This window comes from Hermetia illucens, chromosome 5, assembly GCF_905115235.1.
Source record: "Hermetia illucens chromosome 5, iHerIll2.2.curated.20191125, whole genome shotgun sequence".
Taxonomy (NCBI): domain Eukaryota; kingdom Metazoa; phylum Arthropoda; class Insecta; order Diptera; family Stratiomyidae; genus Hermetia; species Hermetia illucens.
Window position 1 is genome coordinate 24,032,065 of NC_051853.1, and position 60,948 is coordinate 24,093,012.

The 60,948-nt window shown below is 43.6% G+C and overlaps 1 protein-coding gene across 1 annotated transcript; it reads right to left on the reverse strand.

Moving 5' to 3' along the window:
* Positions 1-34,231: 34,231 nt before the first annotated feature.
* LOC119658042 (probable cytochrome P450 6a14) lies at positions 34,232-38,162 on the reverse strand. The gene is made up of 2 exons (XM_038065283.1): positions 36,685-38,162; positions 34,232-34,720 (listed from the first exon to the last, which is right to left on the reverse strand). The coding sequence occupies exons 1-2, from the start codon at positions 37,748-37,750 to the stop codon at positions 34,305-34,307; spliced, it is 1,482 nt and encodes a 493-aa protein (XP_037921211.1). The 5' UTR covers positions 37,751-38,162; the 3' UTR covers positions 34,232-34,304.
* Between the last annotated feature and the right edge of the window lie 22,786 nt (positions 38,163-60,948).

A 60,948-nucleotide genomic window follows, 5' to 3' on the forward strand; every position in this document is an offset into this window, starting at 1 on the left:
TTTGAACCTACCTGGCTAGTTTGGGAGGAGAAGGATAAGCTATGGGTTGTTGGGTTTTTCAAATCATTTTATTTTCATGAAATAGGAAACAATAATTTATAGATTAGAAAAGTGAACAAAAAAAACAATAATTTAAACAAAAAAAACAGCTTAAATCTAATGGCCACTATGGGCTCTCAAAATGGGTGCAAAAGCAGCACCCGTTCTATATGTATATATTTACAAAGTCCCACCAAGACACAAATGACAGAACCGAGCACGGCCGCTGCTAACCGGAATCCCGGAGCTACCAGTATCAGGATTTCTGCTTTTCATCCCACTTAATATTTCTTTGATCTCATCATCATCATCATAAACGGCGCAACTATCCGGTCTAGGCCTGCCTTAATAAGGAACACCAGACATCCCAGTTTTGCGCCGAGGTCCACCAATTCGACATCCCTAAAAGCTGTCTGGCGTCCTGACCTACGCTATCGCTCCATCTTAGACAGGGCCTACTTCGTCTTCTTTTTCTACCATAGATATCGCCCTTATAGACTTTCCGGGTGGGATCATCCTCATCCATACGGTTTAAGTGACCCGCCTACCGCCCACACTGGTGCCGCATACAAGAGCACAGAGCTGACGACTCGCGATAAAAGTAATCGTCGATTGTTCCGGGCCGCCTATATTTGGAAGCACTTTTGAGCTGATAGTTGCCGCTTTCTGCTTAGTAAATATTAAGTGGGGTTTGAAGTTTAGCTTAGAGTCGAAAGTTACTCCCAGATATTTCTGAGATGTCCCGAATCCTTTTCACTGTCTCCAAGACTTCGTCTGTGGTTACTGGAGATCTCTTTGGTGCTGATTGGTATCATTGGGAAGATTGTTTGCGGATGTTGGGGGAATAATGTCGAAACTATCTTCCACAATAATCTAGGGTACATAATAGGAGGGGGCCTTTTGCCTTTTATTGCCGACATAACCGACTTATACGCTCCTCCCCATGGATCGCAGCCTGCCTCATCCCAGAGTCTCTTGAAGCAATAATTTTTACATTTCGTGATGGCCCACTGTCACTTGTTGTGCACTTGCTTTTACCTGCTTGTTTCTTCGGTATTGACTCCGTCTTCTGCCCTTCAAGTATGCCGTACTACACTCCGCTATTTCAGCATTCCACCAGTAGGTAGGATTGCGATTCCGAGGGTGTGCATGTTTTGGCATGGAAACGTCAAATGCTCGGTATATCTATTGGGTCAACTGCTGATGCTGATGCTTTTTCTATGGCTGTTCCAGTAAACTCGATATTCCACTGTAATACCTCCAGGAATGTATCCTCATCAAGTGCTTTTGATGACCACCCTGTTTTTGGTTTCTTCAGGTGAGGATTTATTGTTCTGGGTCCCTTATCAATAGTAATATATATTGCCTGGTTTTCTCTATGGGTGTATTTTTCGCTAACATGCCAGTCTCGACGCTTGACCAGCGAATCTCCACGTCTAAAAGGATTTACGCCTCTGATTTTAGCCAGGGTGATGTTTAAGCAGGAGAAAACCTCGAGTAGAATTCTTTCCCTTTCTTTTCTTTTCCGGCTTCCTCACTCCATTGCCCAAGCGTTGAAGTCGCCTGCAATAATTTTGAATTGCGATCTTTGGCGTCTCTTCCCAATCTATCTAGCATGTTGCAATACCCTGGTATTGTCATACTTGTACTGTTATGTGGCTTCAATCGCGATCTTTGATTGCCCTGCATAGAAGGCAGCGAAGGCTTTTACTGCAGTCCTTCGTCAAATGATGTTTCTCTCCACATTTTCGACACAGTTTGGATCTATCAGTGGTGCTAGTGTAATACTTCGCCATATGTTCACATCCGAGGCATTTAAAATACTTTTTTAGTGGAATTTGCTCGCGGAGCCTGCACACAACCCAACCGACACGGATTTTACCCACAGACAGTACTTTGTAGCTGAAGTCACAGGCATTATAAGGGTCGCTGCCTGCGTTCCATCTTACGCCCTCCTTAGGCTCTTGATGTTGGTTTGCTGTACGTCCTCCAGTTTCAATTGCTGTTTGGACGCTGCACGAATTTCCTCCTTAGTAGTAACCTCGTCAAGATCTTTACATTCTATCGTAACCATTGACCGGCTCAGGCGGACGGCCGCCTGCCCGCCGAGTGAAGCGTCGATATTCCTTTGTTGGTCATCATGGTCCTTCTTTTCCTTCGATAGTTCGATTAGCAATCCTCCTTTTTGTGTTCACCTAATTCGCGTTAGATTGTCGCTAAGCTCCTTCAGCGTAGGATCTCCCTTAACCCTTTGTAAGATATCAGCATGGGACATACCCTCTTTTGCTATTATTACTTGCATTTCCTGACGGTTTCGTTTTGTAATCATTTTTCCCGCTTCACCCCGCTCCTTCCTTGATTTAACCAAAGTCCAACTTGGCCTTGGATTCCTTTGGCTTTTGGCTACTTTTACTCCAGCATTGCCCGACATTTTGGCATGGGATCCTTCCTTTCCGTTTTATAAAAAACGTACATGTGAAAGGAGGGTGCAAAATTTTTCTTTTACAGAATGTGGCCATGTGAGGTATCAAATGAAAGGGCTCAATCAGTAGTTTTCGAAACTGGTTTCATATTTGATATCGCGTGAAACGTAGGGGAGTAAGGTCTCAAAACATGACCTCCAAAAGTGTAGTGTTTGAGTAAGGTGGGGGCGGATCTTTAAACTTGCGAGAAATTTCGGCTAGGGTAGGCTGCAGTAAGTCTGCAGTAGAAACTTTTTTAAAAAGAATTGCTGAGACTGAGTCCATTGAGCGAAAAGTAAGATCAGGAGCCCACAGAAAGACTTCTGCAAGTGAAGATTGACTCTTAAAGAGGATTGGTCTTAGAGACCGCTTCAAAACTGCTGAGGACGTTAGAATGCATTTTGTTGGACTTGGCGGAACATTAGTTTCTACGAGGACTGTACGACGAATGCTCAGATGAAAGGAAGTTCAATATTTCTCACCATGATGGAATGCAGTATGTGCGCAGAAGGACCGGAGAGCGTTATAGCGACGAGTGTATTCTATGAATATCAAGGCATCCAGTGAGCAGAATGATTTGGGGATGCTTTTCGTATCACCAAATTGGACGATTGGCTATGTTTGAAGGGACAATCAAGGCTGTTGATTATAAAAACATCCTGGAAGAACATTTGGTACCTTTCCTTGAAGAGCATTTTTCGCGTGTGGATCAAAGGATTTTCCAAGCTGCGAAGCGGGGCCGGTGTAGCCCCCCCCCCCCCCCCAATCGGCTGCTCGCCTCTCATTCCCGTCAAGCAACACACAAGTTAAAAAGTGAACCTTTTAACAAAATTTTTCGTGAAAAAAGTTACTTAAATATCAAATCAAATGTAAGGTATCTTTTAAATAAGCTTTAAAATTTTTTATATTAATGCTATGAGTTGTTGACCAAGGAATATTTTGTACGTAAGTTGGTCAAGTAAACGGATAATAACCTCTAAATCAGAATATTTTAATTTGGCTGTAGTTATTAGAGTTATCCTACAGCCCAATTTTAAATAAGTTGCCTTGCATTCTAATTGCACATAGAAGTTAACAAACTTCCAGTTTCCTAACCTCCACATACACCATATAACGTCGCAAAAGTCCCAAACTTCCACGAAACCTAATTCATATAGTTACAACGCACGTAGACGAGAAACGGCTGTATACTTTGGATACGTAAACCTAGAGACTTGCTCAATAAATAACCTACAAATTCTCATAATCTAGAATGAATTCCCGCATCTGTTTCTTATGGGTCGAATATCCTTTCAATCATAAAGTAGACTATTTTACGAGTCTGGCACTAACTTTCAACCCAGGAAGGGAATACACGGGGATATTACTTTGGGATTTCTGCAAGTAATTCTACAAAATGTAGAGGACACAGGATAACTTCTACGGAAAGTGGAAATGCGTAGGCTAGAAAATAGGTTTTGTCACTTAGTCTATAATTTTGTTTGCCTTTATTGAAGGATATTGCATTAATTTTGTCTGGAATTCTCGATTTATATGGAAGAAATGAGGAAATTCGAAAATGAATTACTGTTTAGGAAACGCGCAAAAAAATTTCGAATTTTCCATTGTGGCAGAATGGTTGCTGGATCCAAGAACTATATTCCCGTGTCCGAATGTCAAGACTAATGCATGTCTGGGTCCATTGAGCCATAGAAAAGTCTGCAGCTTACCGCACTTTCAATTTTGTGTAAAATATAAACTTATTGAAAACGGTTTACTGTTTACTGTCGGTTACATATTTGACGCGAAATTTGGTCGAAATGAAAGACCTATGAACCCCCTAGCATACACTGAATGAGGTCATTTATTTTAATTTCATATCATGGAAGTATGAAATAGAAAATGGTTACGGTAGAGCAAAGATGGCTCTTTCCAATAAACCTACTGCATTCTAAGATATCACCAAATGTAAGGACCACAATAAAGTGGAAAGTCTAATATACATGGCCAAATCCTGCCTGTCAGAATATTCCCCGCCACCTTCGCCAGGAAGAGCGGAGTAAAGAAAACTCGCTATGTGGACGCCACTGGTCTAATGCTTGTATACGAAAATGGAGCTAAGAGAACCGGCCAACGTGAACCTCGGAAGCCACTCAGCCGGCGCCGCACTAAGGTATTGTGGAAAAAGGTGAGGTTCCATAAGAATGAGGACATAGAAGAGGCTACACCGGAGAAATCGCATAATGGACACAGCAGACTTTCCGGCTAGTGATAATGCGGGTAAGAGTAGAGAGCGTAAGACTGCTACATCTGTGGTAAACAGCACTTTTGGGGTCTGCACTAGAACCTACTTCCACGTTTTTTGCGGGGACTGAGATCGTTGTGTCGGGAGGTGATCAAATCGGTGAGATAGATCTGAACCCAACGGACACCCGCGACGGTACGTCGTCAGACTACCAACTAAACACCTCCACATCGAACCAGCCTAGAACCGGTTGCCACATTACTTCGGGCGAAGCTTTTAAATCAGAGAATTCCTTTCACCAACGGGAGGGGAGAGGAGGAAGTGAACTCTCAGTTCAAGAAACCCCCTGCCATCCGGCACCTCAACCGGTCGAGCTCTATCTTCTTTCCAACGAGAAAGACCCGAATGGGCAGCACCGCTGCACCTCAGCATCTCCTCGACAATGTTGTCTGGAGAGAGATCCTCTGTGTTTAAATAGACCTTCTACCGAATCCCATCCCACCTTCCACATGAAAAAAGGTATACTGGGCGTCATCCACAACTCTGTTGCAAAACATACAATCCGGAGATCGTGCCTTTCCAATCTTTTGCAAGTAAGACCGGAAAGCTCCATACCCACTTAAAAACTGGGTAAGGAAATAGTCAGTCTCACCATACTTCCAACTCAGCCACACACCTAAGTTGCCATTGCGTTGCGCAATCCATCTGCCTCTAGTTTCATTTTCCCAAGCGCTGCCACTCATCCAGGGTGCAACCATCTCCCGTGCCTGTTCTCCTCTGCGCTTGTATATGGCTTGACGTTCCTTGCCCAAAAGAGGAACGGGAATCACTCCAGCGATCACAATCACGGGCAGTTCAGAGACAGTGTGGTACGCAAATGCCACCCGCAAAGCTCCCCCTGTTTCTGTACTTGCGCGAGACGCTTACGATATACCTCCTTGCTAAGAGCGTAGAATGCATTAAACTTATCAAGAGACGTCACCTGCTATACGAAGGACCCCCCAATTTTTTCCATTAACCTACTTAACGCCGAAGCTCCAGTCTTATTCGCTGATGCTTTGATTTGCTCAAAAAAAGCTCATCTTTGAGTCAATAGTCAGCCCAAGGTACTTTACCGCTAGTTTTGTCTCAATTATCGACTCGCAAACAATATAGGATGCAGGGTTGGAAACTTCGATTTTTTCCGTGCAAGGTTGAAACCATAAGCAGTTATCTATCCGCTTACCCATCGCATCACCTTACCAAGTCTGGTTTGCGCCTGTTCGACAGTGCTTCCAGCAACAAGCACCGCGACATCATCTGCATAACCGACCAGGCGCCACTCATCTGGCATATCGAGTTTAAGTAGACGATCATTGAAAGCATTTCAGAGATCTGGCCCTAGGACGTGGAAGCTATTGTATTACAGAATAAAAGGCGTTTCTGACGTCAAGCGTTACGAGGAGCATCACCCGTCGAGTTTGGCGGCTATGTGCCTCCGCTCGTCGAATGGCATCTACGACTTGCAAGACAGCATCAACCGTAGACTCCCTGTGCTAAAATCAAACTGCTGGGGAGATAAGTCTCCGACAGTGCATATCGCTGGAGCGAGTCTACTTCTGATGAGCTTTTCAAGCACTTTTCCAGCAGTGTCAAGCATACAAAGTGGACGGTATGAAAACGGCAACTCAGGGTCGCTTTCCCTTAGTTGATCAGCGCAAGCCTCGCCACCAACTAGAGGGGTAAATGCCCTCTTTCAGGCAAGCGTTCAATGAGCCAAGCAGTAGGTCTGGCCGATGTTAGAATACCAGTATGTATACCTATGCTGGGATACCATCGGTTCCTTCTTGTTTTCCATCGAGAGGACTCCGTGCTCCAACTCTTCTATAAAGAAAAGTGAACAGTCCTCCGCGCCGACGTAATCATCACATTCGGGGTGCGCAAGGAATAGTGCCCATACAATGTGGTCCATCTGCTCGGCCTTAAGTAAACATGGTTTCCACAGAGCTCCGATTTTCGAGTCGCCACGGGTCCCCATTCACCTCGTCGACCAGATCCTGCCAACAGCGAGCTTTGCTTCTGTTTATTGCGCTGTGGAGTCTCCTTTTAGTTGATCTGTACTCTGTCATTATAGTACATGCCTCCGTTTAGACATTGTGTTAAGCGGCGGAGTCCGTGGCAATCCTTCCGGAGCTCTGCAATATCCACCGCCCACCAATACATTGGAGGTTTGCCACGTTCCGATGTCCTCCTCGGCATGGAGGCTCCGCAGTATCAGCTCCGCCACCGCCAGGAGTACCCCCGTCGCCGCCCCACCTGTTTCAGAAGTTTCGACAATCCGCCCGGTGTTCACTTTCGCGACGTTCCATGCACAGAAAGAACCCCTGGGTGGCACACACCGAGAGTTTGCGTCAACCACTTCGAAGGCAATGAATTGATGGTTGCTTCTCGAGAAGTTTTCCAGAACTCGCCATCCGTCCACCAGAGAAACCAGTGACTGCGACTCGAATGTTACGTCGGGAATGCTTGCTTCGCAGTCTAGGCGCCGGAACGTTGGGGTGAATCCGGTGTTTAAAACTACCAGTCCTGTTCTCGCCGACATTTCGAGATTTCGTTTCCCTCTGGAGTCTGAGTGAGGCATGCTCCATTCAAGTCCCCTGGCATCGTCTCATTCGGCGTAAAATAGACAAACGGTATGCCTAAACACCGAATCTAGACAAAGCCATCTCCTTGTCTTTGGCCAAGTAACCTAGGGAGGATGCCGTCCCGAACCCAAATGGCAGCGATACCTGATATGTCAGGGTACCATGAAACTGGCTCTTTGTTTCGGTACTGGTCAATGATGAGCACTAAATCAGTTTTGGTCTCCGCAGCGAACTGTGCCAGCAGATCGGGAGCGGTTGCACTCCGGTGCAGATTGATTTGTATTATGCCAATCACGTTGACCGCGTCCTATCTCTTTCCAGTTCTGCTCAGGATTAGACACCGCCCCGAGCCCAACGCTCTCATCAGGCGCGCCACGGTCCCTGCATAGGGCGCAGTTTTCCTTTTCGTTGCAGGTGTTCGCTTTATGGCCTGCCTGACCGCATTTGTGACGGATCCCCGACAGGTTGCGGATGTATGCCTATAATCCAAACATTTGTAACATTTGGTTGGGGCGACCCTATCCTACACCAACCATTTCTAATTTTCCCGCTGTTTAGAAGCTTCCTCGCGTATTGCTCCGCACACAGCGAGTTTCTGGCCTCGAGAGTTCGCAGAGGTGATACTACTCTGGACATTGGTTACCTACGGACATTCGTTCTTCTCTGTGAGGCAGTCAAGGTGTTATCGGCTTTGAAAACATAAGCGAATGGCTACGCACTCTGCGCTTGCGAAGCAAATTTAGAAATATAAGCCTCATTAGCGTTCACACCCCTACAGAGGAGGTTGCAGAGACGGAAAAGGATACCTTCTACGAGGCAGCAGAACGAACCCTCGAAGCCTGTCCCAGATATGATATCAAAATCATACTTGGAAATTTTAACAGCTAAGCAGGGACAAAGCCCGTATACAGGTGATACGTCGGCTTCCATAGCTTACATAGTAATACTAATGATAATGGACTGCGGATTATTCAATTGGCAGTGTCACACGAAATGATTGTTGGAGGTACCTGGTTTGCGCGGAAAGCCCACAAACGTGGGCCTCTCCGGGACCATTTTCAAGAAGAACGAAGACCAAGCTAGGGTGAGCTAACTCCACCACGTGACTTAATCCCTTATGCTGATTAAATGGGACAGGGAGAGTCGAGGGTGATTTTAGTGGCATGTCCAGGTCAGTGTCTTCAAGAAACTTTCACCTCCCCAAAAAAATAACAGACATACAGACGGACAGACGGACATTAAATTAATTTTAACCGAGTTTTGTTTTACACAAAACCTTAAAAAAGCAGAGGTTTGCCAGTGTCCTTTCATTTTCTCATCAAGAATAGACAAAAGTGGGTTGCAAAAGAGATCTCCAAAGGACATTCTCAATTGCCCTGCTAGTTGATGAAGTATCCGATCAGGTTCCAATTGACTCCCGCTCAATTCAGCTTTAGCAACCACATATTGCGTCGTGTGGTGAATCAACACAAAGCTTATTTTCATTGGTCATTCTTATTTAATATCATTCTGACACCGTCTGTAAAAGGTGGCTTTGTGAAAACAATGGGAGATCTGAATGGTAATACAAATTTCAACCACTCTTCCTTGTTTTTGATAAACCGAACAACTGGGATTCCTTTCTATTCCTTTTACTTCGGAGTTTTCCTCAATGTCGAGTCTTACTATTCTGTGATCCAATAAGAGGGTTTATACGACATACTCTAATTCTTGATCAGAGAACTGTGCAAGACTATGTGTAGTTCCTCTTGCCTGGTACTGGCCACGAATATTGGCGCGTTCCCTATATTATTGATGTATTTCTATTCTATTGCTGAGAATTAATTCAAGAAGCTACCCACCTCTTCGATTGGTGTCTTATACAGGGCATTGGTAAATGAATTATGCACGACTGCCTCCCAAGTTCTCCTCCTGGCTTCCAATAAAACCTGGACAACCCCGAGGTCTCCAGTCAGAAACTTCGAAAGACATGCATACTTTAATTGGTATTAAGAATGATGCAAGCTTTTAGTTTTTTCTCCGTGCTGACCTTGAATGCCCCCAGTACACCTAGGATTCTTGAGCCAGCACTATTCCTAAGCTGTCCTTGGAAACAACCCTTCCAATTTCCGCAGATGAAGCTTTTGCATGATAGAGGTTTATCTGGGGTACCTTACTGTAGGATTGGATACTTTAATGCTTGGAGTTCGTCCCCAATGTCGTAGAATCACCCACCTCCTCCGAAATGGCACTGCACAGGAATATTGCCAAATATGTAATTGATAACGTGGTTACGGTTCGCCGTACGATAGCCCTCCAGAGCATGATAAGGTCAAGCATACTTACTCAGACAACCAGGTATCAGTCAGACTCCGTTCAAACACAGTCAGTTATCCACTACTGCAAACTATCCAATGACCACTGTTCGCATACCACCCTTGATTGGATTAGGTGTTTTTCGTCTTCTCAGTCTAGATCCATTTTGTTAATAGGTGGCTCAAATGGCACACTAGCGTTCTTGGTAGGTTTGGCTCTTTGAAAGTCACATATCATCCACAAAGAGAGAGACAGTTTAGCTACCACAGAGCAATATTCGGCATCTATCTATCATGCATCCCATGGTTTGACCCCAAATATTAAAAGAAGATCTATTCTTTCATCGGAGGGTATGCATTCTGATATATTTGTTTAAAATGCAGAACTCAGAACAGTAATTCTGGTACCTTTCCTAAGGCAAGTAATACAGTTGTTTTCCGTTTTCTTACATTCGTTAGAAAACGACTTTAAGTTCGCTTCAAGGACACAAGATTTTTGCATAAGAAACAACGGAGTCGTCCTAGTTTCATTCCAGAAATTTAACAATGCAATTAATTACTTTCTGTGGATGTATTGATAAACATAACATAGAGCAAATAAGGCTTGTAACCACATCCCCTAAAGCCCTTTTTGTCTGGAATTTATCCCTTCAAATGAATCCCAATGAAACCAACTAAGATACCGCTCAAGAATTTATTGTAACTCCTCAAGAGCAAAACTAAATTTCACCAACCCACATATGTATAAACATCTAAGACTTCGATAGCCAGAGCTCACAAACATGGCCTACCTCGAGTAACCAAAAGTCCTTAAGGAAATTATTTATTCGGACTTTGATTTATTTAAGATTTAACGGAATTTGAAGCTGGTGCTGATGGGATCTTTTCGGGGGTTGTTTCCTGCTGTCATTAAACTAAGTCTTTCCATCGGACAATTTACATCTGCATTCACATATTAGGGGTATCCTGTTTTAATACGATAGGGATTTGTGTAGACAAAAGGGGATTACAAAGGGTTTACAAATTCCAATAAATTAAATCCAGTCGCATTTGCTAAAATTTATTTATGAGGGAATGAGTCGTGAATAGTGGAGTGAATTGCAAATTAATATTGAAATATTTTAAATCTATTTCAAGGAAGATGGTATTTTTAGATTCCGATTCTGAGACCGTTAGACAATGGGCCTTCAATGTAACGATCTGTATTGTATTTTGCTTGCTGGAAATGAAGTATCCTGACCATGAAATAAAGATGCTCGCTACGCAATCCCTACAATATGAAAACTACTTACTATGTCTCAAGGCCCTGTTTCGACCCGGCCCCTAACAAACATAGTGTCATGATGATTTTTTCAAGGCCGCAATAGCACTCAAAACCCTGCTTCGGCGTCTGAGTAATTGGTTACAGCAAGCAGACATCACTGGGACAAAGAGAAAACCGTAATTGAATCAATCCCTTGACTGATTCCAGCTAACAGTGCAAACCCTTCCAAGACTTATCTCAAAAATCGCCAAAGAGACATTCTTCCCTAGGAAGCCTATCCGGAATTCATGGCATTCACAAAAAGATACTATCATAAACGAAATACGTGCATCGTCACGAACCTCCTCCAATACAATACAGCATGAATGCCGCCAAGATGTATCCTTTCACTGCTTTCACTACTCTTGACTACGAGTAATGTGAATTGTGCTAAATAGCGCAGATAATACGCCATTTTCCTTAATAGGACATGTTGTACTCGTAATCTATTCATTCTTCCGGGAATAATCTAATCAAAGGCTTCTCAGTAAAGAAGTTATGTTTCTCGATGTACAGCTTATAAACGGATGACGCTACAGTTGAAAAACAGAGAGTCCTTTGTCATCCAAAGCGATTTATAGGGAGCCATACAAGTAGATGTGGTTTTCTATGAAACTGGCCTATATAATGGTGGAATGTGTATTAAGGCCACTGGGAGCTTTTTTATGGGTATCACACCAGTTGGAGGGAATTTTATGGAGGCGAAAGGACGTAAGAATAATTTTTATGTTATTGGATTTATTTTCAGGCAGCAATCAACTTTTACGACCGATAAATTAATAGCTGATGGGTAAAGACTTAAGATGTTTAGTGGTAAAGTCACTGTAATGAACTGATATTATTATGAGCAATACACATATGGATACTTAAGCCTATGCCATGAAAATCTGCTTGCAAAACCGTGACAGATACATTAAAATCAAGAAGAGATCATGTTCCGCCTCCGATGCTGAACTCCACTAATAGGAGGAGGCGAACTCAACAATATTCCTTTGTCGGGATTAGTTTGCTCAAATCATGCATGCCTAAGTGTGCAATTACCTAAAAATTCGTCGCATATTGCGCATAATTGAATGCATTCGGGCGGAGGAACAGAGGGTTATGATCGGCCGCATCCACCAACGATACCGCGCATGTTGCTGGCAACATAAGCTCGAGAAGTTCAACGCCATGTTTAGCGAGACCGGCTGATCGAGAGGCAGCTGATGAGCAGAGAAGAACCAAAGAGCAAGGAGAACGGAGTTTTTGACAACGCTGTCGCATCAAACGGAAGGAAAATTTATCGAAGGACATTGGAGCTTATCGGATTTTCCGTAGTTCATTGTTTTCGTGCGGTTTTCTTTGAATTCTATGGATGTATGCCGGAACACCTGCAAAATTAGCCACCGAGCTTGATGGAAGTACAAGATTTTATCAGGGTTCAGTGGAAAATTTGAAATTGCAAAAAGGCCACTTGCAGTGTTGAATTCCTTCCTGCGTCAGTTTCGCCTGAAAATGTTTTGTTAGGCAAGGAGTTGTGAGGTTGTAACAGTTTTTTTGTTGTAACAATTTCCTTTCGAAGATATAGAAAAATTTCGTTTTCAGCGAGGAAAAAGGGAATTTGCTGTCCGGTGGATTGTTAACAGTGCGCAAAAAGGAAGTTCGCCGATGATCGCGAGCAGGAAGATTTAGAGAACTTCTACAGCAGCATTAAGGAAGTAGTCGAATTGAGTTCCAATGTGATTGTTCAGGGTTTCACTCAGGCGGTCTGGAGGAGACCGCGACTCGGTGAGGGAAGACCAATTGAGAGCCCGATTTGGATTCCATTCAGCCAATATAACGCCGCATCAGTAACTCTTTAGTCAATTTGAGGACTTCCTACTTTTCTCCTTCTCCTTAGCACCGCAAAACTCTAACACACATGGACTGGACTAAACATCCTCCAGAATCATGGTTGGCCTCCCTTCCTTAAGGAGAAAGCCCCCCCCCCCCCCCCCCATCTGAGTGAGAAAGAACAAGGATCGAGACTGTAATCCGTCGTAGATCTCGGAGATTTACGGCTCCTTGTGCGCGGTCAAGCTATTGTTTTTTTAATTTTCAATTTTCAGGTTTTAGCTAGCATTTTGGTATAAATCGTTAGGCTTACGCGAATCTCAATGTTTGTGTGTTTATTTTCAAGATCCGGTGCAGACCCACACACTGGTACAGACACGTGAATTTTGAATAATGACACGTGAGGGACCGTCGCGCTCAAAGGACCCCCCCTATTGCCGAGCATGGCTAGCACAAAAGGCGTGCAAGCACATATCGACCGAGCGCTCCGATGTGGCTTCAGTATTTACGGGCGGACCTTTACGATCAATTTCGCCAACTTTCTAGGTTTTTGGGTTAGGTCTGTCCTCTAGGTCGTCCATTTCCAATGAATAGAATGGCTGAAATTTGTTTAACATTGCCAGTATTCGGTGATTTGGTGCACTATTTCTTTGCTAATATATCATTTTTAACTCATCCAGTCTTATTGATATAGTAGCTACGCTCCAAGAATTAACTACAAAGCCGGTCCCACAACAATGCTACTCAGCCCCTATTTTCCGCTTCCCACCACTTTAGGGATATAGGAAAGTTTCTTTCAGATCTTTGATACAGATTCAACATATGCATCAGCCTGAGGGAGAGGGGACGGATTTTTTTTCGAAAATGGGAAAAGTAAAAATTTTCAAGAGAATGCTAAATGATAGTAACATCACAGGGCGACACGGTTATGAAACGTCTCCTGTATTTTAACATTGACAGCTCTGCTATTGGATCCTATATCCAGCTCAACGTGGTGACCACTGACTGTTTTGCAATCTAAGCAGCGGACGGTGGAAGTTGAAGGTAAGATTTCCGCGCCTTAGAACGGAAAAAAATATCCAGACCCTCCTGGCAGGGGGTTGAGCGAAGCGCTGACAACGCTTTCTCGAAAAATACCAACATGTCCAGGAACCCACAGCTTCAAACGGATTAAACAGCATTGACTTCAGCAATGTAGAATGGACTACTCTTTTGGGTCCTGTGTGTTGTATCAACTGCCATGCACCAATGGCAGACAAAAATGATGATATAAAAGACGAATTTTACACCCGACAGAACAGCATTTTTGACATATTGCCCTCCAATGACATCAAAATATTATTGGGAGAGGCTTAAATTGGCAACGGACTGTTCCATAGACGCATAACATGAGGGCAAAACCTCCATAATAGAACAAACGATAATGGCCAAAGACTTCGCCAGCAGCAAAAATGTAGTCATAAACGCCACTTGCTTCCCCCATAAAAGCATACATAAAGTGACGTGGGTATTACCAAACAGGCAGATATTCAATTAAATCGGTCAAGCGCTCGTCGAAAAAGAACTGCCTCAAACATATTGGATGTGAGGAGGTTACAAAGTGCTAACTGTGACTCGGACTATTTCCTGTTTAGATGGAAATACCGCTGTCGAATAGTAAAAACCAGCCACAGCCGCAAGCGCCGAACACTCATCATCAATGTGCAAACGTTGAAAGACGACACCGTCAAAGTGACTTACATGTCCATAATCACCCACTACCTCATGCTGGTCCTGGGGAAAGTAGTGACGAAATGTGACGAAAAATTAGGGATGGTATCTAGAGTGCAGCTAAAAACACCCTTGTGCCTGTAGAACGGAGGAACCGCAACGAATGGAAGCGATTTACAAGAAAAGCGGAGCTTACTTACTCACTTACTAATGGAAAAACTAACCGAAGCCAGAGAAGACAAGTATCACGAACTAAGACGATACGCTATGAAGATCTGCAGACGAGAACAACGAAAGACAGGTTAAAGAAGAACAACGTATGAGTAGCATTTAGAAAAGTGAACCAGATGTGGATAGGTTTTAAACGACGAACCACTCTCTGTAAAGATCTGTATAACAATATCATCAGCGAAGCGAACCAAATAAAAGCAGGCTGGGTTCAGTATTTGCAAAACCTCTTGAACCCAGTGACGGTACATTTCTACCCCTTTGTCATTCCGGATGACCCAAATGGAGAACAAGTACCCACACCCCCGACATTGTTCGAAGAAGAGGCAACTTTACTTAACTTAGAATCACATGAAACTCCCGGAATCGATGACATCCCAGCCAAACTCTTAAAAGAAGGGGCAAAGGAGCTCACCAGTCGAATCTATAACCTAATCAGCAGAATGTAGACAACCGAACAAATACCTAACGACTGGATGAAAAGTGTAATTTGTCCAGTGTACAAAAAGTGTGATCATCTGCGTTGCGCAAACCACAAGTTGATCTCATTACCAGGTTCTGACAAATATAATCGAACAACGACTGAGGAAGTATACCGACAACATCATCGGGGAATACCAAGGTGGCTTTAAATCCGGATGATCGACAACGGGCCAGATATTCACAGCTAAGCAGGTGCTTGAAAAGTCCTGGGAATATGACATTGATGTGCACCAACTGTTGGTTTACTTCTGTCAGGCGTACGATAATGTAAATCGTAATTCTCTGCACAGAATAATGATCGTGCTAAAAATTAACAACGAGGGACAGGTAAAAATCCTGGACAGACGCAAAGCTTTCTAATAGTGTCAATACTTAAGCAAGGTGATAGTTTCGCGCCCCCCCGTCCTCTTTAACTTGGTGCTTGAATACGTCATCAGAAAGGTGGTCTCAATTGATATCACACTAGTAAAATCCGCACAACTGGTATGCAAAACATTGCAATGAGCTAGCATAATTTCGAATAGCTGGACCAATTCATCTATCTACGAGCCTTAATCTCGAAGGACGGAAAAGAAAAGCTCGAAATCCAAAGGCAGATTGCTAGTACTCACAAAACATTTTATGAGGTCCCACCATAATGAGATTAAGAAAAGTAGTAGTAAGGCTGTAGCAAAATTGAAGGAAGTTTAAAAAAAAAAATGGAAGGGATTTAAATTGGTTTGCCGGATGTCCTTGAAAACTAAGGCATGGGGAGGGAATGCCAGAGCAGCATGAAAAATTCAATAGCAAGCGCAAATTAGAAAAGGGCTTATCTCCATCCCACCGAAGTTAGGCATCGTTTTGTAATACAAATAAGGATGGACAGATTTTGTATCGAAGCCGCAAAAATGGGCCTATTCAAAAAAAAACTCAAAAACGGCAATAAATTCTTACCATTCAGACCCCGCCGTCATCTAATTGAAAATGCAGTATTGAAAAAATAGCGAATTCAAATTGAAAACCGTGTAAACCCTATATTACTCCACAAAGGAACGAACAGCAGTCATGATTGGCATTTTGTTAAATAATATACATTGGAGTGTCCTCGGTTTCACAGCACCCGCATAAATTCTTTCACTTTGCCCAGTGAATAGCTGATGAGAGATTCATTTCCTTTTATGCAAAATATTCCCTTCTTCTCCAAAGTTACTCCTTCAACACCTCGAGTATCCTCATTTTAAGATCATTAATTTAATTAATTAATTTAAGAAATGATCATTTTTTATTTTTCTTTAATAATTTTATTTACAAACCCCACCACTTTTTAACTTCTCCAGAGCACTAAAACTCATTTAAAATATTTTCAATTTCATTACAACCACCTTCTAATATTCTAAAAGCGATCATTAACCATTTCATTGCTATTCTCACATAGACCTGTTCATGCCGCATATTATTAAATGCATTTCTAGCGTTTATTTCTGACTAAGTCGAAATTTAATGCATGCGAATGCAATTGATGCTGGGGATACTGTGAGGATTTTGCTTCTGTAATAAGGGCAACAAAATACACATGACAGAAAAAAATTGAAGCATATGTTGTTGTTGTCCCGGCCGATAAGGAGCTTCGGGTTCAAGGTTCGGACCGAAAAATTATCGGAATATTGGGCAGTTTAGAAAGGGGTCAACTGACTTGGTGGAATCTGGTTCGGGGCTGTTACCGAAAAAATATGGCATTTTGTAATTTGGATATTTGAAAAGTTCAAAAAATATAGTTGAGGAAGTGATTTCGTGTTTAAATTGACTCTCAACTGTCGATAGGTGGGCTTGAATTGTTTAAGGGTCATTTCCCAAAAATTTTGAGGAGGTTGGTTGGGAGCCGCGCGACTGGAGTAACATAATTTCTTTTATAATTTCGGAATTTGGAAGATCGGAGCTAACGTGCGGGAATTGATTTCCGTCGTGAGTTTGCAGTCAACGAAAGTTGATATGGTCGTGAAAGGTGGAAGTAATAGAGTTTGTTAGTGTGAATGAATCATATATTCAACTCGTATTCCTGCATGGCTAAGAGGAGTGAGTGACGATATATTAGCCAGTTAAAGATTCTTTCAACTCATCCAGGAAGAGGAACTGAAATATACAGAGGAACTGAAAGGAGGGAAGAAGGGGAGGGGATGGTACTACTGCCGCAACAGTTATCAGGCGTTTTGGATTACATTCTATGTGTCCTTTACCAATTCCTCTTAAAATTCAATAATCTTCTTGGTTTTCTTGTATTTTGCCATTTTTGCCTAAATTTTGACTTATAGTAAAATGCAGATGGTTTTCTATTTGAGGACAAAGCTACAAAACTTTGCACTGATGAAGGGGGTAAGTTGCTCCCGAAATATATATACACTGTAAAATAAAAATTGCAATTTGGAGTAAGCTACTGGTCTATCAATTTTTCACTTCAATGTTTGCAATTATATATAAATGGAGTGATTACCACCTGTCGTCACTTTCGGTCGTGCTCCTCCCAGGGTAGAGGTGAGGCAGCGGCTGATGAATTGCCTCTGCCGTGGGCGAAACCGTCAGTCAACGAGGAGTCCGTGGACCACAAGAGAGGAGGTAAGTTGCTTCCCAAGTGGGCCGGTCCGTCATCAAGTGGGTGCGGACTCAGGACTTCCAGCATCCTCAACAAAAGAAATTCACTTCGGCCTGGTTTAGGTCTAAAATTACGACGGATTTCACTTCAATATAATTCGTACTTATGACATGTTTGCGATTATATATAAATGAAGCGATTCCCTCCTGTCGTCACTTTCGGTCACGCTGCTCCCAGAGCAGAGGTGAGGCAGCGTCTGAAGAGTTACCTCTGCCCTGGACGAAACCGTAAGTCAATTTTGAAATGCCCATTTTCCTCATTGGGAAATATAAAATCCACCACATCAGTTCAACAGCTTAATTTGCCCGGTCCAAAGGCACTTCAAAGATTTAATGTACGAAGCAAGCGTGACGTCATTGATGAAGTAATTGCATCTATAATAGTTCAGTCATTTGAAATGCTAATCACATCCATCAGCAAAGGGTGACACAAATGGAAGCCAGCTAATATATCAGACTCCAACTAGGAATGGCGCATCATCATCCTTTAAGTTTCCCAGTCAACTATTAGATTCCCTCAAATTGCTTCCTACTCATCTTCACTAATCTTCATGACTCATTTCATTTCTCTCCATCTCCTTACAGCTGAATGGCTGCATTCCAACCATACATAACATCGAAAATTTGCTAATTTAGTAGCTCCGTCTCGACAATTACACAAACAACATTCCAACAAATCTCATTCGCACATTACATTCTGATTTATGTTTGTAATTACCAAAATCCGCATCCTCCATCTGCACAAGTCCTTTGCCAACTGGAACATAAATTATGCTAAAATCCACCTTTGCGGTGTGGGGGTTTGGCAGTCATACCCTACGCTTCCACAGTCAAAAAGACTAAATAGAAAAATTGCTATTTCTTATTACGCTCTAATAAATTCAAAACAAAAATGCTATTTAAAACTCGCCCTATCCGAACACACTATGGAGAGAAAGGACACGAAAGGACGAATGAGATTGAAATGAATTCTGGATAATTTTCCTACACGGAATGCCCTTACATACATACCTATCTGCCAGGCCTGTATTAAAACTCGCTTCATCAATTCCATGGTTTCGATCCCTATCGAGCCTCCAGAAAAAAATATAAAAAAACTTCATTCCACCGATCAGAAATCCAAGAGATTTATGGCATTTGAATCCTTCAAAAAACATAGAAGGTTTCCTCGGAGCCTGCAGAGCTTTTATGTCCTTGTGTATGTGTAGGCGGCGCGACGGTAGGTGCTCAGCATTTTAGTCTGTGTAAGTGACTAAGAGGAAATTTTTATTATATGTTCGTTCCCACTTAAAACCGTGGAAAATTTATATATGATTCCACGCTAAGTTATTGTGTCGGTTTGTCTATTTATAGAATTTATGGATTTAGTCCTTAAGTTATTTTTATGGATACTCTATTTGATATTCACGTGCCACTTGGAAAATTGGGATTTTAGTGGATAGTGCAGATGAAATTGAGGAAAAAGGATATCTGATTAGTTTTTCATGCTTCAAAAGTAATTTATGAAGGTTAAGGAAAAAACCTGGTGGCACTACTTTTCTTGAAAGAAAGCATGCTCCTTGAGATACTATTCTCATGACCTTAAACCTCAACCCAATGGCTCATTCGAAGAAAGCATATGTTTGTTGCCTCCTTCTTGCATGCGTATTCGGCGCAAAGTCATTGAGGAACCAGATGCGTACTTGATATCCTTAGCATATATTACAAGCACTCTTTCCTAAAGCTTCCCGCGAAAACATCCGGCCAAGTAAAATCATATCAAATGAAGCGTTGCTTACTGTAAAAACAAGCTACAGAGACAAATTTGCTAGAATCACCACTAATTTTCTAAAGATTTTCCTAAACATATTCAGTACCACCCTATGGTGCCTCTTAAGTTTTGTCCAACAAATATTATAAGCAGAAACATTGTATACAAAGAATAGAAAGAAATATATCTACGACTCTTGGAGGGCCTTAAACAAACAAAATTAAAAGCAACTGCAAAGGTAGGAAATGATCGTTCAGATAAACTTTTTTTGACTCAACAACAGTCTAACTTTTGTAAGCTGTAGTACCCACATCTTTATTGATCCCACTTCCCCTTTCCCAGCAACCTCGCACTTATCTAATCCTATTTAGTAATTGCATAACTAGAAACTTTCGAAATTCAAAACGATAATACACCTTCTCTTTTTCTTCAATTGGTATTGCGATGTTATGTACCTTTCTATGTCAGCGAACAATTAAATGGGGGTTTCCATAGCAAATCACTGCAGGCAATCGGAAAACATATATATGTCCTGTTGTAAAGCTACCAAGTGCACGCTGCGTTATTTTCATGCCGGTAAGTGTAGCCTACAATCACACCGAAAACATTTAAAACGCTATAGTAGGTTAAAATTGGCATTTACACGGGAATTTACTGTACTCCAAGCCATCTTCATCAACATCAAGTCAAGTAAAAAATCTGACACACGCACGATGACCTCCTAGCTACGTGCAAAATCGAACCCTTATGCACCAAAATATTCTTACATATTAAGCACCTTTCGTACCTGAAGCACTGACCTCCTAGTTTCCGGTTTGCCTCCCAATATCGTTTGTGCAGAAACCTCCATCGTTCCACCCTTGGTGCAAAAGTCTATTTTTATAAAATCAAGCCAAAAAAATTCTCGTGCAGAAATCCGCACCCACATTCCCTGTCCGAAAATTCAACCGAATTCCGACCAAAAGGTTTGCAAGTTGAAATATTTTCCAGAGCTCAACAATTTATCGTGCGTCAGATTAAGTTTTCACATTACCTTCCCGTGATATCTACTGGAAACTGTCTTTTAACAGGCTAGAAAGGTTTTGTGTCGGGTTAGTAGTAGGTTCATAAAAACTCACTCAGCTAAAAAATGTTTTTGGCTAACGGTTTCCATGGTGCAGCATAGGTGATCTAGTCTATGCCCTCTGTAACTGAAAACGGCTACAAACATTGCATGCCCCTCAAAAAAAATTAGAACCGTCAGATTTGTAGCCTGGACTCTTTTGAGCTTGGACATCTACTATTTCGTTGTGACGAGGATCATCCTCCAGGGGTAAACGGGACTGGTGGATGGATGAACTGGAGTAACAGATCGGGAACTACCCTCCTAGCCCCTAAAAAAATGCGAATAAATGCTCAAACCAATGTCAAATAGTATACGCGGAAGGTTGTGTTGTCAAGGAGACGACATTTACTGTGCCCGGAAATCGCAAAAGAAACACAAGTGTACTAGGGAAGAATCACCTCTCAGCGCACACGAATAAAATTCAAGGAATCGATGGGACGTCATTAGTAGGTAGCGCTAATGGACAGCAATTTCACTAGTGGAAAACTACCAGGTGGTAGAAGTCCAGAACACTGGGAAAGCCAAAGCGTCACCGTTGCACCAGGAGAGGGATCCGGTCCTATTCCATACTCTGTCTATTCCCAGTTGGGCCGCTGATCCCACGTTATAGCATACGACAAATAGTTCTCCTAGAATTTCTGGTTGTTCGATGTTAAATTCTGCGTACTTATAACAATAATCGTTGGCGCAACAATCCGTATTGGATCAAGGACTTAAAGTGTGTTAGAGTACTTTATTCAAAACCGTAACGGTATTTTGCATCTAGACTCCGAAATACTTCTCGTTACGATATCTGTCAAATAAACTTTAAGTTGATCCTAATTTTACAGTAGTATAATTTTTAAGATGACGCAGGATACTGGACAGTTTATTGGAAATCCCGCTATTATTAACAAAATTATAAACCGTTTCTTTAAATTACAATAAACTTAATTTAGAAACAATGCACTACGAAATTTATTTCGAATGTTGCAGATGCGGACGGGTAGATGGCGCGGAACTCTCCACTCACTCATTTTCTGAACGCACCAGGGGAGTGGAGAATTAGCGGCGGAAAAATGCCGTTGGTTGGGACAGTAAGGACCGCATGGAAATAAGTCGGTCTCTTCTGTTCCCAACCGCGGCGGCGTTAACACCTAAATAACAAAGTGTAGTGCATTGTTTCTAAATTAAATTTATTGTAATTTAAAGAAACGGTTTATAATTTTGTTAATAATAGCGGGATTTCCAATAAACTGTCCAGTATCCTGCGTCATCTTAAAAATTATACTACTGTGAAATTAGGATCAACTTAAAGTTTATTTGACAGATCGTAACGAAAAGTATTTCGGAATCTAGATGCAAAAGTGGTGACCCCGACGTGATCTGAACACGCAACCTTCTGATCTGGAGTCAGTACAGTACAGTACTACAGTACACTGCAGGAGACATTGGCTTGGCGAGATTATTATCCTGATTTGACTCAGGTTACTCATTCACAGCTGATCGACTGGTATCCGAAATCCACTCACGATAACAACTCTTTCTGCCAACAGTGAGATTTGAACACTTGTGCCATCCGGATACCTGCGTACTTATGTCCCTTTTACATGTAGATATTTGGTAACCTTTGGCTAAGTCGAACTATAAAGTTTGAAGTTTACTCGTTTCTTAAGGAATACATTGACAAGTTTAAGCTCGTTCAATACCTACATCCGTATAACCCTGCAATACCTATGAACAATTGGGTGAACCATAAAAACAAAATGTCTACCTTTCCTGCTCCTCATAAATGGAGACTGCTTGAAAGATGGGAAAGACTACAAACGACAGTTAATTATTGGGTTAACGTCTACTGCTATTCGAAACCGAAAGAAGAGTCAGATCTCCTTAATATCGCCAACCAAATTTTGTGAGTGATAGACATTGGCTTTCCCATTCAAGCGATTGCAGCACCCAAAGTGCGTTTAAGCTAACCTACTTTTCTGATCGGAAATGATTTAACTATATGTTGGTCATGTTTTAGGTGCAGATAAGAACCGGTTGGGGAAAGAGGTGAACTGCCGCATCTCATACTGTCAAAGGAACTGAAATCAATCTCAAGCGTAGAACAGCACATCGAAGACCACTAGTATGCCAACATCGAATACTTGAGACCCTCTAGCGTCCCCAACGCCTAGGATAGAAAATGAATTCACATATATGACCTCTAACTATCGAAAGCAGCTTAAGATTGGGCCTAAGGGAAGCAAGATGGTGAGACCCTGAAAAATACTCCTCTTTGACAACATCATCATCATCAGCTGATCGGTGGACGGAAAGGATTGAATACTCTATTGTACAAAATCCCGGAAAATTCAGTGTAGTGTGCGCCGTGGCAACAAAGAATAATCTCGGACGAACGCAACGGTGATCATATTCCCTCTAACAGTGTACTGTAGTGTACCGTTACAATCAACTATGTACAACTGATTACGAGAAGAAGACCATAAATCAAACAAAATTTGGAAGAAGAATGAGCCCAAAACAATCACACCAAGTACCAAATGGCACGATAACGTCACCAGGCTTTTTAATGAAGTGACTAGAAACCGCCTTCCGGTAGCCACAGTACATGAGAAAGTGACCAACCAAAAGCAAACGCCGTTAACTTGTTAGATCGTGCCTCAGAAGAACTACTGGCACCTTTTATAGAGTTTTACTCCTCCCAAGTGATTCAGGGATATGCTGTCATTTCCCGTGAAGATCAATTCTGCTGGTTGTTGCTGGCATCGTGTGTAACTAATACAAACGACACCAAGCACAGTTTAAACAGAAGACCTATCCTCAGAATTTCACCCTCGAAAATCAAAACGGATAAAGCCAAGCTTTCAGTCATTATGCTCTCAAAATCTCCGTGGTAGCCTCAAGACATCTGACAGTTCTCAAGGAGAGCGAACTGCAGGGAAATAGGCTATCTTTCATACTAACGGGAAGTACCTGAGAGTACTAACAAAACCCGACTGATAACTAAGGTTCAGCATAAAGAAGATCAAAGGTCATTCGATCCGCGGAGAAATGTAACATCTTTATCGCTGGTAGAGACGACAGGCTACAATACAGATCAGAAGAGTAGAACGCTGAGTGTCACGACTGTAGATAACAATTCTTACAAAGGGACGTAGAAGGTGGACTATTAATACCATTAGCTAGCTATACAAACCTCTTAGCTTTATCGAAATACTTGTGATCAGGTTGCAATAGAAGTCCCATGGTAAAGGAGTTTTTGAAGGTTCTACCCTGTCTAACTATGTACTCTTATTAGGGGGTACGAATCACAGGCTTTACCTCTCCCCCACCTCAGAGGGTACGAAGGGTATTCAGATCTGTAAGACTCACCTTCTTTGTACAGAAAAGGATGGTTCCGCAGCATATGTATCTCAAAAATAAGTCGGGAAACTGGAAGTTGAACAATAGTGGGATTCCCACCAAATTTGGTAGGATTATGCTCTATATTATGATCTATAATACATTGGTGAACTTGAAGGAAGTTTTACAGTTACTTACTAAAAATTACTATTACTATTTTTAACTTTATTTGAACAGATATCGGTATGGAGGGTATTTCGAAACCTAAGCACCATATAGTGGCTGCCTCTTGTTTTTCTTTCAGATTTTTCGGTTGGATAGTTTCTGAAATAAGTTTATGAAAGAAGTGATCCCCTTGCCCCCACACTCCCCACCTTTCTAACAAATGTCAAAAATAAAATTGGCCTCGGATAGTACTAACCGAGGCCCTTCATTTAATACTCCACATGAAGATATTTTGGTGAAAAAAAAATGTGGACCCCCTTTTGCAGGCTTGGGAACTCCTAGTTAAATTCGATGTAGAATGATGTAACTTACTGTATGCGTGAGCGTTCATAGTCGCTACTTTTCCACCAAATTTCCGAGAAAAATACGTGCCACGGACAGACAGACAGTAAACCGATTTTAATAAGGTTTCGTTTTACACAATATTCACTGCTGTGCAATGTTCGCAAAATTTCGTCCATCAGAGCACCGGAGAGATGGCGCCACCCTCAGGTGTGCCTCTGTTCACAGCTCTGGTCAAGTGGTTGCCTCCTAGATCTGACTAGATTATCCTGGTGCTTAGCACGGATATTATCCAATGCTTAACATACCACTGCAATCCAATATGGGTCAAAACTTCCTAGATGGCGGTGGTACTAACATTGTTGAATACTTCCTCTGCATCCAACAAAGCAGTTAGGAGATACTGCTTGTACTGCCGTCACCACTCTCGGCCCAGTTACATCCTTTCGAGCGGCTTTTGCGGATTTGTCGTTGAGGTAGGCGTGCTGGGACTTAAAGAAAGGCATTCTCTCCATAAGCGTCCTTACGTGAATGTCCAAGAAGAAAGAGGTGAGGCTGGTGGGTCGAAAGTCCTCCGTTCAATCATGCCTGTACCTACCTGCTTTTGGTATAAAAACCAATCGTGCGCATCTACAAGACGGTGGTACGTATGGTACTTTGTGATTGTACTTCTTCAGGCAGATGTTGAAAATCTCCCTGGTCAGCTTTCTGAGGCTGGACAGATCTTCATTCCAACTAGGTGGCAGTGTTTCCTAGCTGTATTCAACAGGGCACGAGACTTTAAAGGCAATATCGAATGGCTTTTCACAACTCCGACCTTTGACTTCAGTTCGTCTGTGGTGCCAATTAGCACACCAAAAAGCTTGTTTTTGATAACTTAATCAAACCTCTAAAGTCGATCCTCCTGGGACCTCTGAAAGGTTCAAAGACCTCTGCGGCGAGATCTAGACTGAAAAGTATCCCACTATGAGCTGAGAAAAATCTCTGGTCAGATATTCTCCAGTTCTCTACCGTAACAATATTATTCTCGTTTAGTAACGTGATATCGAGAACCTCCTCCCTACCCTCACAGTTCTTCGAGCTGGGAAAATGGTTGGTGTGCTGCCCCTTTTACACACCGATCAATTTGTATTAATAATAAAATCAAAGAATAACTCAACCCTTCCATTGATTTTCTTTGTTGCTATGATGCTCCTCAAATGTTGCAGTTCTTCTGGCGGAGCTGTGAAAGCCTAAGAAATACACACGTTCTCTGCTCCTGCCTGCTCCAGACCATGACTAGGTCGCTGGAACTCAGGTCCGGATACAGAAAAGGGTGCAGACCCTTCCTCGCGAGGATACATGCTTTTGATCTGTCTTGATCAGCGTCTCTTTTGCTGTGGAATAATTTATAATATTTGTTTTGGGGCCCTTTAACGGTTGGGTCGCCTCAGATCCAGGACTTCTGTTCTAGTGCGATGTCTCTAGGGCAAAGTCATTCAAATTAACCGAGGCACGCTTCGACTGCTGCAAATTTATCTGCGCAACCCTCAGCATGATCTGCATGGGGGGTTCGTCAGTCGCTGTCAATCCTCATCTCCCTCAACAGCTCGCTGGCAGCGTCCGGTTCTGCAGAGCGGAACACTTTCATCTTTGCGTTCCTGATTCCGAACCACCTTTTCAAGTGCCTCCACGCGCTCTCCATTTATACGGAGTAGCAACAGCTGGCTGTTCATCTGGGGTTCCTCCTCGTTCATAACTACCCAGTCGTCCTTGAGAATTCGCACAGGTATTGGACGAACTTGTCCTTATCCGAGCGGATCTTGGATGAACAGCCAGTCTTCTGGAAATCTTATCGCAGGGGATAACGTTGAGCTTTATACCCTCCTGAACGTCGCCGATCTTAACGACGCACGAATCGAGAAAGTCCCTGGAGAATTGGTTTTCGTATGGACCACCTGAGAGGAATTAAAACAGAAGATGGATCCCGTATCCCCCGGAGATGCTCCATAACAATTTCCGACAGCCTAGCCTCAACGTCTTTCCATGCTTCCGGCGCAAGTTTACTGCTAGCAGAATTTCGTAATTCATGGCTCCTCGGTTGGCGGTTGGCTGTTGTCTGTCTGTCTGTCTCAAGAGGTTGCTTAGCGTCCGAGCTCTTGCACACTCTGCTCCGCTTGCGTTTTTATTCGACCTCGTCTTAAGATTGAATGCGTATGAGAGCGGTAGGCTTCGCCTTTTGCTAGTCTGCCTGGCGTTTGCTGTTATATTCCCCAATAACACTCGTTGACAGTACCGGCATCCTTATTCTTAGCAATCTTGCTAAGAACATGCTTGGCCTTCTGATACTGCCTCTTGAGCAGGAAGGACTCCAGTGGTTTTTCGCTTCTTAGTTGGCTTTCGGTGACCGATATTCTTGCCGGTCTGAACGTTAACGGTTTCGTATTACGAGTACTATGGGTGATACTGGCTTCACCCAGCTTGACGGCAGTGGGAACCACTAGTCGTTCCGGCAGAGTCCTGCGGTTTGTTTCAGCACAACGGGGCTACGGCTTGCACCGATTGTACTGCCCTCGAAGACTACTGTCTCCTGGGTAGATACCAGCAACTCGTCCTCCGGTGATGCACCTGGCATCACCACCTCTTCTTCTCTCCTCGGTTTTTTTTAGTTTTATTTTTATTGATTGAGTCCATGTCTTAATCCCACGAGTAGTCCATGAAGGATAGCCATCCTGACTTGGCCGGATAGAAAAGTATCGGTATTATTTGAAACGGAAGGTACATACTAAAGACCGAACGCCTCTTTGGCCACGCAGATTTCGGCGTATGTTATTCCACCTTGGCTTTGAGCCCTAATAGTACCTTGTCCAGTGCAGGAAGGTCGTTCTCGGGCTGTTACTTCGGCTCATCCCCCTAGCAGATCCACTTGCCCTTAACACCTGACCAGCAGGCAAACAGATCATCATCATTTGGATGAGCCTACTCCCTGCCTAGCCCTACACACTCTTGATCCATCCAAAGACGATTCCCAGCGGCCGCCGAGGGGAGGTGGTGTGGGAAATTTCCAAATTATGCACCTTTAAGCTGAAGCATAATCAAAACAGGCCGCCATAAAGCCAACCAAAGCCTGTTCAATCTTTTTCGCAAAGCTGCCATGTAAACCAACCAGCCGACCTATGTTGCATTTAGCGATGCTAACCTGTACAACAGATATCTCGTGCCACCATAATAACATTGCATTCTAACAGAAGATTATGATAGAACCATCTCTGCAGAATCTACGTCATCTTTCAAAATTAGCATATTGTCCATAGTAAATTAAATGTCATAAAAAAATTCTTCCAATATTCCTCCTTGACTATCGGCCAAGTTGCATCTTTCTGTTGGCAAAATATTCAATGAAAAAGTGAATGCAGGAGATGAGCAACTGTCTAGGAGCGTTAAAAAGTAATAAAGACATGCACCGTGTGGAATTTTAATATTGCTCAGAAAATGTGGGTACAGAAATAGACATCAATCCATTAGCGAAGCGGATCAATATATTGCTCCTCCGTCTTAACTGCGTTTACTTCCATCGTATAAACTTTCCGCTACTCGATTTCTTCCCAGAATAAAGTCTTGAAAGGTGCCTCTATAAATACACATCCTTATACATATCCGCCAAGTTAATTCCAAGGAGCATGTATCCCGGCGTCATCTTGTGGTTATAATATAATCCAACTTGTCGTAGCAATAAAATCCGTGGGTTGGTATCCTTAAATTCGCCATCCTACGCGCTAAGAAAACTTCCAAGAAACTTCTGCACCACTAAGCGCAACCACCATTACTGGACCAAAATTAATGAATTAATTAATGATAAATTGGAAGAATCAGGATTACAAGCCGTTTGTTATCATAAGGAAACGGGAAGGGAAACTTTTGATTTATGAAGGGATCTGGAGGGGTTTACTTTAATGAGGCCATTTCCAGCTTTCGCTTTTCGACCTATGGCTGAGAGGAATACGACTGCTGACGGTAACAATGAAAGAGTTGGCCTTTGTACCCGAAAAGTGGGAGTTATTAGGACGAATAAATAAACCGTTGTCTGTATTCAGTGAAGCAAATCATTTTATCTAAATATGGAAGCATATTATGTAGAGGAAGATGGGCCAGAATGATGGAAAATCGAAAGAGCCTCTTAACCGCTACCATAACAGTCGAATATAGATTAAAAAAATTCAAAACAATTCATCTGAAGTCAGTCATGTAGCTAATCCAAGAAAATCTCCATTCGTGAATAAAAAGGGATCGACCTTCCTCAAAAGATACAACAAACTTTTAGTATTAACTTCAGCCAGAAAGCTCCAATATTTCCCTTAGCCTCCGACACTCCTGTGGGAGAACTCCTTGAGAAAGAGTAAACTTCTTATCCGTCCAAGATCAGTCTGTTGAACAATGATAAATATCGGGGAAAAATGTATTGTGCGAAGGCGAGTTCATTTATTTGAGCGCTTGAACATTTTAGTAATCTCGTTCCAGCAATTTTCTGTTATCTTTTCATGCAATGAAATAATGTCATTAATAACTCTCTCTCTCAAAGTTCTTTTCAGATTACAGAATTTGTCGCGTCATGTCTGAAAAGTTGAGTCTGGCCAAAGGAAATCTTACACTTTGATGACAAATGTGAATACTTTAAGGAGAGCTTCTTAGAAATTTTATGGAATTTGTAGATTCTTAATCCGCGACGATGAGTGAGTCTTTCTCTTGAAGGATAATATTCAAAAAGAACTCCCTTGCGTCGATGAAAAATATTCTCTACAACAGTACCTACTTACGATCAACATAAGATTACATTTCTCCATTTTGACTTTGACACTTTCAAGAGCATACATTTCAGATAACAGTTAAGATTCACCATCTATCTTTTATGTTTTCCCACGTTCTCTGTCAGACAGACATCGACCCCATTTATTGAAATTACCCATGCAACGAATTTATGAGCGATGGCTGGGCTAGTTGAGCGTACGCCTCTCAATCCCGACATTTGTGGATTTGTGTGTCCGTCTTTATGTTAATGCACTGCTGCAAGCTTATCACTGCACATGCAAGAGATTGTGTGGATTACCTATACTCCGCAGGAGTGAAGAAGAGTCATGCAATTTCCAAAGTAGATAACTTGCAATCTAAAATGGTCACTACCTTTGCATTTTGCCCTTAATTACATGCCAGCCAACGCACTTTGCCTAACGGCTCATAACAAGCAATGGAGAAATTTCTACTTAAGCAAGGCGAACGACAAAAGGCAATCTAATGGAATTGACAAAACAAATTACCGAATTGGGATTCGTTGTGGACGACGAAACAATTGAAACGGAAATTTTTTTCGCAGCACTTAATTTAAATGGAGTAAATTTGTCGTGTCATGAACCAATTTTGTCAATTCAACTGGACCTAGCTTTACACCCGTCGCTGAGAGCCTTCGCGAAGCGAGCGGTATCTCATTCGCCTTGTTCTGAATTAAATTGCTCAAATAATGCACTCTATAATGTGTAATTACCCTAATTTTCGCCAAAGATTGCACATTATTGAATTCATTCGGGCGAATTGATCTTGACAGAAGGGGATGATTTGCCGCATATATAGGCGCATGCGCATGTTGCCGCAACATGAACTCGCGGAGTTCACTCGAATTTAAGGCGAACGTAGCGGCATGGGACCGGTTCGTGGGTGGACAGCTGATCAACGGCCGGTGAGATGAAAATTTTTTTTCGCGAGCGAAGTGGTGGATGACAGAAGTCTTCCAAGATTTAAGATTCAAGCATATTTTTGTTAGTACATTGAAATTGTGTCGAAAATATCATGATACATCAGTATTTCAATTCGAATAAATTTTGAATAAAAGAAAAGTGAATGCCGGGATTTAAAAACTTCATCGTTTTTACTGGAACCGTTTATCGTAGAGTTCACTATGTCTCCCGAATTTCAACTTCTTGCATTTGTTGGTTACCAGGTGGATCACAGTGGATTTTTTTGGTAAGAGGAGAAAACGCTGGGATTCTGCAAGGAAGTTGTCGAGCGAGGGGGTGGATATCGTGGAGGCGTAGTCTCAAAGTCGAGGAATTAGTTTTATGAACTAGCATCGCATAGTTTTCCATGTTTTCGTGAGGCAGCAGGATGAAAAGCAAAAGAAAACATAGTCTTTACAAGAGGACGTGATTGACGAAAGGCACAACGTTTGTTAAAGAGGGGCTTGCTTTGCTGCCGATGAGGGGAATTTCCTGTTTCTCGCTGGAACAATCTTGTAGTGACTTTATGGCGAAGTTTTAATTTCGAGCTGCGGGCGACCTACCCCATTTAGTGTGCGACATACAGAGAATATCGCATTTGTAGCCTCCAAAAATTTCTGGTCGGAGTGTGGGCGAGACATTTTCCCGTTCGCGTATGCGTCGCTAGGAAGACCCCGGAAAGAAAACAAGGAAAAGAAAGATAAAGTATTTCATATTTTTACCTTAAATCCAGTACTTTATTATATTCCTGTATATATATATTTTCCTCCTTTTTTTTGGAGACAAATAATTTCCTTCTTAAAAAAAAACAATAAAATACACCCCCCGCACAGTTTGGAGTTTCTGTATTTTTCTTTTTTTTCTGTGTTTTTATTTATATTCATTCTTCTCTTAAAACATTTTATTTTATGATTTATTTTTTTGGTATTTTAAATTTAGCTCTTAATTTTTAATAATTTTTTTCCAATTTGTTTTCATTCATACCAAATTTATAATATAGGATAAGATGAATTGGAGTTAATTTTTTTTTAACTTGAGGCTTTCTCCTCCTCTTTGATCCCGCAAAACCTTATTAGGAACATCCTCTAATTAACGGCCCGATGATGTGAAGGATTGGAGGGAACCTCAGGGGCCGCGCCTCAATAACCATCTGAGGCAGAAGAAGCAATGATCGGGACTGTGATCCGTCGTGGATCTTTCCTCTCGACCGCGGCACTCGGGTCCGGAGGCTTACGGCTCCACGCACGCGGTCGAACCGTTTTCGTTAGGCCGTCGCGAATTCCTTTGTTCGTTGTCTCATTTTTTAGATCCACCCCTTTTTCTAAACCTGGCTAGCACAGAGGCTTGGAAGAACGTATCAATCAAGAACTTTGGTGGAGCTTCAATATCTGCGGGCGAACCTTCACGGTCAACTTCGCCCACTTTTAGACCCCTCTAGGTCGTCTTCGGTCACTCAGGATGATCGTTTGATTTTTCCCGCAATTTTCATTACACAGGAGGTCTTCATTCTAAGGTAATCTGAATCAGAATCCCGCGCGCACCACAAAGAAATCGGACCTTGTTAGAAGGCATAGAAGCTATGTTTCTCATTGCGAGTAGAAGCACTCCCCGGATCTAAAACCAAGAAACGCATGATCACTCCATAGATGTTTGAATAGCAGTTTATCCGTGATAAGGTGGCGAATGTGAAGCAAATAGATTGTTAAAAAGATTCATATGAAATCCTTTGCAGAACCTGTTTGAAAATATTCGCCATCTGAGTGTAATTTCGCGGTAGGCATAGGCATGCTATGCACACTTGCAATTAGTTGCAACAGAAAACTGTACGGAATCAACCTTCTTCAAAATTCAAAATTCAGGCAACCCAATCGGACATTGCAAAGGAAGAAGCTCAACCTGTTGATAAAAAACTCGTCGCGCACTAGACAGGAAAAACCAACGGTAAGTACTATTCCTAATCAAATTATTAGTTTCAGCAATGAGGAAATGGATCTGCTAAACAAGGGCTAGAACTACGTCGTAAAGACAAACCTGCCAGTGGAACACGTTGTTGTAGATGTGGTAGGAGCCATAAAATGCATGGGCAACGAAGCGAAGGAGCAAATCCGGCACGAACTATCCAAAGCCATCGCTTACCAAACTAAGACTCAAAAGTCTGCTAACCGACGGAAAACCAATATCGTACGACAGCTGCTGAAAAAGCTGGTATACTACCTAAAAACAGGCAAAGGTAACGCGATTATAATTATGGATAAATAACCTAGTAACGAAAAAGTTGACTGGAGGAAACTACTTTGAATTAAGGAATGACCCGCTACCAGGATCCATAAAACGAGTAGAGAAAGCCCTAAAAGAATGCTCTCTAGTGGTTGATAACCCAGCCCGGCTCCGGATGCCAAATCCCAGATGCCAACCAAAAATACACAAATCAGGCAATGAAATGAGGGAGATTATTGCCGATTCTAGCTCGCCTGCTTACAACATTGCGAAGTAAGTGGTTGAGGGATGCAAAAAATTGGGGTCTACCAACGGGAAACAATCTGTCAAAACTTTGAAAGAATTGATTCAAAGATTGGGTGTAGTGGGGGCCTTGAGGGATAATGAACGCCTAGTGTCATTTAATGTCAAAGCCTTATTTCCTAGCACGCCTGTAAAAGAGGCAATAATAAAATTTGAAGAGTGGCTACTACGGTTTGGTTTGACATTAGAATGGGGTAGAACGACAAAACAATATGCGAGGTTGGCTTCCCTCTGTATAAATGAAAATTATTTCACATTCAGGGAAAAATACTTCAAGTTAACCTCAGGTGTACCGATCGCCAATCCTCTCTCCCCACTCTTAAGTGAAATCTTTTTGGTATCACTGGAAGAGAAAATAGAGCAGAATGGATTATTGCCAAATATATGGTTGAGGTAAGTGGATGACATTTTGGCAGTGACCCCGAAAACAGGGATCAAAATTATGTTAGATAACATCAAATGCTACACCCTAAAATAACCTTCTCTTATGAGATTGAAGTTAATAACCAATTTTCCAACCATTTTCTTTTTCTATTTACAGGAAACCACCAACGCCCAGCGGACAATGCCGGTCACTGCGTTCCATAATTACCAGCATAAAATGTCAGCTTATGGCACGATGAGTTACCGCCTTCTAACAATCTCACTCACACGAGAAGACTACCAGAGCGGAAAACTCTACATTATGGACACTGCAAGGAAGAATGTGTACACCAGCACCACCATAGATACGATGATCAGGAGACAAGCACGAAGGAGAGTACTACGTTCGACTTCTACCGCATTAAAAAGATGAAGTGCCAGCTTCTCAAATCTGTCCAAGCATTAAAACGGACATTAAAAAGGTTCGGCATACAACTGGTAGGATAAAATCGTATCTATCAGCTAGAATCGCAGCTGGCTAGAGAAAAGGACCGAAAAGCGGTAGAGGAGATGGGCGGTATATATAAAATCGCTTGTTCAAATTGCCCAAAGGTATATATCGGACAAACAAAAAGACTGGTAACTGGGGTCAAAGCTCTTACTGTACAAGATGATGATCTTGGCAGTCCTTATGTGTTTCTCGGAAACATGGGTTCTCGTCAAGAGAAAACTCTTGGCCATGTTCGAGAGAAAAATCCTCCGAAGAATTTTTGGCCCCCTACATGAGGATGAACAATTCCGTAGCCTACATAACGACGAAATCCATGAGCGATACCATGATCGTCAGGTTGTTAATAAAATCTAGCTCAATAGGTTATGGTGGGCGGCTCACTTAATCCGTATGGATGAGGATGATTCTGCCCGAAAAATCTGTAAGGGCAATATCTATCTGTTGCGCCATTGATGATAATGATGATGATGAAACTATATAAGCTATCGACTTCCAATGCAAGGACCAACAAAACCTATGTTTCCAGCTTAACTTTGGATTAAAATACTACAAATAAAATAGTTTTTCAGAAATTTATAAAATTCATTTTTTTTGTTTTATATCTTATTGGAGTTACAAACAATACAATTCTATCCTGTTAACATATGTATATCTCAACAAACACACATTTATCTTACAGACCTTCCACTTCCAAATAGAGCCCACCCTCTGACGATAATATACCTTTCGAATTACTGAATTTCATAGGAATGACTGTCTTAGAGCATTTCTTAATTCGAAAATTATGCAGCAAAGTAATTAAGCCAATACTGGATTGCATACGTCCAAACCTTAATCCGATACAATTACGTGGTCCATCGCCAAATGATAAGAAAGTCATTGGATGGCGAGCTTTCATTGCTTCTGGACTAAATCGTCCTGGATCGAAGATTTCTGGATTTTCAAAATACTCTTCATCACGTTGAATAGAATACGCTGGAATGAAAACCGAAATATCCTTCTCAATGACAAACTTGGTATTATGGACCTTGTAGTTTTCGGTAGTTTGTCGGAAGATTGCTACAACTGGTGGATACAATCGAAGAGTTTCTGAAAAAGAATAAAATATTTATTTTATAGATGCGGGTATTTTAGAGCAAATCCTTTTTAAAGATCAACAAGTTATTAAAAAATAAATAAAAATTCAAAATAGAAGTGAAAAGCAACGGAAGATTATAAACCCAAAGAGGTATCTATCGGCATTTCAGCTGTTAAACTTTATTGTATCTAAGCATTCCTGAACTTTATGCCGAGTCCGCACCCTTGCCAAACCTCAACAAGCCGCAGCATATTCAAATGTGAAGGTCGTATAGGTCACAGGGCAAAGCATGGATTGGCATTACTTCTGACAGCTACCACACGGCACGCTCTCATCATTCGTAAGCCAGTTTCTAACAGGCTTCTAAATGCACGATTCCGGTTCGGATTAAGGAGCATAACAATTGTGCTATACCCCAACGGACGATATAGTCGAGAAAGATACTCTCTAAAAGGCATTACATGTAGTTCAAGGGTAGCATTGTTACCGTGATGGGTGATCTCAATGCCAAGATGGGATCTGACAACACCTTGCTTAGACATGTGGGGGTGAAGCATAGTCTTGGTGGTGTAAGGACAATTGCGGGAGATTTGTAGATTTCTACAGGTTCCAACGCCTTATCATTGGTGGACCATTGTTCGAGCACAAAGCGTGCCATAAAGTTAGTTGGGTTTCAACTGACCGGCACCGAGCAATCAGATTGTCCACTTCGCGATCAGCGATAGATTTAGGAATCTGTCTCCTGGATGTGCATAAGCAGAGAGACACTGACATCGGGCTCGAAAGGGATTACTATCTGATAGTCGCTTACGTTCACTTACGTGTTGCGTCCGCCATTTCTCGCAAGATTGGAGAGCTGCGATCCCCCATCGACCGTTTATATGATCCAGCGCTCGACAGTGGAAAATTATCTTGCTGATAAGACGGCAGATACACTGAGTAGCCTGCTGAGTATACCGATGAGCATTAGACCGCCATCAAAAATGCCCTTTTCTCGGGTGCTACACAGGCCGTCGGTCACGTTCTGAAGTGGCGTCATACAATTTGACTGACTAAGCAATAATGGAAGTGGAACGATGAATGGAAGAGATTGAAGGCTCCACCCACTGACCGTCGTAAGTCATGGCGGACGTATCGCGTTCAAACTCAAATACCGTGCGAAACACTGGGAAGTTCAAAGTAATGTGCGGCGTGATAAAAGGGAATTTGATTTTTTCGCTGGTCAATCATTGCAGGGTCGCTCAGAATTTACTCGAGCAGACCCCCTACGAATCCGAGGTGGAAATTGCCATCATTAGCGAACCCTGTTGAAGCCGTCACGGTGACGTATGGGTTACAGATTCGACTGGTGGAGCGGCGATATGGGCATGCGGTCGACAAGCCATACAATGAAAAGCCAGCGACTTTGTGTGAGCGAAAATAAACGACGCACGGGGCATGGAGGATATCGCCAATACGTGTTCAGGTTTGAACTCGATATCTCACCTAATTGTCTGAACTGCAATGGAGTCTCAGAGGACCCAGAGGACGTATTCTTCCACTGTCCAAGATTTGTGAAAGAAGGGAAGAACTTAGAGGAGACTCTGGGAAAAGCATGTCAACTCCATGGTCGCATCTATCCAGAACAAATTGCGAAAAGCAAAGGAGACTAGAAAAGCCCGGTTAGGTACGCCGCGTAGAGACGAAAGGTGACCAAGCTAATTACAGCCGATTCCGCCTCGTGATGTAATACCTTATGGTGGTTCCACGGGGCTTAGGGAGAGTCAGGGGTGGTTTTAGTGGGCAAAAATCCCATACGCTGACGTGCCCAGGTCACTGTATTTTGAAAATGTCCACCTCCTCTAAAAAAACAGACAGACAGACGGACAGACAGACAGGAAACCGATTTTAATAAAATTTTGTTTTACACAAAACCTTCAAAGTGACGTCATGCAGTTAGTATTATATGAAGAACTTTCCATAATTTGAAACTTACCACTAATGATCTGATCTATGTAATGCATTTCCTTCATTGCTTCATAGGTAAGCTGTCCATTATGTTTCTCCAAAACCGCGTTAATTTCCTCACGAGCTTTGTTCTGGACATCCTCATTTAAAGCAAGTTCATATAGCGCATATGACAGTGTCGTTGACGATGTTTCGAAACCAGCAATGAAAAACAGATAAACTTGAGCAGCAATTTCCTCAACTGTTAACTTTCCTTCAGATTTCTGCAACTCAATCAATAGATCCATAAAGTCATTCCTGTGAATATCATTCTCCTCTCGATACGCCAATGTATCTCGGACAATCCCCATGAAAAACTCGGTAACATCGTCGCGAACCACTTTGATACCCATTGTCCGGCATAAATTCGGAAACTGCCAAATAATAGATTCAACAAATTGAGAGTGTCGTGGATCATCGAACGCTTTCTGCCCCATTTCGCGGAATTTCACTTTGGGATCTTCTAAGCTGCTGCATTCAATACCAAATGCACAACGTCCAATCACATCTGTGGTGTAACGTGCCAGCCAGTCCTTCATTTCCAGGACACCATCAGTTTTCACTGCACTTTTCAGGCTTTCACTGAACTTATCAGCAACATCAACGATTGTGGGAAACATAAATTTCATTTTTCCTGAAGTAAAAGTGGGTGTGAGCTTGCTCCGAATATTTCGCCACTTTTCACCCTTCAAGGCGAACATATGACCCGACAGAGGATCGTCATCTTCATTACAATAAATTGGTCGATCGATGAAGTAATTGAAGTCCTTGATGAGGATATTTTTGGCCAGGTCTAAGTCGGTTATAATCAGAACCGGACTCACTGCGAAGTAAGCTCCAGCTATGGGAGACTTGTCCTTGAATGCGCGATACACTTTGTCGATGAGGTCTTTCATGTGGTGAGTTTGTCCTACTCCTTTCACGTTCCCAAAAGGGATACTTGGCGGTAAAGTTGGGACATCACGACGCTCCCAGAATGATAATTTCCACTTGAAAAACACATAGATCGCACTCAAAAATGTAAAGATGAAAATATACGGAAAACACCACTCCATGGTTTCGGTCAACTAGAACCGACTGTCCAGCGAATGTTTATAACTTTTGCCCAAAGTTTGTTTAATTAAATGCTTTACAGTCTGAGTGTGGAAAATAGCATGGAAATGTTTTTCTTCAGAGTAACTTCGGTATGGATGCTTGGTTCAAGTACACAGAAAAGATACGGAGTTCGAAATACCAATTCTTATTAAGAGACCAAATTATACAAACGAAAAATAATCAATATTTCATAGCACTCAAACCTCGAATCTACAAATAGTAACTTAATAATAAATAGCAATAAAGATACTCAATTTGTTAGAAATTTTAACAACAAAAACGTTCTGTCCATCATATTAGCTTTCCTCACATTTATTTCTTAGCCCCAGTGTAAAAGCCAGAGTTCAAGCGACCGAAGCACATGATGATGAGATTCTAAAAGCAATAGATACTTAGTATTAGTAACTACACAGCGAGAAACCGGCGCATTCATATATAGATACATAGATGTATACCTACCTGTTTACGTAATTTCAGATAACGCATGAATACGAGCTAAACCGCAACCGCGTCTGACTAGAAAAGCTAGACGCAAGTCGCGGACAGCAACATGGGTGGGCGATTTAGATTGAAACTTTTTGTACTTCTCTAGGAAAGCAGTGGTTTTCTGTTTAGACTTTAGACAAGGTCATCACAATGATTTTATCAGATAGTTTTTGAAAAAGTGAACTGTTGTATTTTGGGACTTATGGAGTCTGTCCTTCCACTCTTTTATGTTTCACCAAATGTGAAAAAGAATATCGATTTCAAAAAGTAAAGTATTCGAGGAGAGAATAGGGCTCTCCTGCAAGCGAATAGGGACCCTTGGCCCTCATCTCCATGTAACCAAAAGATACTTTAAATTTAAATGACAAATCAACCACAAATTTAAACTGGTAATACTACATTGGTTCCCATCATATTAGTGTATTTATAATATGTGATGACTAAAACAGAGACCCCACATAACAGTAACAGAGAAGAAAGAATAAAAGCCATTTGAGCAGTTGCCATACAACTCCCACTTACATTGGATCGATCACTATTACTCAAGACTGGCGGCCTGGTCTGATTATGCTTCAGGTTAAAGTTGCATAATTCGGCAAGTCCTCACACGACCTCCTTGCGGTTGTCGCCTACACGTCTTCAGGCGGCCCAAGAGTGTGTAGGGCCGGGCTGGGAGTAGGCTCATCCAACTGACGAAGTTCTGCTTGTCTGCTGGTCATATGTTAGGAGCAAGTAGATCTGGCGGGGGGATGAACCGAAGCAACAGCCCGAGGATCGTCGTCCCTGCACCGGAAAACGTGCTACCGGGATCCCAAGCCAAGATGGAACAGCATACGCCGAGGGCTGCGTGGCCAATGGGGAGCTTGGTCTTTAGTATGCGCACTCTGAATACCTTGGGCACCTAAATAAAAATAAAACCCTTACCCTGATGGCCGGGCCAGCCAGGCTGGACATTCTTCCCGAACTACTCGTGGGATCAAGATATGGACTCAAATCTCAAAAAACAAAACCAAAAAGACGATAGAAGAAGAGAGGGTGGTTCCAGGCGCATCATCGGAGGATGAGCTATTGGCCTCCAGCCAGGAAACAGTAGCCGTCGAGAGCAGCACACTCGGTGCCAGCCGTAACACCGCTGTGCTGAAACCAACCGCAGGGACTTCCCGGAGCGAGGCGGCAGACGGACTAGTGGTTTCCAGCCTGGAATCCACTGCCGTCAAGCTGGGTGTAGCGAGTACCAGACATAGTACTTCTAACCCGAAACCCTCAGCGTCGGGGGATGCCTTGAAAATGAAAACCGCCAAGAATGTCGATCGCCGGAAACCGGCTAAGAAGCGAAGGTCCACTGGTGTCCTACTCAAGAGCCAGTACCAGAAGGCCATGCATATTCTCAGCAAGATTGCTAAGAATAAGGAAGCCGGTACTGTCGACGAGCGGGATGAAAAAGACCTTGCTAAATACCAGGCGATTCTTGAGGAATACAATAGCAAACGCCTGGCTGACGAGCAGAAGGCGGAGCCCATCGCTCTGAAACGCAATCGATTTCAAGACGAGGTCAAGCAAGGTAAGAAGCGAAGCAGAGTGGGCAAGAGCGTAGACGCTAAGCAACATCCGAAGCAAATTGCACAGCAACCTCAGCCGAAGGGCCACGAGCTGCGAAACCCTTCAGCGACGTGGCCAGGAGCCACTTACGTGTGGCGCTAGCGGCAAACTAGCGCCAGAGGCGTGGACCAGTGTTGAGGCCAGGCTGTCAGGTATGGTCCTGGACACCGATGGCAAATACGCGGGACTCATCCCCCACTTTGATTCCTCTCAGGTGGTTCGTGGGTTCCACGTAATAGCTTGCATGGACCAATTCTCTAAAGACGTTCTCGGTTCGTGTGTCGCTAAGATCAGCGACGCCTGGGGGGGCGTAAAGCTCAAAATCATCCCTTACGACAAGATTTTCAGGAGACTGGTCGCTCGCATTTGGTTGCCGAAGATCAGCATGGATAAGAACAAGCTCGTCCAATTCCTGCGCCTTCACAACCCCGGGATTCCCATGGACGACTGGGTTGTTATCAAGGAGGAGGAACCTCAGACAAACAGCCAGCCTTTACTACTCCGTATAAACGAGGAGTGCCTGGAGGCACTGAAAAAGACCGCCAACGGGCTATTGAACGAGATGACATCGACATCGCACTAATACCGGAGCCCTGGGTCGTAGGCGACCGAACCATCAAAGGGCTCGAAAGCAAATATTTTAATTTATTCCACAGCACTGGAGCCGCAGATCAGGATAGACGTAGAGCATGTATTCTCGCGAGGAAGAGTCTACACGCTTTTATGTGTCCAGACCTGAGTTCCAGTGACCTAGTCGTGGTCAAACTGGAACAGGCGGGGCAGAGAACGTGTATATTTCCTCGGCTTACATGGCTCACAACCGATCAGCTCCGCCAGAAGAACTGCAACATCTGACGAACACCATAACAACAAAGAAAGCCAACCTGCTGATAGGCTGCGACGCTAATGCTAGGTATACGCTTTGAAGCAGCTCTGGACGAGGTGAGTCACTTTTTGATTTTATTATTACTTCAAACCTGTCGGTATGTAACAGGGGCAGTACATCAACCTTCAATTTCCCCTGCTCGGAGAAGTATGATGGTAGGGAGGAGGTCTTTTATATCACCCTAATGACCGACAATGGGATTCTTAGGGTGGAAGACTGGAGAGTGTCTGACTAGAGATCCTTCTCTGATCACAGTTGGATACTTTTCAGTCTAGATCTCGCCGCAGAGGTCTCCAAACCCTTTAGAGCCCCCAGGAGGATTGACTGGAGAAAGTTTGGTTAAGTAATTAAAAACAGACTCTCCGGTGCGCAAATTGGTAAAATTGGCACAACAGGCGAACTGGAGTCAAACGTCGGGCCTCTGTAAAAGGCATTCGATACCGCCTTTAAAGTTTCGTATCCTACTAAGTACGGCAAAAAGACCCTGCCACCATGGTGGAATGAAGATCTCTCTAGCCTCAGGAAGCTGATCAGAGAAATCTTCAATATCTGCTACAGGCAAAAATACTGTACAGCCATACAAAGACTCTCTGAAGAAGTACAACTCGGCCATCAAGACCGCCAAGAGGCGGTCTTGGTTGGACTATTGTCAGAACATCGAAAGCACCAGTGAATCCGCGAGGCGATTCTGTCCAAGGAACATAGGAGCCCATCCTTTCTTAAAAAGTCGGAAGGCTCCTGGACGCAATCTTCTAGCGAAACCCTGGATCTGCTGGTTCAAACGCACTTTCCCGCCAGCGAAGAGGACTGTGAGTCAGAACCTTGCTTGGAGGGTTTGCGGCAACCCCAGCTGTGCGTGACTATCCAATCGGTAATTACCGAGAATGGGATCGGCTGGGCTATAAACAGTTTCGCCGCATACAAATCTCCAGGCCCAGATGGCATAATGCCAGTCATACTACAGAAGCAGCAGGAAAGGCTTGTGTCGTGGCTTGTTGAGATTTACCGGAGCTGCATCTCTTTAGGATACGTACGAGTCCTGAGGCGCGCACGAGTGGTTTTCATATTGAAAGCGAGCAGACGCGGTCATGAGTCCGCGAAGAACTTTCGACCAATCAGCCTCACCTCTTTCGTGCTGAAGGCCCTAGAGCGCGTCCTGGACATTCACTTAAGGATGATTATGGAGAGAACACCTTTCTCTAAGTCCTAGTACGCCTACCTCAAAGGAAAATTAACTGAAATCGCCCTCCACGAGATAATTGGCACGGTTGAGCGGTCGCTGCAGTACAAGCAGTATACCCTAACTGCTTACTTGGATATAGCATTCAACAATGTTAGTACCAACGCCATCAAGGAAGCCTTGACCAGTATTGAATTAAGGGGCATCTTACGGATTGGATTATATCTATGCTAAGAACCAGGATAATCCAGTCAGATATAAGAAGTAACCACTTGATCAGAGTTGTGAACAGAGGCATGTCCCAGGGTGGCACCATCTCTCCAGTGTTCCAGTTAATAGTGATGGACGAAACTCTGCGAATAATGGACAGCAGCGGGGTGAAGGTGGTAGTGTATGCCCATGACTCGGTGATATCAGTGTCGGAGATGTTTTCCTCCATTATGAGCGACATTATGGACGAAGCGTTGTAAAAGGTGTGCCTGTGGGGCGCAAGATGCGAACTCAGCATAAATACTACAAAAGCGGAACTGATACTATTCACCATCAGGAAAAGGGTACCTTAATTCCACCTACCGAGGCTGAATGAACAAAGATTGGTTCTTTCCTCCAATGTTCAGAATCTGGGTGTAATCCTATATCCTAAGCTTTATTGGAGATTGAACACAGAACTGAGGGTTAAGAAGACCTATATAGCCTTCTACACCTGAAGAAAGCCTTTGCAAAAAATGGGGTCTCCGACCGAGGATGGTACTCTGGATGTGCATAGCTGTGGTGCATCCTAACCTAACGTACGGCTCTATTGCATGGTGGCAGGCTTTGAGCGAAAAGTACAATAGAACGAAGTTTAGTAGTATTCAAAGAACCGTGTGCTACTGGGGCTCTGCAGTCCTGCCCGGCAGATGCTCTCAATGTACTCCTACATCTCCTCCCCCATGACCTCCACATTACATACGCTGTAGCGTGCAGTGCCGTAAGACTACATGAGTCCAGATGTAGGACAGCGACGTCTTACGGTCATAGTAACATCCTAGACGATGTACCTCAGGAAATCTGGGCATTCCCACCGGACTATGTCACACGTAAGCTGAACTTCACGAGAAATTCTGCTGTCGACTTTCCAAGCAGGACAGAGTGGAAGACCGAAGGCATGTTGCAAGGATATGACACAGTATTCTTCACAGACGGATCAAAGATGGCCTGTGGAGTCGGTGCGGGGGTTTTCTCGAATACACAGAGTGTCCAAGTCATATGGTCTACTATTGTCAGTATATTCCAAGCAGGAGTACTGACGATACTGTAAGCGTATGGATGGCTGAGCCTTGTACTCAGCGGCGACATCCTCCAGACTTATGGGCTCGAAATGCAGTGAACAGTCTGGGCGACACGCTCAAGGTCACCCTGCCCTGTGTTCCCGTTCATAGAAACACTGACGGGAATGACCGCACTGACCGGATTAGCCAGGCGAGGCTCTGCTCTTAGCAGTCCTTCGGCGGGTACAGTCGGTGTCTCGCTGGCGACTTTTAAGGGCAGAATTTACTCCTACAACTTAGCAGCCGCGCACCTCAGTTGGCGAAGGCTCACCACCTCCGCCAAGTCAAGGAGGATTTGGCCCGCTTATAACAAAATCCGATCACAAGAGCTCCTGTGCCAGACGCGTGCAAATGCATTCAAGATTACGGCGTTCTGGCCCATAGGGGACCATGTCGCCAAGCTTGGCATACCCTACAATTCGCTCTACCAAAGCTACAGAGAAGAAGGGGAAACCCTCCAGCACTTCCTTAACGATTGCCGAGCTCCAGCGACAGTCATGCTACGGACACTGGGTAAACCATACTTTGGGTCCCTCAGAGAGATTTCTAGCTGGAAGGTGGGAGAGTTGCTGTCCCTCGTAGATGCTACGGGCTGGCTCTGAAGAACTGAGTCGACTGGGCTTTGCCTCCCTGCTCTCATAACAGCAGTCACGGTGTTAGGAATTTGTGGCATCAAAACGGTGCATCATAGCACAAATTAGGCTCCTAGGAGCGGCTACTGATACCTAACTACCTATATTCAAAATGGAAGTAAACGTGATTCCGGTGTCGCATTATTGCTTACGACAATCGCAAGACGCACACTCATTTAGGAGCACTATCGTCATCAATTCTTGTTTGGTTCACCTTCGCACCCTTTCATTCTCTGTTTTTCATAATCTCATAAACTCCAGACATGTAGACACATATATGTACATTCATACATATGTGACTGGTTACCATTTTTAGAAACCTTCCCCATTAATAAAACAATGTCATTGACCTTTAATATGATGTCATTATCACATCACAATGGAAATCTTGAATAGTCATTTCGTCTGGCTTAGTCATTTCGTCTGATTTAGTCCTTCTCTTCTGCAATTAATCATCTCATTTTCTCCGAGAGACTTTCGAAGAGAAAAACGGAGATCTTCAAAGGATTTTTGTCTAACATCGTCTTGTTTATTAGCAGCCTTGCTTTAACATTGTAAAGGGATTAGAAAAACAATTCAGGAGACCTAAATTCATGTTCATTGACGCTACCACCCAACGCTAAAAGCACAAAATGAACCCTCCTCACCCCAACCTCAAAATGACTTGCCTGAAAAAAACTAATCAGTTCGTCCAATAATTCATCCAGTCATCGTTTCACCACCACCACCCAACGCTAAAAGCACAAAATGAACCCTCCTCACCCCAACCTCAAAATGACTTGCCTGAAAAAAACTAATCAGTTCGTCCAATAATTCATCCAGTCATCGTTTCACCCCCGGTCCTTCCCCTAATATTTCACTTTTGCGAAAGAAACCAATCAACAAGAAGTAGGGGTGGGTTATAGCAGAACATCAGGCAACAGATTTATTTATGGCCTTCTACTAATTTATTGAATTTATTTAGCCAGCAGACTTCTCCGTAGAACCTCCCTTTTCATCAGTTTCTAGATCCGTTTCAGCAAAGGAGAAAGGACAATTAACGAACCGTGCCAGGTCTGGAAACCTTCAATAATAATCGTAATATCAAGAGCATGACATGATAATTATTTTATTCCTGAGAGGTTTCGTTAATTACCCAGTCACTGATTAATTGTTCGTAGGAAGGCTTTACTAGGTCATTACCGTTACCTTGTGCGGAAGGGAAGGTTGACGTTTTAAAGTCAACCAACTTCCCAGGTCTCGATGGTAAGATTAATAGTGGCAACAGCAGAGAGAGAAGTAACAATCAAAGCACGCATACCGTCCTTGCTTGCTTACTTCCATGCTAGCTTCTAGCAGGGCAGGGCGGACGTGTGTACATACGTATATCCCTGACGGCAGGAATATTGCATGCTCGTCCTTTCACGAAATGGAAATTATTTTTGTAAGGTCAAAGATGTTATTAAGGATGTATCATGGCTGTATACCTATTGATTTGCATACACTTGCGACGTGTTATTTTCCGGCAATTTGCAGAGTGTGGAGTAGTTTAGTACAATAGCTTCATGTTGTGGGCGTAGATTAAAGTTATTCTGGGTTTAATTATTATTAGGAGAGATTTCGCACGGATAGGTCTGTTAAATGCGAACGCTTTCTTGGCAAGTGGTCTCTATAAATATACTGACTTGTGTGTCCTCTCTACCGCTAACACGAAATACCATCCGAACCGATTCGCAAATTGTCAAAGCTGAAGAGAGAGGCCTATGCAGAAGAAATTGAGGAGGATTTCGTTTCAACTAGCAATCCCACTTTGGGTATACACGTCTCTAATAGCCATTGTCCTAAACGATGGAAAGGGGTGGACGATGGGTGGACTGCAGAATAGACTGACGCGAAATGTGGCTCCCTGGAAGCCAACCCATCGCTCTCTCTCTCTCTCTGATTTATCTCTCTTCGAATGTGACATGTGGCTCTCCAGCAGCTACGCTAGACCGGTAGTGAGTGGTGATAGCCACACCCTGTAGTAGGTGACCCTACTACGTTATGGATCTAAACTGGGAAATCGGAAAACATCTTCCCCAATCCGTCCCGTGATACGAACCGTGCTCACAGGGTAGTTTGCTATCGGGGGAAACTGACAGTATTCGAAGGGGGCCTCACTGATGGATGAAACCGTTAGTCCCTATTTTTGAATGCTTGGGTGCTATGCCCCAAACGAGGGGTAAATAGACCAAAAAACATGAGTGTAAGTTGCACTTCATTTGGTCCGGTCCAACACAAAGTAAATGTGGACTTAGGATCCCTCATTATCCCAAACAATAATACAGCCTTAGCCTAGCTTAGGCTCAAACTGTTGGCAGTTTAACTTGGATGTAATTAATACTTTGCGGTGCTTTTGGGAATATATAAAGGAGTGTTTACCACCTGTTGCCACTTTTGGTCACGCTGCTCCCAGGGCAGAGGTAAGGCAGCGTCTGGACGAAACCGTTAGTCCCTATTTTTGAGCCTCACTGATACCTGCATTAAATTATCGAAAACCTTACCGTCAGGCAAATGTGTAAGTTGTGGAGTACAAACCTCGTGTTCCCTGGCATGCGCTTCCGACCAGGTCATATACTAGTGAACTGCCAAACGGAGGATACGCGGAATGGTTTAGGACTATAGTCCCCAAAATTATCAGAGTGGAAAGGAGTAGAATTGTCGACATGTCCTGGGAATGATACACCAGGAGCACTAGAGCGCTAGAGAGGGAAAATCTTAAAGACACTTGCAGGAAGACGCCATGTTGGAGGAGGAGGGTGATATTCCGACAGTGGAGAAGAACTCCAAATAGTACCAGAACCAATGACCAGCAATAAGATATCCCAAGTTGAAGAGTCGCAGATATACGATATAATGACAGGAATTTCGTAAGAATCTTTTCTAGCTCCTCTCGTTCTGTAGCTCCCAATACATAAGCAAGCCGTTGTCGTAGGATTCGCAGATGTCGTTAAGGTGATCATAGCATCTAATGACCCTGACGAAGTAGAGATCTATGCGAGCGATTCGATCATACCTTTGCTTGAGGACTCCCAATACATAAGCAAGCCGTTGTCGTAGGATTCGCAGATGTCGTTAAGGTGATCATAACATCTAATGACCCTGACGAAGTAGAGATCTATGCGAGCGATTCGATCATACCTTTGCTTGAGGACTTCAATCTGGAGCTTGTCGAACAGAAGACAAAGCGGGAAGTGGGAACTACAAAACGGCGGAAACAAAAACCGTTCAGATCTGCATCGCTTCACATACCATTCGGTCTCAGCCATCGCTAAAATAACTCGGAGTAACTTTCGACTGAAAGCTGAACTTTAAACCCCATTTAAAGCTTACTCGGCAAAACGCAGCGACCATCAGCATCTGTCTTTGGACTTCGATATTGTATCGCGAAAGTTCTTGGTAACAGCAGAATGTGATGTTAACGCCCACCATACATGCTGGAGAAGTTCCAACATCAATACAAGAGGATCGACACTATTAGAGTATCTGGTAAGAGCCAATCTGCTGATCATCATTCCTAGTAATAAACCCACTTTCTTCAATGGCATCTCCTGGCATTGCGGCTCTTGTAAGAGAGTGGAAAGTATCAAACTATATCACACTCTCGGATCACAGGCGCATTGATTTCGTAATGGGCTTGGGGACCTCCAACCACTCCATTCTGGAATCCGCAAAATCAGATTGGGTGGCTTAAAAATAGAACTGAGCGACACAGAGGGCTTCGCACTATCATATGCGAGCGATCTAGCCGTATTAATTGCACAGAATGTGATCGCTTGGATGCAGCTCTGCATGTAATCTACAGACCCACGGTGAACGCTAAGGAAACTGGACTAGTCATATTCACTAGAAACGTGGAGAGGGACAGCTGCATGCTACCCATCTTATCAGGGGCGGAAATCCAGCTGCTGCACAAAGTCAAGTATTTAAGAGCACATCTCAACTCCAAGCTACCGTGGAACCCCCATATCCAGGAACAATATCAGAAATCCTGCAGATTGCTCTGGTGCTGTAGAACTGCGATAGGTAAAAGCTGGGAACTTTCTCCATAACGGATTCATTAGATGTATAACCCATTTTGATGTAAGGATGCATCGTGTGGTAGCCGGGACTGAATTATGCTAACAGCAGGAAGCTGCAGATGCTGAGGTTCGGTTGCCTATGTTTTACTGGAGCAATGAGTACTACGTTAACCGCGGTATTCGAAGCTGTCCTAAATCACCGACGACGCATATAGACTCAATACGACTGACGTGCGAAAAGCTCTGAGATGTCGCCAGAGAGCATGGTGTTGACGAAGGTCTTTGCTTTTTCCAATAAGCCACCACTTCGTTTCAGAACGCTTCTGGCCGCCGAAGAACTTCTTAAAGAAGAGGAATCCCAAACCTATCATTTGGTGGTGTAAACCCAGATGTTGACAATGATCTGTCCTTGATCTATAAGTCTTTCCGAAGCTTGTTTGTTACTCTAATTCCCAATGTTATTCCCACAACCTCTAACAAGCTTTAAATTATCCTGTCGTATGACTTAGGTGGTGCTGCCAGAGCTTATATGGCTACTGCGTGTGGTAGGGCTGTGAAGGGCCTTAAATCTAGGTGTTTTCTGGTCGTTTCGTTGGACGCTGCTTTTATGAGGGATGGGTCTGATTGCGCTATCTTTGGTTCTGAGGGGACGCACATCTCACGTCTTTATTCGGCAGTGAGAACAGTTATGGCTGCGGAATTTTTGCCGTTCTGCGAGACATCAATGTATCCTTTAGAATGGGTGCGAAGAAAGTTCCTATCATTACAGACTCCCTACATTTGTAAATTACTCAAACAAACTACGTTATTGCATCACCTAGTAGGTAAAACACATGCCCTTGCTTCTGACCCCCTTTTTAAGTCAGTGAAAATTCTATGGTGCCCGGCTCATACCGGGTACCCACTAAAAGAACTCGCCCATGTTGTGGCTGGTAAAGCCACAGGTTGTCTTTCACCGAAGACAAAGTTTTCTTGTCAATAATGCATGGTACTAAGAGGTGGCGGTGAGGAAGATGGGGCGGCAAAACCAAGTGGCCGATGATGCAGTAGGCAAATTGTCCAAAGGCCTAATCAGGGTGATCAGACCCGAGTCTGCACGGGGACTCATCTGAAGTGGCAATTGGTCACGAAACCTTACCAGGGGTATACTGGTACCATGGAAGCCGGGATAACCCCTGGACTCTCATACTCCCGTTTTATGTGAGTACAGCTCGGTTGTTTGCGGTTGGCCCCTTAGTGGGGTTGTGGTTATGCTCAAGCGAGAAGAGACCTTCGGGCCTCGGCGCGGTGTTGCGTTTCAACATGGGTGCCGTACTCCTTATTTCGGTAGAAATTTAGATAGGTTTTGCATCCACCAGTAAGAATGCTAAGCTATGCACTTGGTATAGACTGGTACCGTTGTTGCTTGTCTCAGCGGGGCTCTGATTGTGATCACAAAATCAATCCTTAAGAAGACTGTGGGATTAAGTCGTCCAGACAGGTGCTTACGTTAAACCCTCAAGGACTCAATAATGCAGTGTTGTTTGAGTGTTGCTTTCGGGAGGGGTGAAGTCGCCAGAGAAGGATAAGAGTAAAAGATCACACCTGATGTCTGACAGGCAATATGGCGTCCGTACTGGTAAGTTCATTGAGTACGCCGTAATGTATGTGAAGAACTTTATTGTCCGTTGTCATAGCAAATACGTCTTTGGAATCTTTGTAGATTTCAAAGGCGCATTTGATTACCTATGTTGGTCGTCTGTGCTGTCAAAGCTTTGTGAGTGTGACTGCCAGGAATTGGTGTGTATGTTGAGGCGTGTGATGAGGTGTGAGAGTTGCTAGATCCATTTATGTGGGACTCTTCCTTGCATGTTGTACGTACGGGTCCTCTATGTTGTGCGATGACGGTGAAGGGCAGGAAACTGCTCTATGCTTGTCAGCGAGTGGCGTTATTATCGTGTCTTCCTGAATGTCTTACGCTCTCGACCGACACCATGCAGATCTTGTTGGGTGTTCCTTCTCTTGATCTGGAGGTAGTCCGGCGTGCCACGGCCTACAGGATTAGGAGGGATGTACCTTTGCTGCAAACCGATTTAGTTGGTGTTGATCAGGTGGAGGGGCTAGGACCGCTTGCGTCAAAAGGGTGTTAAACGTGAGTGTAACATCTGAGTGGCAGCTTAGATGGAACGAATATGGGAAAAGTCGGGTCACGTACAAGTACGTCAGGTATGCGTCTGCTAGAGAGAGTTCTGTAGTGGACTTCGGGCTGGAGATGGGGTTCCTCTTGACGGGGCATGGTAGCTTGAATGAGTTTTTCCTCAAGCGCAACCTTGCCTCCAGTCAGGGTGTGGGGCAGACTCAGAGGACTGTGAGAAGTGACCAGATCTCTCGTCAGGCGCGACACCAGCTGGCGGATTGGGGCATACCTATTGATGTGTGAATATCTGTTCATTTTCTTTTCTGACTGTGCATGGGCTAGTGTTTGCTCATCTCTGGGTCGCGGACCAAAATGGCTATGGGAAGGATACCCAGAACATAAAACCACCATGGAAGACGAGAGAAGGAGGAAACTTACGGTGCAGGGTCTAGGAACCCCAGTACAGGCGGCTTTTGGGAGTGAGCAAGCGGGCTCCCGGTCATCGATATCCCTCGACCGCAGTGCCTCGGTGGTGGACAACTTGGCCACCTTGGCATATAACGTTACAAGTGATTTGGATCTGGAGAAGGAAGTGTTCAAGCGAAATACGACCTTACTGAGAACACCAATAACAAAACCAAACAAAGATGAACTGAAGGCAGATTATTGGATGACAAAAACCGTGACAACACCCACCGCATATGTTCAGGATGCTCGACAGCAGGTGGTGCTCCAGGAACAAGGAAGGGATCCACTCAAAAGAAGCTCGTCAACTTTGAAATCTCCACCAATGCCAAAGACCATGAAGTACAGGCAAGGTCAATACACGCCAAAAGTGAAACACCGTGTAAAAGGAGTAACCCTGCCGGGACTTATAAGGAGCAGAGTCCCAATCCGGAAGAATTAGCCTTCACCCAGCTTGAGGCAAAAATTGTTGAGCTGTCCGAGTTTATCAAGGACAAGCACAACGTGCACCAAGCCGTCAAGAATATGGTGAGGGCTATTAGAGCCCTGTATAATAGATCGTAGATGGAGGAAAATAATAATAAGGATATGCCGAACCCCGCTGTGCCAACAGTGTCACAAGCGACCCACGTGACGCCTAACCGTACTACCATCGAACCCCGGCGAAATAAACGAGTACGTGAAAAAGAGGGGAATCCTTTAAATAATCAGCAGGCGCCAAAGAGAAAAAAAGGTGGACAGAACATTCTGAAAACCAACACCAACAGCTCAGAAGGATGAAAGCGTACAGCGAATCTAGGAAACTTGACCAGCGTTGCGAAGCCCAATACGAGCGAAAACGATGGATGGACAAAAGTTACCATCAAAAAAGCGGAACGAAAAGCAAAAGCGTAAACTCGTCCAGAGGTGCGGAGATATTCAAAATGGTCAAAGCTGATACCGACTTAAAGGATCTGAGCGGAAATGTGAACAGAATCCGAAGAACCCAGAAAGGAGATCCCATGTTCGAGCTGAAAAGATCCAGCGTAGGCAAAGCTGATGACTTTCGCACTCAAGAGAAAATCTCACTTGAGGAGAATGCCGCAGTGCGTGCCCAAAAACATGAGATCTATTATATATACAATGTAAGGATCTCGATGAAGTGGCATCGAAAGGAGAAATTTGTACTGCTCCGAAGGAGCTATTCAAGTTGAAAGAACTTACCGAGGAGTCTGTTGTGGGCTTACGGAAAGCCTATGGTGGTACTCAAACGGCCACAATACGAGTACCAGCTGAGGCAGCACCGATGTAGTTGGCTGCCTGAAGGGTTCGTATTGGATGGGTTGTCTGCCGTTTAAGAGAACAAATTTCACTAAAGAGGTGGTTTAAATGCCCCATGTTTGGGCACTTCGCGAAGGTATGCACCAGCAACATTGATCGATCCGATCGATACAGAAGGTGTGGGGAGAAAGGCCATATTGCCAGAGAGTGCCTATTGTGCGAAGTAAAAGAGGTACAGGATAACCGGCATATTGCCGGGAGTGGTAAATGTTCGGAGTTTAGGAAGGCGCTCACTGAAATGAGAAAATGAAGTTTATTCAAATAAACCTCAATCATTGCAGGGTCGCTCAGGATTTACTTGAGCAGACAACGTTCGAATCTGAGATGGAAATTATCATCATAAGTGAACCGTATAGAAACCGTCACGGTGGCATGTGGGTCGCAGATTCGACTGGTGGAGCGGCGATATAGGCTTGCGTTCGACAGGCCATACAATGTACTCGAAGTCAGGCAGCCAATGGCTTTGTGTGGGCGAAAATAAGTGGTGTATATATATACAGCTGCTACACCCCACCAAGTTTGACACTGTCTGAATTCAAGCAAATGGTTGATAAACTTATTCTCGACGCAAAGGGACGAAGTGCAATCAGGGGCATGATGATTTTAGCCAGTGCCTTGCTAGCAGTGAGATACTTCGATGCGCCAATGTCTTCGCGCGGGCTGCCTTCCAATGAAGGAGGGAGTTGCTCGACGCTGCTTCGCCTGCAATATGATGGGCGAATGGCCACAGCGGCCGTGGTGGATAGCCACCAGTCCTGCGTGTTTTGTGTTAGTGTTGTCTTGTGACGTCGTGTGGAATTGTACGCAAAGCAGTTGTTTACTGGTGGAAAGGTTTCGATGCGGTTCTCCGCTTCGGGCTTATTCCAGTCAACCCGTTGGGGAGTGCCGTCCCCACGTACTCGAGGAGGGCGATCAGACCCGAGTCTGCAAGGGATTCACCTGAAGCGGCTCCGGCCACGAAGCTTCACCGAAGGTTATCTGGAACTATGGAAACCGGAACGGCCCTCTGAGAGCATATACTTCAGGAGAATTCCTGGAAGATGTGTTCTCGGGCCGGTTACTTGCGGTTGGCCCGCTTGTGGGAGTTTCATGGTGGTTGTAGTTATGCCTACATCGCGGGCAGAACTCTACGGAGCTCAAGTGTGGAGTTCCGCTGTACAACTCGGGCGCCGTACCCCTTAGTTGCGGCAGAGGTGTTAGATAGGCCTTGCATCCACTGGTATGAATGCTGAGCCACAACTCAGTATAAACCAGTACCTGTGTCAGTCAAGGTGGGGCTCTGGTTTTGTCCGCAAATCAATCCGGGTCCGAAGACGATCGTGGGATTATGCCTACACGGCAGGGACTCACGTTAAACTCCCAGGACTTTCATGTCATTAATGCATACACTGGGGTCGATGAATTATTAACCCGTTCCCCATACAGTAAACACATTTCCACTAAATTTTCCAATCTTCCTGTAGGTGTCGGATAAGCGAATGTAAAATATAAATTGGCCTTAGTTATGCCACATAGAACAAAAGGAAACGTGAGGCTTTTATAAGGACGCTGCTGAAGATTGAACTCTGTTTATGTTTCTGCAATAGTTTTCGCTCCGAACATCTTAATAGTTTGCGCTCCTTATAATTCCACGAAATCCTTTCGAAGTCAACACATGTAACGCCATATGTATGCGTGGCTCCCAAGCAACACCATCGACGGCATATGTTATGCACTGTAGTTCTGCTCCACCTAAAAATAAACTCTCAAAAAAGAAAACTTTCCATAAAAGCGAAAATTTATGAGTTTTGCTAGTAGCAACCAGAAACGAGCCAATAACTTTCTCTTGTTGAGGAGAATCTATTCCATGTCTTATGTTGTAGAAAAGTTTCTTTTTATATTATAAAACTCTATAAACAGCGTTCGCTTTATGGGATCCCATATTCTGTCTATTCATGTAACGCATTTTCTTCAAGGACTTGTTTTTTCCCCATTTCTAGGATGTTGGGGGCCATGACTACGTCGGCATCGACAATGAGAAAGTTAAAGTAGTTTTGTTCTTGGCTTTAACTCATCCGTACAAGGGTTACATAAGGTTAGATTGAATCTTTATGCAATCTCCTTATACGCCACTTTGATTGTTTCTTGCTTGATTTTTTATCTTTAATAAATCTTCGAACTTGTATTTACTACTATATTGTGCGTTGGCAAAAGTTTTTCGGAGTCGTGGTCGCCATTTATTTCATCTCCGTTATGGGTTCATTTTATTAGGAAGTTTTGGGAGGCGCAGCGAAGTGATGGATGGGTCTGGGCTGGAAAAAATGATATCAAGCTCTTCCAGACGACGGAGCAAAAACTGTTCCAGGAGATATTTAAGTCATTAAACCAAAGTATCCTTTGTATCAAGAAGGGTTCCAGTTATAGAAGCAGAACATTTCAAAAGCAAAGAAATATTTGCCTAGGATGTGGTTGCACCCAACCAGCTACCCTTAAGTAACCTCAAACATTGGTTAACTTCTTTAGTACACTCCGAAAGATATTGTCCAACTTTACTGATATAAGAATATGCTTGATCTTGGGAGAGACTAAAGTTTCCCATATAACAGCTGACCCCTTTTCGTTAAGTTGCAAGTTATAATTTTAAAAAAAGGACGAAACACACACCAACTAGTAACCAAGAACGGGTGTTGTGGACACATTCACTAGAGTTTAGCATTCATTATTAAAGTCCTGGTGGATTGCGAAGCACCCCATCGAGATTCTGGTAGCGAGAAGTAGTTGCGCTTTGGGTTGTGTAGTTTCACAAAACTTTTCGTCCTTCGCTACAAGTTGAGAACATACAAGAATATAAATGGAACGGCAAGAAGTTTGTCTAGCGAGTGGCAAGTTTACTAATTTCGGAATATAAATTTACAGACGACATATGGTTGTGTAACCGTGTACTGGGAATCCTGTGGAATATAATTATACCCATAACTGAAAGGATTGGGGTTAGAAAATTTCACAAATTGCAATTGCATGGATTTTTGTAAGAGATTTTCAAAAAAGAAGATAGATAAGATACTTGCATAGGATATTGAGAATAATTAGTTTCCTTCCAAGCAACTAACCACCTTATGTTACCAAGGACAAAGTGAATACTGAAACTAGCTGCTTGGCTCCAAAGAAAGCAAACAAACCTAAATGAAAATGAGAAGAGCAACAACGCAATAATTTAAAATCTCGAATTTGCATAGGTCAGGGAGTGTAGGGGAATCATAGTTAGTTACTTTTTTTTAGCATTGAGGAGTCCTAAATCCGTATCCACTTGATGCCGAACTCCCACTCTTTATGGTCCACGGATTTCTCTTTTTGAGTTTGACACCCAAGGTACGTTTGAGGGTGGTGGGTGAGCAGGAGTTTGCTGGCTTTTCCTTAACGGGATGCCGTGGGTAGCCTGGGCATAGGAGACGCCAGGGCTTACTTTTGATGATTGGTTGTTTCTTGCGCCATTCTTGAAAACTAAGAAGGCGGAACATTTCCTGTAGTTTGCCAGATGTTCTGACGAACCGCAGTTAATACAGGCGGGTTTTTCCTGCTGTGTCTTACGGCATTTGTCTGGCGTGTGTGGAATGGCGCACTTCACACACCTATAGGGCATGCCACAATTAACCGCAGTGTGGCCGATTCGTTGTCGATTCTTACAGTGCGTCACTTCCTTGTTGCAAACAGGCTCGAATTTAATGAGCGTGTTAAAGAGTCTCTTGACACGGGCGAGCTTTACCGTGTTGAAACCTGGTTGGAACGTGACTAACGAGGTCGAGAGGTCGAGCGATCGATTTTCTCGTAGAGAGCGTCTCGTCGCGTATTCTCTGACGTCTGTGGCCTCAGATAAGCCGGCCTGCGCGATGGCAGTCATCACGTTGGTTCTTGGATGCAACCTGTGCAAGCTCCGGATAACCATATTAACCGGTTTTATGCTCTTGGGGGTGTAGGAGAAGAATTGCTTGTCCTTTCTTGCCAGATAATCCCTGGTCTCATTGAAATCACTTAGTGAGTTCACGAGCACTTTAGTCTTGGCGCCACTTTTCTTGAGGGTAAATTTATCTGGGAACGAATCGAGGTGTTCCGAGGTAATGGTGGGAAGTTCTGCTTCATCCTCACATAGGATGATGGGCGGAATTCTTACCTTCTTGTTGATTGATGTGGATGCTGGATTCGTCGTGGTGGTGTTGTTGTCGGCGGTACTCGCGGCGGCGGTGTTCGCTGACGTAGACTTAGAGGTGCACGGTGCGTTGTGGTCAGGATGAGGGGTAGATGGAGTAGCCCGTGCGTTCTCCATTTACTCCATCTGCTTTCGTAGCTGCAGGATCGTGAGGTTCTGGCGTTAGATGTGCGCCATCAAAAAATGGATCATCGTTCCGGTCTGTAACGTTCGTTGCCGGTTGTTCTTCCTTTTCCACGGTGTCGATGTCCTCCGTGGCGTCATCTTCAAGCGGTTGCGCGCTTCCACGGCTTCACTGTCACCCAGTTCGACATCCTGGAAAATTAGGATAGCTTCAAGTGCCGCAGTCGGCGTAGTACTCATTGCTCCAGTAATACTTAGCCAATCAAGTCTCTGAATCTGCATTAGCAACTTCCTACTGTTAGCAAAGTTCAGTCTTGGCCACCAGACCATGCATGCATACATCAAAATGGATTTTATTATGGATGTATATATCCAGTATATCTGCTTTGGTGAAAGTCCCCAGGTCTTACCTATCGCATTCCTACAGCACCAGAGCAATCTGCAGGATTTCTGACATTGTTCCTGGATATGGTGCTTCCACGTTAACTTGGAGTCGAAATGTATTCCTAAGTACTTGACTGTTTGTGGCAGCTGGATTTCCGCCCCTGCTAAAGTGGGTAGCATATAGTTGCCCCACCTGAACTTCCTAGTGAACATAACTAGTCCAGTCTACTCAAACATCGCTGGTAATGGGGAAGCTGACAGACTGGTTCACCAAGGGTCTGAATCCAGAATGGTGGGACCAGAACCAACTTTTGGCATCGAGCCATCTACTGTCAAGTCTTCTCTGAAGGGGGAAATGACCAAGATCCACGCAGCCGAATGGAAAAATTAGAACTTCTGCCGGCTGGCAAAAATCTTTGTGGTATTTTTGTTTTTCCTTCAAAAATGGAACATGATAACTCTAGTAAGACTTTTAACGATAAACTGTCGTTTAAACTACCACATGGAAAAAATCGGTGTAATTTCGGCCATATGCAGCCAAGGAGGAAGTAGAGACGGCTCTCCACTTCGTATGTAGTTGCCCGGCCTCCTCAGACCTCAGACGAAAATAGCTTGGTAAGGGTTTCTTCAGCGAAGAGTCTATACACTTTCTATTGTTGAAGAATGTTCTCAGATTCCCGAAAGCCTGCGAACGCCGTCAGCGCGAGGCCGATGAATAGGCGATCTCCGGGGATAATACAATGGGCCTATCAAAGGTCTGAGTGCTCGGAGCTGCAGCTCCCTTCACTAAACTAAACTAAATAAGGTAAGTCAGATTGGCGATTGAGCCGAGCCTTCTCTGTTTCAAGCAAGATTTGGCCCCTGGTGTTCATCACTCGAGTTCACCAGTCTAAGCCCCATCGCCGGGAATGATTTTGGTGCAGTAGATCTCTGGCGTCCAACACCAAGCCGTCTAGGATCTCCTCACATTGTAATAGTATTGCACTAGGAGGAATATAACAGCTGTAGATATGGACGCCGTTGACTGACGGCTCCCGCGAATGTCATCATTTCTTCAATGACTTACCGTCCGCATGCCCATATCGCAGCAATGAGTCTTTTACCTACGTAACACTACTATAACTTCGGTAAGAATCACAAATTACCACCACGTCCACATTCGACTCTCGAATAGTTTGCGACAGCAAGTCTTGAGCTGCTTCGCAGTGGTTGAGGTTGATTCAACTTGATCAACTTCATTTAGTTCTCCTGTATGCCGGGCGCCTGCCACCACCTGCAACGTGCCGGTCGTCCACTCCGTTTTTCCTTTTGCACAACATATATCGCGGATCTCCAGGCTTGATAGGTCTTTGATAAGATGGCTTCACACTTCTTGCACCTTCTCGACCTATCGTGCTCACTAGAACATGCTGCTCCAAAGTGATCGAAATCGAGACTTCTGTAGCATCTCTTGAGAGATATTTGCTTCCTAACTCGACACACGACCCAACCTATTTTTACCTTGCCCGCGGTAATCAGTTCAAACCCTGATTCAACCGGCGAGCCAATGACAGCAGTCTGTATATCTCCATACGCCTTCTTCATTCTCTTTATCGCGCTTTCTTCTATTCCTATAAGGTTGAATTGTTCCCTTAGCGTAGCACAGATATCTTCTCGTGATGTGACCTCGTCTAAATCTTTGCACTCGATTACTATCTGTTGCTTTCGAGCTTTAATTTCAGCTTATTCACCTAAATCCCCCATCTGCGTACGCCTGATATGAACTACACTGCCGCCCATGTCTGTCAATTCCGGATCAGCTTTGACTTTCCGAAGGATATCGGCGTAAGATCTCCTTCTCCTTTCTTGGAAATAATGATTATTTCCACACGAATTTTCTTTGTTTCCTTTTGTTACTTTTTGTCGCCCACTTTTGTCTATTGTTCGAGTTTACGAGCTGTAGACTGTTCTCCTTTTGGCAAAGTTGGGGCCGTATTCGCAAAACTACCAGGAACTTTCGCCGGCGCAGCTTTCTTCAAGGAAGAGTCTTTTTTAAGGTTTTGTGTGAAACAAAACCTTATTAGAATGGTGACGGTGTCTGTCTGTCCGTCTGTCCGTCTGTCTGTCTGTCTGTCTGTCTGTCTGTCTGTCTGTCTGTCTGTCTGTCTGTCACACCCGATTTATTCGGAAACGGCTAGACCGATTGTCACGAAAATTGGTGAGAGTATGTAATCTGGTGATCCCTTTACATGCAGTAAGTGGCGCCATCTTGCGTTAAGTTTAAGGGGGGGCTCTCCGTACATGTGAATGGAGGGTGCAAATTTTTTTTTCGCAGAATGTAGCCATGTGGGGTATCAAATGAAAGGTCTCAATTAGTACTTTCCGAATCTGGTTCAATATTTGATATTAGATGAAACATAGGGGAGTAAGGGTTGAAAATATGACCCACAAAAAGTGTAACAGGTCTCGTTCTCAGAACCTATCCAACCGAAAAATCTGGAAAAAATCACAGTGGTGCATTTCTACGAAATCTAGGCCTCAAAATATATCCGGTTCCGATATCTGAACAAATAAAGTTAATAATAGTATATTTCCACATTTTAGAAATTTACCCGGCACCCCCCCTTATGTTCATCCCAGAAATACAAAATTTGGCATGAGTATAACGAAGAATATAATGCACAGTTTGGTCAAGTTTGAAGAAAATCCAACTATTATTAACAAAGTTATTGGGGGTGAAACTTTACAATTTTTTGTGAATTTCGTGCACTCTACAACCCGCATGACGTCATCATCACATATCAATTCGTCAATACCACAACGAAATGAATTCTTATGAATTGGGTCGCAGACAATTATTTTGTTTTAGTTTTTTAGTTATTTGTCAACCAGACATGTATATATGTAGGTATATAATATATGCGTGCTAATGAACTTTGCGGCTAGTGCCTAATTCAGATAGATATAAGACGTAAATCGGAAATATGGGTACGATAAATTTAGATACGTGCATATATGTGTACAGCAGGTAATAGGCAGTTTGTTTGTTTAGGGTGAGCGTGATATCTATGGCTCTAATATGTACGTATGTCTCGTAGTTTGGAAAAATATGAAGGATTATGTTGGATTTGTAGCTATATACGGACAGAGAAATGTGCGTCTCTTACATAAGATGAACACAAAACCTTTATACCCGAAGCGCGAGCTTCCGGTATTCCGACTTGTTTCTTTTTGGTCGCTTGCTGGGCACCGAGAGTATTCCGTCCCTACTCCATTTTCCCGCGTTCTCACCTACATTATGTTGAATAGGCGTCACCTGCGTCTCCCGTGTGACTTTGGCACACGACGCTTGGTAGTTTTTCTCCTCCACCGCCCTAATATAGGACAGCTTAATGCCACGTATCAGAACCCCGATATTTTGGTAGATATTCCGCCTCTCCTTGATGAACTCACAGATTTCATTTATATATATTTGGTTTGATTTCTGCGTGTCCTTAGCCAATTTTTATCGACGGGTTCCTGATGCGTACATGTGCATGCCTATAACGCATCCACCAAACGTTCCATTATCCGCACGAAAAGACGCGCCTGATGAGAACTCCACACAGGTTAAGTATTATGTTGAAAATATACATACATCAAAACAGGTAAATAACCCTCTGATTAATAATCTTATCGTTAAGTCATGTCTATCTTATCGTTAAGTCAACAAATATCGGGAAGATTGACAGCTCTAGTACGATAGTAATGTTGGACTCAATGGGAATATTTTTCTAAAGGTACAATATAGGACTCACTACTCATTTGCGTCGATATATCCAACCTTCTGCAAGCTAAAGATAGGATTGAATATAGTTACGAGAGTTGTTTCAAAAAGAAGGTTGTCAACGCTGTAACTTTGCCACGCGTGAACTAGGCGCAATCTTGCAACAGCGGTGGTTCCCCTCCCCTCCCCCCTACTCGATCCAAACAACAATCGCCACTCTGCGACGATCAGTACCAGCCTGACAACAATCCGCGGAGCCCGTCATCGCCGTCACTGTCATGTGCGAAATTCGTGCGGTCATTCGATTTCGATTACCACCCATAGAAATTCATCGCCAATTAAGTGAAATTTATGGGGGAACGTGTATAAGCATTCAACATATCCACAAATGGTGGAAGGAGTTTAATGGCAGCCACGATGAACAACGGAGTGGGAGGCCGTCGATCTTCGACGAAGTTGTGACGAAGATTGAGTGAATCATGCTCGAAATTCGGCGAATCGCGATCCGGCAATTGGCTGCTGAAATTCCTAAGGCATCTAAAGCTTCAATTGACAGGATTTTGGAAGAAAAGTTAAGCTACCGCAAGGTGCATGCGCGCTGGGTGCCGCACATGCTTTTAGAAATCCACAAACAGCAGCGCGTCGATAGTGCTCGGGAGTTTTTGAGTGTATACGGCGAGAATACCGAA

Excerpts from the sequence above, each read along its gene's own strand:
- LOC119658042 (XM_038065283.1), bottom strand. The coding sequence starts at position 37,750 with ATGGAGTGGTGTTTTCCGTATATTTTCATCTTTACATTTTTGAGTGCG. Across the intron at positions 34,721-36,684 it reads CATAGATCAGATCATTAGTG|AAACTCTTCGATTGTATCCA; the intron begins GTAAGTTTCAAA and ends ATTCTTTTTCAG.